Source organism: Onychomys torridus, chromosome 10, assembly GCF_903995425.1.
Source record: "Onychomys torridus chromosome 10, mOncTor1.1, whole genome shotgun sequence".
NCBI classification, from domain to species: Eukaryota; Metazoa; Chordata; class Mammalia; order Rodentia; family Cricetidae; genus Onychomys; species Onychomys torridus.
The window spans coordinates 90,631,010-90,703,098 of record NC_050452.1 but is presented as its reverse complement, the minus strand read 5'-3'; positions in this window follow the sequence as shown (position 1 = coordinate 90,703,098).

The following is a 72,089-nucleotide window of genomic DNA, read 5'->3' as shown; positions in this document are numbered from 1 at the left end:
GAGAAGTTGTTAGAATGAAATAAATGCTTATCAATAACATTTTTAATAGATTACATAAAAATAATTCCTAGAAGAAAATCTCTTTTTATAAAATACCAGTAGTTCACTGAATCTAACTCCAGTGGATAATTGTTTTATCCTAAATGTTTTCTTTGTTCCTGCTGGTATATTCTATTCTATTCTATTTTATTTAGGTAAAAGGGAGTTAACCCAGGCCCTCACATTCTCATACGTTCTTAGCACAAAGCACACCATCCAGCTACACAACTTATCTTTTAAAATGCATAAGTCAGGGAATTATCTCCCTGTTACTTGGTGGTACCATTTAGATTTCTTTCAAATATGTATATATTTTAAGAAGTTTCTACAATGGCTTTTTCATATGGGCCTTAGTCACCTCAAATGGACCTTAGTGTCAGTTGCTCTTCCCAGTATCCCCACTCTTATACCCTTCTTCCTTCCTCGTCCCAATTTCATCCACAGCTCCAGTCTCTCCCTGTCTCTCTATGACTGCTGATTCTAATACTCTTGGGTGACCTTCCCCTCCTCACTAGTCAACCTCTGTGGCTATCTAGATGCTTTCCTGTCTGTTTGTTTTCTAAAACGCGCGAGGAAACCTCCAACCGCTTGGTTGGAGTCCTGTGGGTGAGGAGAGAGGGAGTATCTGGGTGGACTTGAAGTACAGAAAATGGTGAGCAGAATATATTATACAAATTTTTTAAAATAAAAAGTATATATTTAAAAACAAATCCGTTTGCAGTGGCACTCAAAATTTACTCTTCCATTTATCCATCTATCTGTATAAGGCATGGATCAGGAATAAATAAAGAGATTTTAAAATATGGAAAAATTAAGCAATAGTTATTTTTTATAACTACCACAACCCCCTTAAAAGGGTAATTGTGAAAAAATAAGATCTAATTATTTTTAATAAACCCACTCTACCTGATTTTATATATAGTTTTAAATTTCACATAATCTCAAACCCATCCATTCCTTAAGATTAATAGTATTTGTATTTCACAATAAATAACCTCTGTAAGGGAGAAAAAAAGACAATTAGAAAGAAAAAAAATACTAGCAAGCAGTGAGAATGAGTAATGAAGTTATAGAAAAGCAAAAATCAAATAGCAATTATGACTATGAATTGAGATGCTGTATTATTCACTCTGTGCAATCACACATAAATTTTAACTGTTCCCTATAAGTGGGTGGCTCCATAGTGAGAACATATAAATGCAGTTATTTGAGCAATGTATCAGCAATATTAAGAAGTGTTATTTAACAAACAGCAGAATACTATCAATTACACATGGTAATACTCTCGTGAATTAGACTTAGAGTATTAATCTGTGGACTAATGGGGCAATGATTTTATGAGAAAAGGAAAGCATTGTGATAAACTCCACTGGTTCTAAGCCCATGCTTAATATGAACTTCCACGGAGAGGATAATAGGCACAGCCTTTGAAATTGAGTGCATACTCTTGACATAGTAATATGCAAACACAAAAGATGATCATAAAATGCTAAATAAAATTTGAAATGTGTACATTAAAAAAGAGAGAGAGACAGATTTCATTTGTTAAAAATGAACATGAAGTTCTGTGTATTTGACAACAATTAGCATAGTGGGCATAGGAGTCAATCCTTATATCACTTGCCTAAAAAAAATACCTCAAGCCCTTCTAAAGCTTGCCCCTTTAGAAATGGAGATGGAGGAGTAGTGGAAGGGGAGGGAGGTAGATGGGAAGCATATAATGTATATGGACAAAGGCATACTTAGAAGGTTAAAAAGAAATCCCTGGCACATATGTCCAAACAATCCAAACAGGTTCTATGCAGAAAATATATCCAGTGTCACAGTTTTTCTCCTACTTAACTAATACTTATTTGAAATATAATAAAAAGGGAACTTTTTATACACACACACAATGCACACACACACAGACATGTACAAATGTGGTAAAGGAAGGAAAGTAGGGAGCAAGGGAAGAAGGAAGGAAGATAGGAAAGAAGGAAGGAAGAGATTCTTTCTTTCTAAAGAAAGAGAAAGTCTAAAACACAGCATTCCAAATCTCTTCATTTGATGTCATTAAAAGGTACAAGCTTTCATTATTACACAGAAATGGTAAACATGACCAAATATTGACTAATAAAGGAAAATTCTACATGAAATTAATGGGGCCTTCCACTATTTTAAGGAATAGTTTAGTCTGGTTTGTTTATGGCAGATCCTGAGTTTGCCAAGATTCTGAATACAGAGACTAGAAGCCAAACCTCATTAGAATCATCTTGGACAACCAGTCTTGGACCATCGAGAGTTGAGTGAACCGTAGACACATCATGAATTGAACAAGCTAATCACTGTTGGAGTGGTCACTACTGCCCCTCATTTTGTGTATGAGCTGAGAGGAACACACGTTAGTAGAGCTCCCTTATCATTCCTTCATTCAATCCTCTTTGCTAAATCTTGGAAACAGACTGAGCATTCCCCTAATCTTGCTCTTTCTTTTCATATCTTGACGTGTGCCTGCTCATGCTCCACGCAAACTAAAGAGTGTGTTTAACAGAAAATATATTTCTTTTGACTGGAAAACCTTTGGATTATGCAGGACTGTCTTAAGTGTTGTTCAGTGTTGAAAGCCCATTTCAGCTACTAGCATTTGTATTTCAGTAAAGTTAAAGAGGTTAAACCATGTCTCCCACCCACCAGTTTCCTTGCCTCTTTGTGTATGTTGGAGTTTGCTAAGAACATATGTAAGGAATAAAGAGATATTTTCATACTAACTTTGTCAAACTTCAATATATTTACTATCATAAGGTTAATTCAAGTATATATATAGACATTGATAAAGAAGAAAGAGCTCTTAGGAGCCTAGTTTAGATTATATTTAAAGTATTCATTTCTCAGAATAAATAAGGGTACACTTAAGAAATGGCTTTTACACAAAACAGGAAAGAATTCAAAGCAGAGTTTTCTTTTTTTTTCTTTTTTTCTGAATGATAATGCCTATTAGAATGCTTGCTATGAGAAATGTAAGAGCCAGAGGGGATGGAAGACACCAAGGAATGAAGGCCTTCTAGATACAACAGGGCAGGTGCACATATGAACTCATAAGACTATAGCAGCATGTAGAGAGCCCATGGGGGTCTGCACCACATAGGGCCCTAGGGCAGAAAAAAGTGGACATATGTTCTCATCCCTAACACAGACGCTATCTCCAGTTGATACCCACTTGCAAATAAAAATTTGTTTTTTTCTAGGGAGTCTCACTGGAGAAACAAATTACTTTTGAGGGTAGGACAAATGCCCAGTAATAAATGTCTAACACAAAACAAACTCAACAGTTTCTTTGGGGTTTCTTTGTATCATAATGTCAGAGAGCATTTTTCTTTTAACATTAAAGGTCCTTTGAGTATATATTGTAGCTTCTGGTTCTATGGTTTTTGCTTTTTTTGTTTTTTTGTGTGTGTTTTTCTGAGACGGGTTTTCTTTATGGCTTTGGAGCCTATCCTGGAACTCATTCTGTAGCACAACCTGCCCTCGAACTCACAGAGATGCCTGTCTCTGCTTCTCAAGTGCTGAGATTAGAGGTATGTGCCACCACGGCCCAGTTTCTGGTTTTATGTTTTTATGGGATTCATTGGTATATGCTAACATATGTCTCTGAGTCTATGTGTATTTATTGTGTTTTTTCTTTGTCTCTTTTTCTTGTTTGTTGTTCTCTACTATTTTTTTTATTTTTGTTTTATCTTATTGTGCTTTATGTTATTTTATTATTGTTCTTTAGATGCCTGTTTGTTTTCTAACAAGAGACAGAAAGAGTGTGGATCCAGATGAGGGGGAGGTTGTAGGACTGGGAGGAATAAGGGGAGGGAAATCCAAAAGAAGAATATATTGAGGCCTGGCGGTGGTGGTGCATGCCTTTAATCCCAGCACTCAGGAGGCAGAGCCTGCTGGATCTCTGTGAGTTTGAGGCCAGCCTGGGCTACCAAGTGAGTCCCAGGAAAGGCGCAAAGCTACACAGAGAAACCCTGTCTCAAAAAACAAAAAAACAAAAAAGAATATATTGAGTGAAAAAAATCTTTTTTTCAACAAAATGGGGATGAGGGGCACAAAGAAGAAACATGGAGTCTATTCTGTGTTGGGCAACTATTGCTGAACATGAGGCCTGCCTTGGCTTATAGTTGGCATATACAAATATGATCCTTTGAAGGAAACTGATTTTTCCCTTTCACAGAAACCATCAATGGAAAAGAGTTTCTTGCTCAGAGGTGGAACCTTGTTCCTGCTATTTCCCATTTTTCATTCCTGGGATTTCTTGGGCTTGAACCCGTACAGGTCTTGTGCATGTTGCCATAGTCTCTATGAGTTCATATGTGCATTAGTCCTGCGGTGTCTGGAAAACACTGTTCCCTTGGCATTGTCCACCACCTCTACTTCTTACAATTCTCCACCTCTTCTTCTTCAGAGAGGCCTGAGCCTTGGAGGAACAGTGTTTTAACGACAGCTCATTTTATTCTTGCGTGTTTCAGACTCCCTCATTCGCTCTCTGCACATCGTCCAGATGTGAGTACCTGTGTTAATTACCATCTACAGTTAGAAGCTTCTCTACTGAGGGTTGAGAAATACACTGAATAAAGGGTATAGCAATATGTCATTATATGTCATTTTATTACTATGTCCATTTTTAATCAGCAGAATAATAATAGTATCTTTTCCCATAAAACCCATGGCCTATTTAGTGAAGTAACTCAGATGCAGAAAGACAAGCATTTCATGTTTTCTCTTATTGTAGGTGTTAGCATTTCAGCTTCAGATATGTGTTTCATTTAGAATATCCACAGACACTAGGGCTCATTTTATTCTCTAGTAAAAGAAGTGCTTCTTCTGAAATTCCATGTTTATTTTTGAGGAAAAGATATGGGGGAAATTAAGGTGAATATAGGTGTTAATAGAGAGAAAATTTTTCTTTAGCTGTTGATTAAAATTAGATACATAATAGGAGGTACTCAGCTGAAGGTCTGCTCCAGAACTTCAGTCAAAACAATAACAATAACAGTAACAATAACAACAACAAAACACTTTGCTAACTTAGCAGTAATGTATTTCAACTCTGTGACTCAGAGAGTAAAATACATTTGAAATGAGTTCTTTTGATGACAATAAGGACTTAATTTTTTTATCAATGAAAATTTCAGAATAAATAATCAACAACAGTAACTGAATACAACAGCACTGTCAATAAAAACAATTTCAACTGTCTGAGCAATGCAAGTGATTCTTCAGAATTTTTATCTTTCTGATTCTGAAGGATCTATGAAAGTCAATAGAAAATGAAATTAAGCTTGAGAGAAATGAAAACTGTAATAAAATTATTTATAAAGTATATTTGCAGAAATAATGGAAGATGCCAAGATGACATAGACACATCCATACTGTAATCAAAAAATGCTGACTGAGGGCTGCACTTTTACCAATACCGTCTATGAAGAAAAGCTAAAATTATCCCAGACATGCTGATACTATCTTCCTATCCAAAAGATAAAGTGGAGCTACTCCATGAGTGATTATCTTTCCACTCTTTTTATTGATTTGTTGTTTTTTCTCCAGAACATGACCAACAACAAAATAGTTTGGAAGCAATGATATAGAGAAAACTGATTACACAGTGGCAGAGAACTGATTTTCTATACGTGTGAAAAGACCATGTTTCTTTTTTTATTTATAATAAATTTAAACTCATATATACATACGATACCTACCACTCATGAGACATATCATCATGCATAAAGTGATTTTTATCTTAGATTTCATGATACTATTTAAATAAGACTTCTTCAAATTAAAACATATTTTCAATGTATAAAAGAGAGCTATGTTATTCCTGGAGCATAGCTATTGATTTGTCTTAGTGAAGCTTTAAATGTGTCTGTCTGAAGTTTGTTGTCTCCTAGTTTACGTCTTCAAACTATAGAATGATTTATTTTCCTGATATCATCAGCAACTAATATATATCCTGCCCTCTTTTCTATCACCCTATGACTACAAGGCATTTATCACCAGTGCCTTGGAACTCAGGTACTGTCAGTTCGTCCTATAACTGTGGTACCCCTAAAAGTGTGAGCTAGCAAGCAGGTCCACTGACAACTACTGTTCACTGAAGTCCTTAATATGTTTAATGAGTAGAAATCAAATTAATTTCAAATTACATTAGAGACTTAATTTGACAGAATGTCAAATGGAGAATTTGTATAACTTTGGCAAGCTGTATGAAGAAAGTTTAAGAATAGCAAAGATATTTTAAGTGATAGTAAGATGTTTCCTTCCACTGGAAAAATTAAATTTAGCACTATCAAAACTTTATATATAATATTAATGACAGAACAAAGATATATTAAGAATGGTATACATTAAAAAATAGCATAACTAACAAGAGTAAAGAATGACAAATACTAAATTCCTTTGCAGACCATGTATTTAAATAACATTCAAGCAAACTAAACAACAAACAAATATTAACATTGAAACATTTAGGTATTTGATTAAACTCTTAGAATATTCAATGGATATAATAATAATTTAATGTATTAGAAGATAAAGATCACAAACATCTGTTGAAGGCATAAAGTTCTTTGTGTTTACAGATAAGAACTAGGAAAACTAGGAATACTAAACACTCCTGATTGTCTCCTTAACAGGAGATACAGATACAAAACCTGTACTTCCACCCAGAATGCTGGGAATGGAGGTGTTTAAGAGTATGAGTGACCTTTGCACTATCTGCATGGCCAGGGTCTTCCCCAAGCTTCTACAACTAGGACAAGAGGTGGCTAATAACTATCTGTAGGCCCAAGACCACATCATATTCTCCCCTAGGTCCTTAAGATCATACATGTAGCCTATCTCTAGAACCCATCTTTGAGGAAGAAATGACATGTACTTTGAGATGAGTTTCAATGTAATTATATCTCCTTGTACACAGGGATAGTATTACACCAACAAGTTCTTCAAAAATGCACTGTACTTAAAGATTCTTACAATAAACTGCACACTATCAGACTCTGTAAGTATGAAGTAACACCAGCTAAGTAAGTCATATTGTGACGAGTTTCCTTCTTGCCCCAAGCAGATTATTAACCTGCTAACCTTGGTGGCCATAGAGACTCCCATAAACACCCAGACATTATAGGCTGTTATCTTGGTTACTTCAGAACTTGAGACTAAAAACCTATCACTGAACACACCACATGCTTGAGTCATTGAACAAGAAGAAGCCAAATTGTTACTCAGAATGAAAACTTTATCCCTTCCAAATAACTTTCATAGTGCTAGCACATGGTATGTAAGCTACGAGAAGAGTAACCATTAATATTACACAGCTGTGGATCCCACAAGTTACAAGATGTGTAGACTGGTGCAGTAGCAGTACTAGTGTTATAGGAGTAACCAAATTCCCTCTGATTGGATCTAAGACCCACTCTATGATATGGAATCCATACTTGACACTGTTAACTGGACTCAGAATCTGTTGCTACATAGTTCATAGGTCCTAGGATAGATTTTTAATAATATTTTGCTAAATGGACACAGAATTAGGGTCCAAACGACTTATTGCTATACTTAATTGCATCTCTTAACCTCTTCAGAGATGTTTCTTCTTGAAATATATAGAATTAATAGAAAGACTCTCAACCACTAAATGTGCAGAGAATAAACAAGTATGGAGTACTCAATCCTAAGTAGGACATATATATTACAGCTCTTACTCAAAGGTTCAGGGACCTTCTCAGAAGTGGTAAGTAGAAAGACTGTAGGAGAATGGCCAGATGACTTCAAGGACACAGTGTTCTGTGAACACAACAGGGCAGCTGTACATATGGACTCACACTCATTGTGGCAGCATTGACAACACTTGTGCAAACTCAGGCCAGACAACATCCTAGCACAGAAGCACGGAGGTGTTCAAGAAATCTGACCACTAGCTGAGGAGCTCCTGGCCTCTGATAACACCTGGGAGAGAGAAAGTATGTCATTTAATTGTGTGACAATGCTAGGTGGACCATTCTCCACGGCAGGCTCCACTCCTGAGAGAAGTTGTGCAACAGAAATAGGTCTCAATGATTTTGAAATTAAAAACTGAAACTCCATGTTGGATGGGTAGGAAGTGATGGTGAAGAGGGTGGTTCTGTGAAACCTTTGGTGAAGGGGCAAATATAACCAAAATACATTGCATGAAATCCTCAAAGACTAAAAACAATTTTTTTTGGCTTTATCGTAGGTCTTTGAGCTATCAAGTCTCTGGTTCTTGGTCACCCAAGCAATGTCAGATATGGGTTCTATCTTGTGGAGTGGACTTTTAGTCAAATAAGACATTGATTGATTACTCCCACAAGTTTTCTTTGCATGGAGTTTCTACATATACATTGTAGCTTTCAGTTTAATATTTTGATTGGACTCCTGAGTGTGAATGAGTGGGTCTCTGATGCTTGTGACTTCTCTTGGGCTCTTTTTCTTATGTTGTTTTTTCTTGTCCAACTTTGATGTGCTGATTTTTAAATTACATTTAATTTTAATTTATCCTACTATATTTTATTTTGTTATGTTTGGTCATTATCTCTTAGAAGCCTGTTCTTTTCTAATGAAAGACAGAAAACAAGTGGATTCAGGGGAAAAGGGAGGTGGAGAGGAACTGGGAGGGGTAGAAGGAGGGGAAACTATAATCATAATATATTATATAAGAAAATAATCTATTTTCAATAATGGGGAAATTTTAAAAAATATTTTCAAAAGAAAGAAAAAAATTGGGTTAAATTCATGAAATTTTAAGACATCTGTAGTAGTTAATCTCCATTACTTGCTTGGCCTGATTGAGAACTACTTAGATTAGGCCAATGGGGTTACATTTTCCTGGTCTCATTTTGACCTCTCTTCCACCTCCTGGCTTCCCAGTTGGTATAAAGTGAATGATTTGCTTCCCAGATATTCCCATTGCTTTATGTTTTTTTCTGGGACACAGGGCCAAGCAACCAGGGGCTGAGTCTTCTGAAATCTGGAACCAAAGTATGACCTTAATGAAAGCAATGATGCAGATTCCTTCCTCTAGTCATCTGTTCAGATATTTTAGTTGGCATGATAAAAGGCAACTACTTATTTATATTTCAAACTTGTCAGTGCAATTAAAAGCATATCAAATAGTTCCCTTTCCAGGGGGATTGGTTCTAGGAATTCCAAAGAATCCCCTAATTTTTATATGTTTAAATTCAATAAATTTTAGGTTATAAAAAATGGTATCATATTTGCATAGTACCTACATACATCCTCTTGTATATTTGAAACTATCTCTAGATTATTTATCAAACCTAAGTAATATAAATATTATAGAAATAGATAGCATGCTGTATTGTTCAGAGATTAATGAAAAGAAAAAAAATGAATGCTTTATATTAGCACATACAGCTACAATTCTTTCTGGACATTTTCAATCCACACTGGTCTGATCCCTCAAATGCAGAATCATGGATATAAAGCATTGTTTGTACTATTCAATAAATTCTGAGACATATAATTAAATAAGTAACTGAATATTCATGAGCCAAAAATTGCCAGTTAACACAGTCTCACATTGACATTGAAACAAAAAAAAATCACAGAAACCATCTAACTTCACAAATTAATTAAAAAAATAAAATACCAGATACTTTATAACTAACAAATTTACAAATGTTTTTACAAATTAATAACAACCCATTTATATTCATTACTGATGCAGGGATTCCTCCATCAGGCAGTTTAAATAATGTTGCTTTCTATCCCTATAAAAATATTGTCATAACAGAGTAGATTTTCTACTGTTTCTTTTTATACTTAGGATTTTTTGATGCCATGGGTTATTCTTCAAATACATGATCTTAAAATGTTACATTAGATTCCCTAAATAAATGATTTATAATTTACTTAATTGATGACCTAATAATCATGGACACAGCAATTTAATCACTGTTTTTGGACATCCTATTGATTGCTGTCCTTGACTGGCAAAGAAAATATGATCTTGGGAGGATTGTGTTATTCCTAAGTCTTCCATCTACTCTTCTCCTAAGAACATATCAATGCTATGTGCTCTCAGTTTGTTCTGTTATTTTTCTTGACTTTCTTCCTTCTTTCTATGGTCCTACTTTACTACATCTATTTTGTCTTATTTTACTAGTGTAGAATTGGGAGATAAGGGAGAAAGTATAAAGGAACCTGACTGTTCTTGATGAGGATGGAGAGAAGAGGTGCTTTTATAGCATGGTGAAAGGGCAGCTTTCTTTATCGGAATAAATGAATGGGTATAAAAAAGGATGAATCTTAAAAATGCACTGCCAAAGAGTGTGAATAACTCCTTAAGACTATTATAAAAATAAAGAAAGCATTTTTGAAATTTATTTTTGGTGGTACCTTTGATGCTGTTTGGGTCAGGCCATTATTTTAGAAGTAGAAAATATATAGTATACAGAGCATCACAAGAAAACACCTTGAAATACCAATAGTTATATTTTTTTTCTTTGGATGCCTTATAAGCTGTTTATTTCTTGCAATTCTGAAAGAAACTACATTTTATTTCAATATTATTTTTCAAAAGTAAAATGAAAATATGGGGAAGTGATTGTTTATAATGTTGGATGTTGTCTCCATAATTATCTCCATAATTTCGTTGAAAGGAAGAAGGTAACCAGTTGGCCATCTTTCCAAGTTATTAAGCTGGTAAGTAACACATTTTTGTCCATTAGTTTGGTCCAAGCATTCACATTCCTGCCTTTCTGTTCTCTGCTGCTACAGAAATGGTGTTGGAAATGGCATAATCATAAATCTAAGCTTGAGATGGGAACTGACAATAATTTGGTAAAGTTATTAAATGACTTTTCATTGTACCTAGATGAGACTAAAGAGAGACCACAGAACCAATTTATCTTCTGACAGAGTTCCAGCTCTAATGAGAGGAGAGACATGTTATATTAGTCCATGTCTCTCACATCACAGCCCCAATTGAACACATTACTGAGATGATAAATCTTGGCAGATGCCCTGCATGAGTGGCATATTGTTATGGCTGTTAATAAGGCATGGACACCTAGCCTGGGAATTGCTAATATCCTTTATTAAAACATTATTCTTACTACAAAGTAAGTTGGTGCAATTGTTTAGTGACTATGTTTAATATAAAAAGGAAGTAATTCATGAAAATTAGTAGACTGCTCTCAACTCTCTGTGAAATCTGTGATTGCTGTGACAACTTCTATAAATTTTGTATTTACTATAAACTTATGTTTTACTAGATATGTTTCTATCTCTAACTTTGTGCTATTTGGTTCTGCATGTTTTTGAACTTTCTACAATTAATTTTCATATTGATCTTTCCAAAACACTTTTTAATTGAATTTTATATCATATAGAGGTATTTTTCCATTGGTACTGACAAAAAGGCTGTCCTTTTTTTTATCAGATAATTCATCTTAAGAATATTGTATCTATATATTTTTAATAACTTTCTTCTAATAGAGGGTTTTGATTTCTGACCAGAGTTCTCTTTATTCTTCTAGGGTGTCATTTCATTCCTCCCACATGTTCACAGGGCACTTAAGGAAAACAGTTTTTACGCCTGGTAGTGACTTGTCTGCTTCAGCAACATTGTCCAGGTCTAGGTGTTCTTGAAAACAATGTGTGTTTGGCAATGACTGCTCCATAGTCTAATTTTCTGACTTCATTGTTCAAGTCCATGTCCTTGAACCTTTCTACGTGTCAGTATTTGCAATAAATAATTTGAAGCCATGTTATTAGGTAAGTAACACTTATAATGTTACTTTATACTCTTAATTAGATATTTTGTCACTATCAGGGACACATTTCTGAGTTTTAATGGTTATTTGCTTTTGTTCTAAGATCTAATTTCCCTGATATATATTTACATCAGCTTCCTTTTGTTTAACGTTGACTTTATCAAACATCTTTAGTCTTTGTTTTCCTTCTATCTATTGTCTTTAATGTACATGAAATGCCATTTAAACATACTGTAAATCTTTATCTAGTAAGGCATATTTATATTAATACTGATGTTCTGGTATTGTTTCTTATCACATTGTTTTGTTATTTCAGTTTCTTCTGACTTTCATACACTTTTTGTCTTTCACGTGAATTGTTTTCCTCACTTCTATTTAGTACTGGGCTATCCTATAAACATTTTAGCTTTTACTGGAAAACTTAAACATGTTAATGTGAACTAATTCTAAAGCTCCATGTTTAGAAAGAATAATTTGCAGTAAAACAATAATGGACAGATATAAATAAATAACAAGTGTGTAAAACAAACATGATTTAATATATGAAAATGGATTTGTGAACAGAAGCACAAAATCTCAATCATATACAATTGGGAAAGGGGAATTATATAGAGATAATTATTAGACCTGGCAGTGGTGGTACATGCCTTTAATCCCAGCACTCGGGAGGCAGAGCCAGGCAGATCTCTGTGAGGTTGAGGCCAGCCTGATCTACAGAGTGAGGATCCAGGACAGGCACCAAAACTACTCAGAGAACCCTGTCTCCAAAAACAAAAACAAAAACAAAAACAAAAACAAACAAACAAAAAGAATGAGATAATTATTAATGATAACACCTTTTAGGAAGAGTATATCATGTATAGATAAAGTAAATAAAAGAACAATTTATAGGTGATGATAACACTAGATAACCCCTTTTCCTAGCCAAACAAACACAGCATTGAGGAAGCTGTCCTCTGCAACTACTCACTGTAAACACAAGGAACAAGATCCAGGAATCCAGAAATCGCTCATTATTAAAGGACTGACTATAAATTTTGAGGTTTCTCTATCACTGTCATTTTCTTTTCTTTTTATTATTATATTTGTGTTTTAATTTTACACATCAGCCATGGGTTCCCATGTCCTCCCCCTTCCCACCTCCACCCCTATATTCCCCCCTCCCCTCCCCTACATTCCCATCTCCTACAGGGCCAAGACTCCCCTGGGGATTCATTTAATCCTGGTGGATTCAGTTCAGGCAGCTCCAGTCCCCTCCTTCTAGGCTGAGAAAAGTGTCCCCACATAAGCCCAAGGTTCTGAGCAGCCAGCTCATGCACTAAGGACAGGTCCCAGTCCTTCAGCCGGGATGCCTCCCAAACAGTTCAAGCTATTCAATTGTCTCACTTATCCAGAAGGCCTGATCCACAGCCTTTGGTTCATAATTCATGTGCTTCCATTCGTTTGGCTATTTGTCCCTGTGCTTTTTCCAATCTTGGTCTCAACAATTCACGCTCTTACAGTCCCTCCCCTTTCTCGACAATTGGACACCTGGAGCTCCACCTGGGGCCTGGCTGAGGATCTCTGCATCCACTTCCATCAGTTATTGGATGAGAGTTCCAGCATGACTGTTAGGGTGTTTGGCCATCTGATCACCAGACTAGGTCAGATCAGGTTTTCTCTAGACCATTGCCAGTAGTCTACAGAGGATGTATCATTGTGGATTTCTGGGGACTTCTCCAGCACTCTGCTTATTCCTGTTCTCATGTGGTCTTCATTTATCATCGTCTGTTATTCCTTGTTCTCCCTTTCTGTTCTTGATCCAGCTGGGATCTCCTGCTCCCCTAAGCTTTCTTTCCCTCAAATCTTGCCCTTCATTACTCCCACCGTCATCTAGGTTGTTTATGTAGATCTCAGCCATTCCTATGTCATTGGGTGATCCCTAGGTCTTTCCTAGGGTCCCATTTTCTAGGTAGCCTCCCTGGAGTTGTGTAGCTGTCTAGTCATCTTTGTTTTACATCTAGTATCCTCCTATGAGTGAGTACATATCATGTTTGTCCTTCGGAGTCTGAGTTACCTCACTCAGGATGATTTTTTCTAGATCCATCTATTTGCCTGCAAACCTCATGATGTCATTGTTTTTTTTCTGCTGAGCAGTACTCCATTGTGTATATGTACCATATTTTCTTTATCCATTCTTCAGTTGAAGGGCATCTAGGTTGTTTCCAGGTTCTGGCTATTACAAACAATGCTGATATGAACAGAGCTGAGCAAATGCCCTTGTGGTATGATTGAGCATTCCTTGGGTATATGCCCAAGAGTGCTATACCTGGGTCTTGGGGGAGATGGATTCCCAATTTTCTAAGGAAGCACCATATTGATTTCCAAAGTGACTGTACAAGCTTGCATTCCCATCAACAGTGGAGGAGAGTTCCCTTTGCTCCTCATCCTCTCCAGCATAAGCTGTTTTCTGTGTTTTTTATCTTAGCCACTCTGACAGGAGTAAGGTGGTATCTCAGAGTCATTTTGATTTGCATTTCCCAGATAATTATGGATGTTGAGCAATTCCTTCAATGTCTTTCAGCCATTTGAACTTCCTCTGTTGAGAATTCTCTATTTAGTTCTATAGCCCATTGCTTAATTAGACTGTTGGGCATTTTGATGTCTAATTTCTTGAGTTCTTTATATATTCTGGATATCAGCCCTTTGTTAGATGTGGGGTTGGTGAAGACCTTTTCCCATTCTGTAGGCTATAGCTTTGTCTTGTTGCCCTTGTCCTTAGCTCTACAAAAGCTTCTCAGTTTCAACAGGTCCCATTGATTGATTGTTTCTCACAGTGTCTGTGCTACTGGTGTTATATTTAGAAAGTGATCTCTGGTGCCAATGCGTTCAAGAGTACTTCCTACTTTCTCTTCTATCAGGTTCAGAGTAATTGGATTTATGTTGAGGTCTTTGATCCACTTGGACTTAAGTTTTGTGCACGGTGACAGATATGGATCTATTTGTAGCCTTCTACACATTGATATCCAGTTATGCCAGCACCATTTGTTGAAGATGCTTTCTTTTTTCCATTGTATATTTTTGGCTTCCTTGTCAAAAATTATATGTTCATAGGTGTGCAGGTTAATGTCAGGGTCTTCAATTTGACCCATTGGTCCAAAAGTCAATTTTTATGCCAGTACCAAGCTGTTTTTATTACAGTAGCTCTATAGTAGAGCTTGAGGCTGGGGATCATATGCCTCCAGAGGTTGTTTTCTTGTACAGGATTCTTTTAGCTATCCTGGGTTTTTTGTTTTTCCATATGAAATTGAGTATTATTTTTTCCAGATCTGTGAAGAATTGTGTTGGTAATTTGATGGGGATTGCATTGAATCTGTAGATTGCTTTTGGTAAGATCGCCATTTTTACTATGTTAATCCTGCCTGTCTATGAGCATGGGAAGATCTTTCCACTTTCTGACATCTTTTTCAATTTCTTTTTTCAGGGACTTAAAGTTCTTATCATATAGGTCCTTCACATGCTTAGTTAGAGTAACATAAAGTTATTTTATATCATTTGTGGCTATTGTAAAGGGCGATGTATCTCTGATTTCTTTCTCAGCCTGTTTGTCTATTGTATATAGGAGGGCTACTGATTTTTTTTAGTTGATTTTTGTATCCTGCAATGTTGCTGAAGGTTTTTATAAGCTGTATCAGTTCCTTAGTTGAATTTTTGGGGTCACTCATGTATACTATCATGTCATCTACAAATAGGGAAAGCTTGACTTCTTCCTTTCCAATTTGTATCCCCTTAATCTCCTTATGTTGTCTTATAGCTCTGGCTAGAACTTCAAGTACTATATTGAATAAGTATGGGGAGAGGGGACAGCCTTGCCTTGTTCGTGATTTTAGTGGTATTGCTTTGAGTTTCTCTCCATTTAATTTGATGTTGGCTGTTGGCTTGCTGTAGATTGCCTTTATTATGTTTAGGTATGTTGCCTGTATTCCTGATCGCTCCAAGATTTTATCATAAAGGGGTGTTGGATTTTGTCAAATGCCGTTTCTGTGTCTAGTGAGATGATCACGTGTTTTTTTTCTTTGAGTTTGTTTATATGGTATATTACATTGATGAACTTTTGTATGTTGAACCACCCTTGCATCCCTGGGATGAAGCTCACTTGATCATGGTGGATAATTGTTTTGATGTGTTCTTGGAGTCTGTTTGCTAGTATTTTATTGAGTATTTTTGCATCAATGTTCATAAGGGTGATCAGTCTGTCATTCTCTTTCTTTGTTGCATCTTTGTTTGGTTTAGGAATCAGGATAATTGTAGCCTCATAGAAGGAGTTTGGTAATATTCCATCTGCTTCTATTGCGTGGAACAATTTAAAGAGTATTGGTATTAAGTCTTCTTTGAAGATCTGGTAGAATTCTGCAGTGAAACCATCTGGTCCTGGGCTTTTTTTGGTTGGGAGTCTTTTAATGACTGATTCTATGTCCTTAGGGGTTATTGGACTATTTAAATGGTTTATCTGGTCTTGATTTAACTTAGGTATGTGGTACCTATCCAGAAAAGTATCCATTTCTTTTGCATTTTCCAGTTTTGTGGAGTAGAGGTTTTTGAAGTATGACCTGAAGAATCTCTGGATTTCCTCATTGTCTGTTGTTACGTTCCCCTTTTCATTTCTGATTTTGTTAATTTGGATGCTCTCTCTCTGTCTTTTGGTTAGTTTGGATAAGGGCTTGTCCGTCTTGTTGATCTTCTCAAAGAACCAACTCTTTGTTTCATTAATCCTTTGTATTGTTCTCTTTATTTCTATTTTATTGATTTCAGCTCTCAATATGATAATTTCCTGGTGTCTGTTCCTCCTGGGAGACTTTGCTTCTTCTTGTTCAAGAGCTTTCAGGTGTGCTGTCAAGTCACTAGTGTGAGATTTCTCCAGCTTCTTTATGTGAGCATTTAGTGCTATGAATTTCCCTCTTAGCACTGCTTTCATAGTGTCCCATAAGTTTGGGTATGTGGTGTATTCATTTTCATTGATCTCTAGGAAGTCTTTAATTTCTTTCTTTCTTTCTTCCTTAACCCATTGGTGATTCACTTGAACATTATTCAGTTTCCATGAGATCGTAGTTCTTTTGTTGTTGAAATCTAACTTTAAACCATGGTGGTCTGATAGAACACAGGAGGTTATTCCAATTGTTTTGCATCTGTTGAGATTTGCTTTGTGGCCACGTATGTTGTGGATTTTAGAGAAGGTTCCCTGGGGTGCTGAGAAGAAGATATATTCTTTTTTGTTTGGATGGAATGTTCTGTAGATATCGATTAAGTCCATTTGAGCCATAACATCAGTTAAGACCATTATTTCTCTGTTAAGTTTCACTTTGACAGATCAGACCAGAGGTGAAAGTGGGGTGTTGAAGTCTCCCACTATTAATGTGTGGGGTTTTATATGTGATTTAAGCTTTAGTAATGTTTCTTTTACATTTGTGTGTACCCTTGTGTTTGGGGCATAAATGTTCAGAATTGAGACATCATCTTGGTGGATCTCTCCTGCAATGAGTATGTAATGTCCTTCTTCATCTCTTTTGATTGATTTTAGTTTGAAGTCTATTTTGCTGGCTATTAGGGTGGCTACACCAGCTTGCTTCTTAAGACCATTTGATTAGAAAGTCTTTTTCCAGCCTTTTATTCTTAGGAGGTATCTGTCTTTGAATATGAGGTGTGTTTATTGTATGCAGCAGAAAGATGGGTCCTGTTTTCATATCCATTTTGTTAGTCTGTGTCTTTTTATAGGTGAATTATATCCATTGATATTAAGGGATATTAATGACCAGTGATTGTTTGTTCCTGTTATTATTTTTATTTTTTGGTGGTGGTGGTGTGCGTACTTCTCTTCTTTGGGGTTTACTGCTGTGGTGTTATCTATTGCCTGTGTTTTCATGGGTGAATCTGCCTTCCTTAGGTTGGAATTTTCCTTCTAGTGCTTTCTGTAGGCTGGGTTTGTGGATAAGTATTGTTTAAATCTGGCTTTGTCTTGGAAGGTCTTGTTCACTCCATCTTTGATGACTGAAAGTTTTGCTGGGTATATTAGTCTAGGCTGGCATTCATGGTCTCTTAGTGTCTGCCTTATATCTGTCCAGGTCCTTCTGGCTTTCAAAGTCTCCATTGAGAAATCGGGTGTTATTCTGATGGGTTTGCCTTTATAAATCACTTGGTCTTTTTCCTTTGCTGCCCTTAATATTCTTTCTTTATTCTGTATGTTTAGTTGTTTAATTATTACGTGGCGAGGGGACTTTTTTGGGGTGTCTAGTCTGTTTGGTGTTCTATATGCTTCTTGTATCTTCATAGGCATTTCCTTCTTTAAGTTGGGAAAGTTTTCTTCTATGATCTTGTTAAACATATTTTCTGTGCCTTTGAGTTGGTATTCTTCTCCTTCCTCTATCCCTATTATTCGTAGCTTTGGTCTTTTCATGGTGTCCCAAATTTCTTGGACATTTTGGGTCATGACTTTGTTGTTTTTAATGTTTTCTTTGACTAATGAATCTATTTCTTCTAAATAGAGATCTGTAGCCTCCAATACCCCCAACGCTAAAAATGCAGAAACATCACATCTCAATATTCCATCACAAGATATTTCCCTCTGTTGTAACCTACCCCTTTTGTGCCTTTCTTTTATTCTGTGTCTATAAAGTTTGATGTAATTTCTTTCATGGTGGGACTTGTCTTTCAAGCTAATGAATTTATGTTCTTGAAACACAGTCATTCTCATTTTGTTCAGAATAAATTATTTTTAATTACTGCGCAGTGTAGTTACTTAATATCAAAATTAACAACTAAGAAAGCACAGCAGAGATTTGGTGTTATAATTTTCATTGAAATATTAATGATACTATATTTTGTTAATTACACACCATGTAAGTATCCATGTAAGAAGTCTAAAGGAATATATTATTAATCTTTTAGAATATTTAAGATAACATAGCTAGTATATACTAATTAACATCTAAACATAAAAGTATGCACTGTAAAGTGAGAGTCAAATTAAAAAATATTTCAATTCTATATTTAGCCAGGACTTTAGCAAGATAATTAGATCAAAATTCTCTGGTTTTATTCCTCCAACAGAAACCTACCTCACAACATTCCAGAAACAATAATTCCATGGTGAACATCTTAGAAATAGGGAGTAAAGCTGAGACACTCCTGGAACCTGCAGGAAGTGATGGAAAGGCTGTTAAGGCTAGACTAGTGGGTTCATTTAGAATCCGACAACTGGGCTGGGGCTCCCTGGGACCCCACAGGTCTCATATCTTGGGATTAAGTGTACACTTTTTTATTGTAAGTGTCACATGAGATAAACCAGCCCACAGAACTAGCCTCAGCAAACTTTCCTGACTCTAGTCCTTAGCCAGTGTCTCCACATAGCTTCTGGGACATTGACAAAAACCTTCTCAGTTCCACAGGCTCCTGGAAGCTGCCAATTCCTGAGGAAGGAACACTTGAAATCTGCTAATGCCTGAACTCAACACATAAAGTGTGGGAAAGATAGCTTAGCAGTTAAAGTATCTGTTGCTCTTTCACAGAACCCATGTTCAATCCCCATACTGGTACACTATCAGCAGTCTGTTACCCCAGATCCAGGAGATCTGAATCTAACCTCTGGGTCCTACAGACATACCTACATGTAGATGCATACACAGATACCTAAGTTAAAGTAAAAGTAAATCTTTAAAAATAAATAAACTCAGTGAAAAGACACAAAGTAAAAATATTAGTAGCAGTTGTGGCAAAAGCAGAGTTTCTAAAATATTAGTCTAATTCTCATTTCAGAACACAAAATAAGTCCATCAGGTTTGGGATAATAAAATCTTTCTAAATAGCTTTGTAGGTATATTTGAAATGTGCTTTTAAATATACCATGTTTGGTTTTATTTATATATAAAACATAGCCTGCTTTCGTATCCATTCTGTTAGCCTGTGTCTTTTTATGGGTGAATTGAGTCCATTGATATTAAGGGATATTAATGACCTTTAATAGTTGATGCCTGTTATTTTTTGGTAGTAGTGTTGTTTGTTTCCCTTCTGGGTAAGGGAGAAATCTGGTGCTAGGAATATTTTCAGGAATCCACAAGGACAACCCCAGATTAGACTACTAGCAATAGTGGAGAGGGTGCCTGAACTGGCCTACACTGATAGACCAATGGGTGACTACCCTAACTGTCATCATAGAGCCTTCACCCAGTAACAGATGGAAGTAGATACAGAGATCCACAACCAAGCACCAGGCCGAGCTCCTGGAGTCCAGTCAAAAAGAGGTAAGAGAGATTCTATGAACTGAGTGGGGTGGGCGGGTGTCAAGATCAATACCGGGAAATCTACAGAGACAACTGAATCAAGCTCATAGGAACTCACAAACATTAAGCTGACAGCTGTGGAACCTACATGGGACCAGACTAGACCCTCTGCATATGGGAGAGAGATAAGCAGCTGCATCTGTTTGACGGCCCTGGGCAGTGTAATCAGGATCTATCCCCAGCGCATGAGCTGGCTTTCTGTATCCCATTACCTAGGATCAGACACTTTGCTCACCCTTGATGCAATGGGGAGGGGCTTGCTCCTGCCCCAAATGAATGTACCAGGCTTAGTTGTCTCCCCATGGGAGAATTTACAGTTTGTGGAGGAGGGGATGAGAGGTGGGTGGTTGAGAGAAGTTGGAGGGGGCAGGAGGCAGGATGAGAGGAGGATCTGTGGTTGGTATGTAAAAGGAATAAATAAAATAAAGAAATAAATTTTAAAAAGAGCATAGCAAAGTAGGAATAGGGGGTGGGCCGTGGTAGCGCAGGCTTTTAATCCCAGCACTTGGGAGAAACGAGGCAGGTGGATCTCTGTGAGTTTGAGGCCAGCCTGTGCTGCAGAGTGAGTTCCAGGACAGGCTCCAAAGCTACACAGAGAAACCCTGTGTTAAACAAAAAGAAAAGGAATAGGTTGCCGGAAATACAGAAATATGTCTATAATTACACATTTCCACATTTTTATGAAGCAAATATAATAATCTTCCTATTTCTTTTAAAAATCCTGAGAAATGATATGTGGTAGAAAATTCAGCAAGCTTAATTTTTTTTCCTGGTTTTAATAACATTTAGAGCAGATCTACATTTCATGTACTGAAATAAATTATCATTGTAAGAAGCCGGTGCTTACACTTAATATGCTTCTAAGTACTTTGCAATTAGTTTTATTCTGGTAATTTATATAAATAATAAGAAAACTTAATAAGGATTATCAAACACTATATTATAAATTAATGAGAAGGCAAAGAAGTAACTAAAATTCTGAGTTGCTAAGTGTGCTTTGTATATTATTCTGGATACTAGAGTTAACAAATGTCTTTTTAAAATTGTAATTAAGAAAAGAGCAGAAATGTGTCCATGGAGCATGGATGATAGAATCAGATAGATTACTCATGCTCGATAAAACAATTGTGAACTTTTATTAAGGAAAGCAATGTAGAATTGGACCAACTGAAACTATATATGCACAAACATTTTCATTTTGTAGTGCTGATAATTTAAATGAACCAAATTTGCACATATACAACTGTCTTCACATGTAGGTTCATTTTTTTTGTGTGTGTGCATGTGTGAAATTTCCAATCCATTAAGCTTTATTTGTGAACCTGCAATAGATGTTCTCAATACTTTCAGGTTATTTCCAAACATGCTCAGAGATAACACATTTTGTATTACCTGATGTGCGTATATCCAAACAAGTTTAAAAACTGAGATCCAATGTAGCCATTCTCTGTCTCAAATACCAGTGGATGGAACAGTGGGAGGCCAGTCAGGACATGTGAATGGGTGTCAGTTGGAGCAGAAGCCTCAATCAAGTCACACCAACACTTTTGAAGCTTGTTTTCCATTTTGTAAAACAGAAAATAGAAACTACAAGAGTTAGAGGGATTTAAGATAATAGTCTAGGTGAAATATGTGCATGGTTACCAAAGATTTAGTAAATATTAGTAGCCACTTTGCTGAATGCAACTGACATTAATAACCAGATTTGAAACATGGACATATGTTGCACGAATTCTAATTGGTCTTAATAATAAAAACATGGATTCAGATATCAGGGCAAAAGCTGAAAGATCAAAGAAGCAGAGCAGCCAGCCACTAGAAAGACTTCTTACCTCTATCAAATCCTCAGACCCAAAGGGCCAAACTCCTGTCCCTACCCTGCCTGATCATTTCCTCTCTCTGCCCAGCCATATCACTTCCTGTTTCCTCCTCCCAAGTACTAGGGTTAAAGGTATGTGCCACCACTGCCTGGCCTCTAGTGGCTAGCTCCACACTAGGCTCTACAGGTGAGATTTATTTGTTAAATCACAAACAAAATATCAACACACACACACACACACACACACACACACACACACACACACACACGTATGTGCACATCAACATAACTAATTTGGCACTAAAATAGCCTTAAACTAACTGTGCTTTCTTCTGCAACATTCATAAAGATAGTCATGTTTGTGCAGAGCCACACTATATTATACTAACTGGAGAGAACAAAAAGCATGTACTTAAAAGAAAATACACAATAGACTTAGGATTAATGACATTCTAGGACAGAAATATAAAAACAAACAAGAAAAACAAGCAGCTTATAATATTTGGAAATATATATTGCCTATCGTAACAGCTTCTCAGGGATAACTTTAAAGCAAGTTTTTAATTTAGTTTCTAATTTAACTGAAATTACACTTTTCGATTCTTCCACATAATATGGGTTGATACATGTATATGCATGGTATTTCTTTTATTTTTTCTGTTTATATTAACATTGAAAGAAGAGATTAAGAAGAATGGGGAGGCTGGAGAAAAGGCTCAGCAAGGAAGAGCACAGACTGTTCTTCCAAAATACCTGGATGCAACTCCCTGCAGCCGCATGGCAGCTCACAAATATCTGTAACTGCAGAGTTCCAGAGAATCTGATTCCCTCTTCTGGCTTCTGAGGGTGCCAGGTGACATGTGGTACACAGACACATACACAAGCAAAACACTTGTGTGCAAAAATATAAAATAAAATATTTTTGAAAGTAGAATGCAAGCAGTTTTACAAAGACATGAACTAAATCAGCCTGGTTTTTGCTCAGCCTCCTACATCATCTGTGACCAATATTTTCAAAGGGAAGAACCCACCCTTATAGTCTCTTTCAAAGTACATCAACACAAAGCTCACAGTTTCACCTTGGAACAAAAGTAAAGTTTCTTAAATTTGTTCAAACAAACCAGACATTTAAAGTGGTGAGTTGTGTTTTTCTCAGTATCCCTTGGCCCTGTGGCTCTTTTTCTGAGAAAGCATTATAGAGGTTGGGCACCTGAAGGTTGTGTCAGTGTGGACCAAGCATCTGTCTGTTTTTCACTAGAGTGCACCTGGAGACATTTGTTTGAAAATGAAAACTTTAGTTGTAGTTCCTAGACTATAATTCAAGAGTGAACTATGGTTAAGAGAGCATAAAACATATTCTTTCATTGGAGATTTAGCATGCTTTTGAGAATCTTCTGGATATTACTCATACACAAAAGATACACTTCTTACATTGCTTTTCTGATGACTAGACTGCTGTGGGATGTCCTGTATGCTGTAAATATATGTTGCAGGGGCTGGAGAGATGGCTCAGAGGATAAGAGCACTGACTGCTCTTCCAGAGGTCCTGAGTTCAATTCCCAGCAACCACATGGTGGCTCACAACTATCTGTAATGAGTTCTGGTGCCCTCTTCTGGCCTGCAGTCATATATGCTGTATACATAATAAATAAATAAATCTTTAATATATATATATATGTTGTTATGATTGATTGATAAATAAAATGCTGGTTGGCCAGTACCCAGGCAGGAAGGATAGTTTAGGTGGGACAAGGAGGAGGAGAATTCTGGGAGGTAGAAGGCTGAGGCAGACAGATGCTGTCAGTTGCTGCTTTTTTAAGTGAGATGTAAGGTACCAATAAGCCATGAGCCACATGGCAACTTATAGACTAGTAGATATGGCTTAATTTGAAATATAGAAACTAGATAACAAGAAGCCTGAGTCATTAGGCCAAACAGTGTAAGCGTCTCTGTGTTTATTTTATAAGTGGGCTACAGGACTGCTGGGGCTTGGTGGTAGCTGGAAAGAAACTCTGCAGCTACACTGGACTTACTAGAACAATGTAAAAGTTTGCTTCTGATAGAAATGAAAAGTATAGTAATACATACAAATATATATTAGTTTCTAATACAATCTAGTCTTAACATCCTTCTCTTTTCCCAATTAATGAATAATTCATTCATTTTACATTTGTTTGGTGACAATTTTTATATATTTTAAAACTATATCTCCAAACTTTGAAAGATATATTTATGCATATACTTAAACCAATAGTTTGCTATTTGGTTTTCCAGAGTTGAATTCTGTCTGTGATTTAATACTTTGTGCTGGTTTCATATAGAATTAGATTATATCACCATATTGCAAAGACTTTCATATGGTGCTCTTTGCAAGGAACCTGGAAATGTGATATGTGAATAATAAGAAAACACAATCATGTTCCTCGAGTCAGAATACAGAAGAGTCGGAGGGAAAACTGAACTTTTATTTCATTAGTCCATGAATGATCTGTAGCTAGATTTTCCTGCCTGGCCCACAGTCAGGACAAATCTCTCTTACCTGCCAGTCCCACAGCCACTCAGACCCAACCAAGTAAACACAAAGAGACTTATATGGCTTACAAACTGTATGGCCATGGCAGGCTTCTCGCTAACTGTTCTTATATCTTAAATGAACCCATTTCTATTAATCTATAAGTTGCCATGTGGCTCATGGCTTATGGTATCTTAACATGCTGTTTGTCATGGCAGTGGCTTATAGTGTCTCTCCTCCTCAGCCTTCTACTTCCGAGTTCTCCTTTCTGCTTGTCCTGCCTATATTTCCTACCTGTCTACTGGCCAATCAGTGTTTTATTTATTAACCAATCAGAGCAATACATTTATCATACAGAACATCCCACAGCACTTCCCATTTTCTTTTTTTCAAAAAGGAATGTTTTAACTTTCACATAGTAAAATTACAGATAACAAAACAATTACCAAGCAAGAATTACAGTTAAAATATTTAGTATATTTATAACATCTAATCTATTTGTATTTGGAAGAACCAAAGAAGATATTCTATCTATCTTGTATTTGTGAGTCTAAGGTTTCATATCTAACTTATCTTTTATCATAACTAAAGAAAATTATAACTATCTAGTCTTCAACTATATCAAAGACTTCAGAAGGATATAATATCACCTGAGAAATGGGAGAAGGACACAAGCAACTGTCAGGAGTCTTGAGAGTAGACAGAGACAGCTGGCAGCCTGGACAGTCACCTAATGTTCTTTTGTAAAGTTGGGGCATCTGTCTTCAGCCCACAGGTCTAGATTTTCTCAGTCATTTCTCTCTGTGGCCTGTAGAATGTCTGGCAGTTCCCTCTGCAAAGCAGGAACATGAAGGACCATTTTGCAAAGCATAGTTCAGTGGTCACCTTCCTATAGGTCCTGCATATCCAGTTGATCAAGCAGTCCAGGCAAGAACAGTTTATTGTCCAAATAGCTATTTTTGCCAATATGAAGATAAACTACGTATGGAGTGTCTTTGGAGTGTCTTCAATGCCCCTCCTCTTCTCTGAAGTAAAGCGGTGCTGCCAGGACATATTTCAATGTCCAGAAAGTCTAAATTTTCAAAACATTTTAAATGCCATATTCTGTAGGTCTTTGAAGGGTTTGAAGATTACCTACCTAATTGAATTATATCTATGTATACCTAGAAAATAACATGACTATAAGTTTGACTATCATAGAAGACTAATTATTAACCTGTATTTCTTAATTATCCATTACAATTTAAATGAGTTACATAAACACAAAACCTCAAATGAGAATAGAAATATATATACAGTATAACAAAATTAAGTTTAAACTTGTATCAATAAACTAAAATCCATAGCAATGTAAAACATTTCTAAACAAGTTGTTATTCTTTAAAAGTAGGTTTATTATTCTACCCTTTCATCCTATCATATCTAAACTATCCCCTTTCTTTTCTTCTTTAGAAAGAGATTGCATTTATAATAAACCTGCTTTAAATAAAAATATTAGTTTTTCTCTGTCCTATGCCAGAGGGCTCTTCTGAATTGGGACACAAGAATCTCATAACTTTTTTTTTTTTTTCTTTTTTCTTTTTTTTTTTTTAGCAATATGCCTAGGTTTAGAGAAGGAGTGAGCCAATTCCATCTCCAAAGCTAGCTTGGTATATTTGGGAATTTGGGCGTAGCATCTCTTACTACTTCCTGCTGGAAGGGGTGCTGTATCTTATGGGGACATAAAGAAAATTTTAGGATTATAGAGTAGTCTTTGAGGGTATATCATCTGAACCAGTTGCCTTGAAACGGTTCTGGATATTGGATCATCTGGGCCATGGTGTCATTGGAGACCTTTCTAGGGGTCTTGGCTGGTCACACCTGATGTATCTTAATCTGGAACAAATCCATAGCCTCTGGCTTTCTGTGGAAACAAAAGCAGAGCCTCCTTTCCAAAGCAACATATTCTTACATCCAAATTTTGAAGTCAAAGTACCTTTAAAATATACATAACTGTTTAACTCAACATCTTTTACAATCAAATGATTTTTTGTAGTTAAAAATCCCAAAGGCAACACAATCCAGATTCTCTCTGTAATATACATCTTTATGTGGCTTATTTTTTATACTACCTTTACTGTCTCTTTAAAGATTTTATTTTTAAAAACTATCATCTTTTTATATAACTATATATATAATTTTAAGCCTATGTATATTTTACACACATTGTAAACTGTTTAGAGGTTTATCTCATCTGAATCTGTCTTATTGTGAATCTATTGCGTTAAACTGCAGCATTTTAAGACTGAAATGGCAGCTGTGGCTGATGGCTCCGCCTACCTCAGCTTCCCAAAATGGTGGTGGTACATTTACTTCCAGCTCTGGGAGCCATCAAGTCTTAGAAACAATGGGTCTATGCTTTTATCAAAGCAGCATGTAGCCCAGAATTTTTTTTTTAAACTAGCAAAATCTATATCCAACACACAGCCCAGTGCTAAGCTTGGAGACACCTCTGTGTAACATAACATAGGTCAAGCACACACACAAGCCATGAACCTGCCATAGTAGCTCAAACCTGCAGGCTGCCATTAACTTGAGAGAGACACCTAAGAAGCTGTTTTTAGCTCCATTTTAGAATTTTTTTTTTTTCAGGTTTTAGGTGGAAACTCTTTCTAACCCATTGGGCACCATTTGTAGCTAGAGTTTTCCTGCCTGGCCCACAGTCAGGACAAATCTCTCTTACCAGCCAGTCCCACAGCTGCTCAGACCCAACCAAGTAAACACACAGAGACTTATATTATAAACTGTATGGCTGTGGCAGGCTTCTTGCTAACTGTATTTATATCTTAAATTAACCCATTTCTATTAATCTATAAGTTGTCACACGGCTTGTGGCTTACAAGTACCTTACATCTCGCTTTTCATGGTGGTGGCTCACAGTGTCTTTCCTCCTCAGCCTTCCACTTCCCGAATTCTCCTCTCTGCTTGTCCTGCCTATACTTCCTGCCTGGCTACTGGCCAATCAGTGTTTTATTTATTAACCAATCAGAGCAACACATTTAATATACAGAACATCCCACAGCAATGATCACGTAAAATTTCAGTTTAATTAGTAAACTTTTAAAAGTAAAGATGAGTAATGAATATAGAGCAATACAAAGCAAAGCAGTATGACTGTACAGAGTAAAAATAAAGGTCAAAGATGATTGGGTGGCAAATAAATAAGAGATGTTTTAAAATAGACTAGTATCACAGGTTGAAAATTTAACTCTAAGTAATGTGAGAAACAAAGACAGAAGCAGTTCAGAAGATTTCTGTGAAGGAAGTTGAAATTCTATTTGATTCATTTGCTATGTCACAATGAGGAATTTGCCCAATACCCATGATTGAGAAACTTCTCATCTATGTCTCTCAAAACTATTGTTAAGACTAGGTGATACCAAATATGGAAAAGAACTTTGTGAATTCAATGCTCTATAAGTGTTAACTTTATAACCACAAAAGTCTTTGGAATAGCTTTTGTAACTAAAAAAAATAATGATAGATTTTTTTCTTACATGTTATCATATTCCTTTCTTACATGAAAACTAAAATGTTATATATATATAAAATCTATTTTGTTAGCTGAACCAACATAACTGCTATTCCAGAACTATTACATTTGTTCTTTTATCTTTAAAAACAGCACATTGTGAGAATAGTTTCTTCCCTACATATAAAATTGAACTAATAATTTAAGTTCTGTATTCTACCTTTAAATTCACCGATATTTTCTTAACTTACTAGGTTTTCTTCAGTTGTGGCGTTAAGCACAACTAGTGATTAATATTTTCAACTCTATATGTCTATAATAAAAATCCTATTTGAATGTGAAAGGTACTATCAGATGGAATCTACTCACATTTTCTGAATGAGCTTAGAGTAGTATAGATTTACCTTGAAATTATAAGGTCTTCAAGTAAAGTGCTGTGGGAAAATTTGACTGTTGTCTATTCTTTGTCCGTTCAATGCCATTCTATTTTTTCCTCATAAGCATTTGGACCAATTATACACTGTTGATGTTTTAATTTTTGAAGGGCTCTAAGTGGTCAGATGTCACTTACTGATTTTACTTCCAATCAACTATCAACTTTAGGTATTTTCAAGAAAGCTTGATTATATTGATTTCTCAGTAATAGCACTTTTCACTAAGAGATATGTTGTCACTTTATCTGTTTGAACTGCAATTTCCACCTAATGCTGATTATCCAGTCTACTGTATGTTTTGCTATCCTTTTGTAAAATATATTTTCAAACAATAACTCAATGAAATATATTTGAAATAAATGAAAATCTCTTGATTTGGAAGAGAGAGATTTTAATATTCCCTTCTAACAAATTCATTATTCATTTTAAAAGGCAAATATATCTTTGGAAGTATATGAATTATCAACATCTAATTCTGGTTATACTTTCCTAAGTTTCTAACATCTTAGAATTCACTGTGGATAAATAGTGATTAAGGGATTATTATAGTCTTGTATAATGGGAATATCCAGAAAGAAGGCTCAAGTGAGAGGGAGAAGAGAGAGAACAGAAAAGGCAGGGTGGGAAGACAGACAGTTAACACTAAAGATGCCTGAAAAAGACACATGAACCCTATTATATTATGAACTTGCACACACACACATACACACACACACACACACACACACACACACACACACACACATGCATGCACTATTTTAAATGGATACACACCATTTTAAATGGGTATAAAGACTCTTCCCAGAAGCCATATGTTAACAAATAAAAAGCTCAGCTATGGGATACCTCCCCTTCCCAGAACAATAAAACCTTTATAATTGCTCTTGAATGTCCAATAAAACTTGTTGATAAGACTCTATTGTTAAGTTACCACATATACTTTTCATAAGACATGGGCTAAACAAGTTGATACTGACCAGGAAGTTTCTTCTTCGCTTGAAAGCTTTCACAGTTCAATAATATGCTATGTAGGTTGCTAAGGGAAAATATTATTGATAGTCTTACCCAACTGTGACCTACAATGATGACTGACATGGTACAATAGTGATATAGATAAAATAGGGCCAGCCAACCACTTTCTGAATGGACTTAAAGCCCATTCTACAGGAGGAAACTCATGTCTGTGATCTATAATCTGTAAACCTAGCCAAGAACTAGGTTTGTTCTACCTGTCCCAATATTCCAAATAAAGAGAGAAGTAATGGTGAAATGTAGAGAAAGCAGATTCAGTTGGCATGACACTGGTAAAAAAACAAATATACACACTTAGTGATAATATGTCCACCTTCTGGACACCCAAATGAGCTGTAGGCTTGTGTAACAGAACTGGGGCAGGTGGGAAGAAGTATCTATGCAGACTTCTCAATTTTTTCTTATTCTTCAAGCATTCTGGATCTATGGTTTGGTGTCTCACTAACTTTGGATCATTCTCAGTCATTGTTGCTTCAAATATCCTTTCTACTCCATTATTTCTTGTCTTTGAGTTTAATGCTGTGAACAAGGTGAAGAAGATTATGAGAGATAGATGATGATAATGATGACAAAGACAGACAGACAGACAGACAGATAGATGATTGATAAATAACAGGTAGATATAGATAGATAATAGAAAGAAAGAAGGAAAGATAAATAGATAGATAGATAGATAGATAGATAGATAGATAGATGGATGGATGTAAACATGTACACAACCTACTGTGTCCATTTTATGTTGTTCATAGGCATATACATATAGACATGTTTCAGGCTGACAACTTGAGATTGGATATCAGGGGGGCATGGCTGGAAAAAAATAATTCTCCATCTTTCAATAATTGGCTATTTCTCTTCATCTAGGCATGGGGATGTATGAAATTATCCCCACCCACAAGCATGTTAACTGTTTTTGGCACTATCCAGTTCTTACTTGGGCAAACATGTTGTTGAACTTTCACGGTTACAGCTTCCCTATCAGGTCTCAAAGATACTATTTGGCAGTAGGGGTCTCTGCCTTCTGGAGCCTGCAATCCTCCAGTTGCCTTCAATACCAGCCCCCTTTGAAGATTTCCCTAGGCAATGCTGTAAATGTGTTCCTTGGGGTTAGAATTCCAAGGTTGTACCAACTTACATGGTGAATTGGGTTGTTTCCAACTTCATTTTGTGAAGTTTCTACTGACCCAGCTTCAAGTTCACTGATGTTATATCTCTTTCGGCTGTGTTTCATTGCCTTTGATGTTTGTTTTAACTTTTTATTAAAAGTAAAATATTATACATGACAAAATGCACTGAAGAACATCAGCTTTTAGAGAAAGTACATTTCTCTGGTTAAGTTGTTCATGCTTAATTTAAAGAAAAAAAGTTATAGGTGTGCCAAACTGTTAACAAGTTGGGAGCATATCTAATATGGGAACAAAATGTTTGCTTGGGCCAAAAAGAGTATATCCAAAAAAAAAAAAAAGAAAAAAAAAAAAGAAGAGGAAAAATGAATAGATAGATGATAGATGAAAAGAGATAGATGAATAAAATGCATGCTATTTGCCTGTGAATGAGTGTTCCTGAAATGGAGTTTGAAGTTTCTGTTTTCTGTAGAAATTTTGTATGGTTTGGTTTGGTCTTGATTTTGCTTTTTGAGACAGGGTCACATGATGTCGTCCTGACTGGCCCAGAACTCCCCAAATCAGCAAGGCAGGCCTTAAACTTACAGATGCCTCTCTGCTTTCTGCATTCACAGAGCTGGGTTTAATGGCAAGACCCCAATGTCATGGTGTGTTTTGTTTTGATTTGTTTTGTTTACTTGAGGAAAGATTTGCTTTTGGAGCCTAAACTGTTCTGCCACCCCCATTCCTCTGGCTTCTGTCTCCCAGGCCTGGGATGGCATGCATTCACCGCACTTCCAGGCATAGCTTTTGAAAAGAAAAGTTAAGAGGAAGGAGACAATGCTCTGTGGCTATGTGTATTTACTGTTCTTGTAGAGGACTCAAGATAGGTTCCCGGCACCCACATGACTGGCTCACAGTTGCCTGTAACTCCAGTTCCAATGATTGACACCCCTCCTCTGGTCTCTGTGGGTACCATACATGCACATGATGCACTTACAGAGATGCTGACAGATACTCATACACAGAAAATTGAACAATATTTAAAAGAAGAACAAAAGTAAGTTTTGTTCTTATTTAGAACCACTCAGTTCTCCAAGTGTTACAACACCATTGCTTGTCAGGGACAGCACAGAACAGAACCTTGGTTGTCAGGCACTCATTCCGGTAAGAATTAGGATAAGCAAGAAAAGGCCTTTATTTTCATGTAGAATATATATATGTATGTATATTACGCTCAGCTACATGCTACCTAGAATTGCCTCAGAGGCTGCAATCCCGTGACACAAGTTTCTCTTCTTAAGGAATTTTGTCGTCTCTTTCTCTGACATTACAAATCGTTTTTTGAGCTTCAAATGTCTCTGGTGTCATTTTGTGTACCCTTTTGGCATTAGGGTTTTCTCAGAGAGCTTTTCATTTTGCTCTTTCATTTAGATCCACTGCGGTAATACTGCTGACCCATGAGACGGTGGAGGGCGCAAAGAAAGAAAGTGCTCTAGCTATAATCTCCATGTTAAAACGTTTTTCAACAGGCCGGGCTTAGGAGCATTTCACCGCCCCATGTGTTGCTATTCCCTCTCTGTGACTGCAGCTTTCTTTTTCCTTTCTGTCTCCTCATCACTGCATTGAATGTTCCAAACACAATTCCTAGTATGTTCTTAACTAAATGTCTACATTTCTTTTTTTTTTTTTTTTTTTTTTGTCTACATTTCTTTTACTGCCTTTAGGAATGCCAAGGCTACAGTGACACAGGTGTGGTGATATATTTTGTACCCTAATAAACTTATTTGGGGACCAGAGGACAGAGCCAGACACTAGATTAGACATAGAGGCCAGACAGTGGTGGCACACACCATTAATCATATCACTCTGGAGACAGAGATAGGTCTGGATCTCTGTGAGTTCAAGGCCACACTGGGAACAGTCAGGCAGTGCTGGCACACACCTTTAATCCCAGCACTTGATATCTCATGCCTTTGCTTGGGAAGCACACACGCCTTTAATCCCAGGAAGTGACATAGCTGAGTGGAAAACGGTATATAAGGTGTGAGGAGACAGGAGTTAACCAGCAGTTCAACTAAGTCCCTCAGGAGTGCAGACTCAAGGCTTTCAGTCTGAGGATTCATGGAAACAGAATCTGCTGAAGAGTTGGCTATGTGAGGCTTGTTCTGTTTCTCTGATCTTTTAGCTTTCACTCCAATATGTGGCTCTGTTTTTATTATTATTATTATTATTATTATTATTATTATTATTATTATTAAAGACTATCTAGCAATGCGTGTTACATACAAGTAGAAAAATAATTTGGATTGGCCCCATAGGAAGCCTTCCTCTCTGGAGCATTGATCTTTGTTTTGTGGGAGATTTGGGGCAATTGTAGTAGGCTACTCTTCTCTCATGATTTGAAGTGTACTTTTTAGATCTTCACCACAAGAGACTCACTATCCCAGAACTTTTAGAAAGAGAGTCGATGAAAGAGTGAAAATTATTGTGGCATCAGTGCTCATGATTTTCTTACTCTTATGCTTGTGGATGCTCTATCTCCCACAGTCCAATCAAGCTGTTCCTTAAGGTGTAGTACCACTGTAGTTCATAGTCCATATGAAAGAAGATTTTTGGTATAATATTTATTTTGTGGCAGTTTCCCCTATTACCTTAACACTTTTATTATTCCAAGTAAAGCTGTGGATTTCTTTTTTTTCTCTAGCTTTTCTTTATCATAATATTATACCATTCATACCACTTGATTCACCAGGTCATACAATTTCTACATGTGTAGATATTTTGATACTAATTGCCTAACATTACAAGAATTATTAATTAAATAATGTAATACTGCTAGGAAGTTAATTTTATAATAAGTATAACCTTTGCATTCCATAAACAACTAACTGGCCTTTGAAAAGCAAGCCCCCCTTAGATTTACTTTCTTTTCCTATCTCAACATTCTTTCTTCATGTCATTAAGTATTTTAAAATAATTCCAGTCAATTTCTAGTATGCTGATGCTAAAAATAAAGTGATGTGTTTTGTTATTTCCTCTGTTTCCTGTAGAGATGAGTGAAGGATGGAAATATATTCTTGAATCTAATGTCTGGCTATCACAATCACTGGTAACGCAAACGCATTAATACAATGTGTGGTTGGTGCTGCTAGTTCACCTAAAATATTGTATTTAATGAAGTATGGTAGAAGAGAGGGGACATTCCACACAGACTCCATCATCATAATTCATCATCTTGTACTGAACAATTAAAGGACATTTCTTTGGTTCTTCTATTAAGGGTCAAGTCTACTTGTCTGTTTCCCTAGAACAACTTTCTGATAAGTCTTCATTAGGTTCAACTACTCCATTCTACTAAGCAAGTGAAACATATGCATTGCAGAAGAGTTTATAGATTTAAAAGACGTTGCATATGGCTGTGACCCATTGAATATCCATGTGCACCTAAAGAGAAGCAGTGGAAGAAGAGCAGAGAGGGCAGGGTGGGACAGAGGAACTGTGAAGAGGTGAGGAGAGGGAGCTTTGGTTGGGATGTAAAAACAAATAAATAATTTAAAAAAGAACAACAACAAAAAACACTACCAAAAAATGGTACATAAAATGGTTCACAGGTGACGCTTCTGTGTATAGGATTAATATGAGTTCATACTATGGTTGTTGGTTAGCCATAACTAGAGCTAAGGGGGTAAGAAATATAATGGGGATGCGGTTATTATCACCTTCACCTGTACCAAAGGTTGAAATTAGCCATAAAAACCATTGATTGTGTCCTAAGTGCCATTTATACACAGTTTAACTACAGGTTTCAGCAATTTTGAAAACATCTCCAGCTGCCCAGTTTGGTAGCTGACAATCCTATTGTCTTTTTTTCCGATTGGGTAAATAGCAGACATTAAAACCATTTCCCCCTCTGGCTTTTAAAAGTGTTCTCATTCCAGCCATTTTTAGAAGACTTTAAAAGTATTTGATTTCTGACACACATAATATTTTTACAATTATTTTATATGTGAAGAAAATATATATTTATGATATGTAGTTTTCCCATGGATGGCCTCAAAGGCATTTCCGTATCAATTATACAAAAATACATACTGTATCATAGAAGGGAAAGTCTGGTAATTATTTGATGTATTTATGCTTGAGAAACAAAACATGTAAGTAGATCTGATATTTAAAGTCAGCAATTTTAGGATTACTAAATTTAGGTAAAAGCTTATGTACTAAACTTCAAAACTAAGAGTATTGCTCTGGTCAAGTTTCTATCACTAAACTAAAACACTTGAAATAATTGACTTTGGTAAAGAGAAGTTTATCATGGTTCCTGGGTTAAGAGGTTTCCATTTTGCAGCTGGTCAGCCCCTACCTCATAGCTAAGACTCAGCACAGCAGAAGGCAGAGAGGGTAGACTCTTTCTCTCCCACTCAAAAGCAAGACCTCCAGATCCTCCCAGTAGCTACATTACTCAGAGTAGAATATTCCATCCAGTAGACCAAGCCAGGGACTGAACTATTATCACATGGGTCATTGCAGGACAATTAACATTCAAACTGTAATAATCCCCATATTATAGAAAATAAGTATTCATTAAACATTTTTAGCTGTAGAGTAATATCTTCATTTTAATAAATTTCTAATGTTAGTGCCTCCTAAAATAATTGCCTTCCATTGGACACTCAAAGTCAACACTGATTTGTTTTCTGAGAATGCTATTTGTAAAAAGAAAAAATGAATACCTTGTAAGTATTTAAATTTAAAATGGTTGATGTTAGACATAGACACCAACTTAACTAGAATCAGGTTCACACCAGTGAGAAACATATCTAGTATTTGAATTTGAGGTGTTCTGTCATATAATGATGCCCTATTCAACTTTCCTAGGCAAGCCTAATCCACATGTGAGTGCATGAAATATGAGAAGCCAGAAGCCAACAAGGAAACAGAAAGATTTCCTTAGTAACTCTATTGTCTGTGTGTGATCTTCTGCCCATAGAAGAGTCATAAACTTTGGCTTTGAATTATCAATGGATTTCTGTGTATTGTAAAAAATAGTGTTGTATTGTCTTGTCTTGGTAGAAGGAAATTTATTGTTCTTTTTAAACTTTGCAGACCAAACACGTTCAAAATATACTGTGTGAATTTTTTGAATGAAAACAAAACAAAACAAAACAGAACAGACCAACCAAATATCTTCAGTCTTTACTTGAGCAAGGCTGCCATGACAGCTCTGTGATCCTTGCAAAGCTTTTGTAAGAGTATTCTCTAAATTTCATACACTGGAAGAAATGTCCTGTGCAAATAATGTATTTCTCTTATTACAAAAATATATGAGATCAAGGACTCATTTTCACTTTGAGATTCAACGCAAGCTTATAGATAGTATTAAGATATGAATAAACATGAGTGATGGATTGAGTTGTCTAACAGCCAGCCTCTAGCTAGAAAACCAACTGACTTGAACATAGGGTCTCAGCACAGGGAGATTTATGTTCTTCAGCTGAATTACATTCCTTTATAGACTGCTGCAGATGGGCTCCAGGAAAAGCAGCCATCTATCCGATTTAAATAGACTTCGTGCTAGTACTGTAGACATACCATTAATTCATTGCTGTGAGTTGCTGTGGGCATAGATTTGGCTTTGTTCTCTGACAATCTCCGCCAGTTGAAATAGAAATGCCATTTACCAGAGTGTCAAATAAGGAGGACCTATATAACACTATAATCAAGTTGAGGTGGCATTACATATTTTAGCCTCGATATTGAAAATGGTTAAGTCAGCAGGGATTTCCAATCTGCAGGACTCTGCTGACCAATGAAAGCCACTTGTAATTTATCAGGTGGCAACTGTCTTCACTGTGTGAATAATAACTTGGTGTCTTTAATTTGTACAGTGTATCTTAGCTGCATTGCGGTGTATTCTTTTCAGACTCTCTTTAAATTTTTACAAGTATGTGTAACACATACCATTATCTTAGCTTTAAAGAAAGGATATTGCAAAGAAATAGTTTAATTGAATCTCACAAAATTAGACAAATAGGAAGTGAAAACCTGGCAGTTCTAATATTCTTTCCTTGGCACTCTGATGGGTGTTCTCAGTTGGTTAGATTAAATGAAGTATGTTGTGGAGCATTTTACATTTAAGTTGTGACTGAAATATGCATGTGGCACCTAATAGGGAAAGCTAATGTAGGCATCATATAAAATTAATTTCTTGAAGCATTCATAGGACCTTAGTTATTCAAGTCAAATTAGAAAGACATAACTCTCTACCTTAATATAACCCTTGGGTAAATAAATATATCTAATAGCTTGGGATAGTTAAAGGCCAAGCCTTAATCTTATATATTAATAAACTCTTGTATTTAATTGCATGCTACAAAACATACATGGCATTATTGCACACAGCTCTGCATTCATGTTCAGTTTCCCACATGTGCATTCTGAGAAGACCAGGAACATATTCAGTAATTTAGCCATATGAGTTAATACACTTAAAATGCTTCCGATTTTCAGACAAAAAAAAAAATGGTGTTTCTGTTAGATGTGGCATAGTGTTTACTGAAATGATCTCAAAGAGTAGAACGAAAGTGTGATATTCATAAAAGAATGTCCTAAAAATAGACAGAAAATTTCCATTGTAAGTTATTTAGTGATTCAGTATCTGTATTTCCAGTTCAATTGATAGCCCTGTGTTCCCTCCATTTTCCCATTAGAGAGCCTATCCATCAGCATCTAATTACACATGCACACACCTCTCCACCTGTGATCTCAACCTCAGATGAATCTGTGCTAATGAATAATGACCAACACAGTTGAGTGCAAAGCATTGTTTGGGATACACAGTGACTAGAATGATGAAATAATATTTATTTTAGGTAATCAGTGAATTGGATAAGGAAAAAGTGGTTGTTCTGCCTAGTTGACTGAGAATCCCCACATCACCTGATGCTTGGCTAGTAACAGATTTTCTAGTGCCTAATAAGAACATGTAGCCTGCTTTGAATTTCATCTTGATGTCAAGGTTTTAAAACAGGCTTCTCTGAAAGCAGAAACAAGTTAGCTTGACCCTCCTCACAGAACTGTTATACACAAGCCATTGCCTAACAAAATATGAAATTTGGTGCTCTTTTTTGTTATTAACAAAGTGTAATAAAATATAAACTTTAAATGAGAAAAATCCTGGAAAATAAACAGACCTGGAAAAATTTGTAAGAAACTGAGAAATATTTCTTATTAGGGAAAATGTCCAACAAATATTTTCCATTCCCTTAATTATAACTGAAATTATTTTGGATTTTTTAACTGCAGCTTATAACTAAAGAAAGACTCAAACAAATTTGCATGAGTTTTTCTTTTCAACTTTCAATTTAACAAGAATTTGACAAGTATAATGCCTTGAACTTTTCCAGATATTTGTGAAACTTTTAAAAAGTATTTTCCCATGGTCCCTAAAGAAGCTCACAGTAGTTTTGTAAATCATAGGTACACACAACACAAGTCAGAAATGTTACAAGTTGCATTTGCTGCAGAAACAGATCCGGAAATGAAAATTGCTCCAGAGGATGGGGAAACAGTATAGAATAAGTCTATTCCTAAATTAAATTGTCTTTACTGTTTTCTATTTTGGATGCCCACTTCCTTTACTACCCTTATTAAGCACATATCCAAGGAAAGTAATAATTAAAGTTCTTTTTAAGCTCTAAAACCGTAATGGATTGATTTATCTACTCAAGACAATACACATACACACAACTTTCTAGTAATATCTATGTGGTTGAGTGGGCATGCCTGCAGAATTTGCAATTCATAAAAGCCAACTTGCCTATTTACTGCACATAAACATGAGTTTCCTGAATATGTAAGTAAGAGAGATGATGTCTTAATAAAGTGAATACAGTCTGGAAATTCTTAATTTACTAGACTTTCTTAAGATATGAACATTCCCATTTAAGTTTATATATTTTACATAACATATTTTATTAAATTAAGTATACATACATATTAATGCACTATAGACTTATCTGTGCTTAAATATATACATATATTGTTTTACTGTGGTGGTACACTAATTCTCTACTTTTGAGCTCAAAACCTTATCTCTTAACTTTATCTAAAGTCACAGAAAAAAAAACCATTTTGAAATAGTAGTAAATATATAATGGGAAAAATGTCATTCCACAGGCTTCTTTCATGACTAGTGGTTTTTTTTTTTTTTTTCAGCACAAAAACTGTAGCTATTGTCACCATCATTGATACCATCTTCACTTGAAATGAACTTCAGAAATGAAAAAGAAAGTCTCTATTCTTGTTGTTCTCTGGTATAGGCAACTCTCTAGAAGTGAATTAAGTAAACATGAGCCTTGCGCATTTGATAAATATGTATGTCTCATTTCCCCTCTCCCATTGCTTTTCATCCAGTTGGAGCTGGAATCCAAGCAATAAATAATATTTATTTTAATAGTATGCTTAATGGAAGTATTACCAATATTTTCTAAGCTTAAAAACATCCCCAAATGCATTTTCCTGTTAGTCTCAGCATTTTCATAGTAATTTACAACTTAAAAAGGATAAACCCTATTACTCTATGTCAAACCAACAACTGGGTAAGTGCAGAATGTTGGCCTATGAAGTATGACCAAATTTATTGCTGAAGTCATTAGTACACATTGATTCTGTTTAAGGCAATCCAAAGGGAATAGTATGACTATTATGTTGGCGCTTGGCCTCTCTGTCAGACAGACTCCAGGCTTGCCATAGCCAAGTTTTAAACAACAGCCAATTAGTTCAGCAACCAGTGATCCCCTTTTTATTTCAGTTATTATTAATGCGACTGATCAGTGACATGAATTTGAAGATTTTAGAATGTGCTACATAATCAGATATGAACAAAATTACTGTTTTTCTCCAAAGAGAAAAAGCATATTCTACCTTTTTGAAGTCTGGGTATCTATGTTTATTTCTGTTTTGTCTTCTGTAAAAGAGGACATTCAGATTTATGATCTGAAATTTTAAACAATAAGTCATTTCTTCTAATCGGTTTTATTACTATATCCTAGAATTCAATGCAGTACATTCACATTCATTTTATAGGTGCCCACTAATCCTGATAAAGATATTTGGAAGTTAATTTTCAGAATCTAAATTTTCTTCATTTTGAGAAACTTAATTGCAATCATTTGAAGAAAAGACAATTCCTGTTACCCCACCCCCACTCAAAAGGAGATTGCTTGGAATCCCTTTTTGGTCTACCTCAAGGGGGATTATGGCTTTCTGACTTTGAGAGTTCAGAACACTAGTCTCTTGACTGGGGAGCAGTATCACAGAGCAGGGTGTCCTTAGCTGTGCAGAATTGTGTTGAGACAACTAAAGATCTTGGCATTTGCATTTGGATTTAAGGGAAATGCAGTCACTCACATCTTTTTGGCCTGGGATATGTGCATCAAATTCAACTTAATGAAGCTCTAAAATGGAGGGACTTAATACACTCTTGCCCCATAGCTTACATTGTTCCTTGTATACAGAGAATAAATTAGAGCCAGTAGTAAATGAATAAAAAGTTAAGACAAAACTTAGTCATACAATGAAAAATTTTTTGTCAGATAATCCAAAACCGCTCATATAAATAAAATCAAACCAGTGCTTGCTAAATCACTATCCAGAACTGGGCTAACGACATTAAGGTAAGTGATCTCACCTTAATGAGTTAATCATCAATTTGGTTTTGCCTGTGGCTGTCTTTGCATGACAAACGTGTAGTTGACATGAAGATCACTTGCTCCACAGAAGTCATTGAGTCAGCTTCTGATTAATTCTACAATTTTGTTAATTACCTTTAATAACTTCGCTTTTTACGTTCTATTATCCAGAGGAACTGAGATGTGACTGTGACATTGGGAAGGGCCACCTGCTCTAGTGATTGTCTAGAGGTGCCACAGTGCCAATGTATTTGCCATCTAGACCTTAGAGAAAAACAGAGTTTGTGCCTCCTGCCCTATCTTATGTTTTATATAATGCTATTCAAGTTCCTATGCCTGAACTAGTAACTTAATAGTTGTCAAGCTTCCTTTTGTCTCTTCCTTGGTAGAAAAAAAAATATATAGGAGTGATAATCTTCCTTGAGATTGAGCAAATGAAAGAGTATCACACAGGCCAAGCCCACCTTTCCAAACATGTCAGCAGAAGATTTTCCCTAGTTAAGCCTCTGAGAGTTAGTCCAGATTATTCACACAAATCTTCTCATCCACTCCCAAACATATGCTCTTAACTATCCTCTACCATACTTACCTGCCCTACTTACTGAAACATTTGCGCCATGAGTCTAAAGAAAGCTTCTTTAAGTGACAATTCTTCACACTGCTATTTTCATGGACTCAGGCGCATTTAATTTGCAAATGTTGCATAGTTGATCACACTAAATCAAAGCTTTAGTCATTCAATTTAGCAATTCACATTAGGAAGCCACAGTTATGTTTTTTCATAGGGGAAGCAATACAGATTAAATAGAACTGGAAGTGTATGGAATTTAAGAGGTAAGAGACTACAATTAAGACTAAGAACAATGTTAATAAGATTAAGCTATACTATGGATATTATTGTTTTAACTATCTGTAAAAAGGAACATTTCACTTTCTTTTAAAATGTAGCAAAATATACCTTTTTTAGCTTCTAAGATAAATTAAGTCACAACAAATTAGCTATTTTCTCTGCTGCATCATTTTGATATTTATTTCTAAAGCAATTATATTAAGTTCTTGAGTCCTTTAATTTTGAATAAACCTATTAGGTCAACTTTCATTAAAGCAGCATGTATGCATATCAAAAAGGATTAAACCTTAAACCAAGAGTAACAAAAAGTCAAATCCAAATGCAGTAACAGGAAAGCCCCCTACACAGTTGATCTGAAGCTAGACCACAAACAAACATTTCAAACATAAAGGAGTAGCACTTTTGAACCCTGAAACTGTAAATTCATAGACAAATTTTATTTAAACATACTCTTCTTATACTCAATGTGATTTTATAACACTAGCTGATACCTTTTCAGTGTTAAAAATGTCCCAAGAGGATGCAATGTTAGGTCTCTGGGCCTCCATGTGTCTAGAAATGAGCTCATGTTGGATTGCAGCCATTATCCCTCCAGAACCCGTGAAAAGGGTTTTCCATCCCCAAAAGTTGTCCCTCCCTCAGCTACCCCTCCACCTTATAATCCAAATGATTTGTTCATCCCATGCTCCCTAGTGCTAACTTGCTACTTTCAATTATCTGTTCTCTCTCACTCTCTCATAGATAGCCCTGACCATGTCCAGCCTACTTCTGTTTCCTCTGCTCTGGCCTACTCCAAATGCCTCTGGATATTTTCTGTCTTACCCACAATAAAAACCTTCCTATTGGCAGGCAGTGGTGGCACATGCCCTTAATCCCAGTACTCTACAGGCAAAGCCAGGCAGATCTCTGTGAGTTTGAGGCCAGCCTGGTCTATAGAGTGATATCCAAGATAGGCACCAAAACTACATGGAGAAACCCTGTCTAAAAACAAACAAACAAAACCTTCCCATGAAGTGGTCATGTTGGAAGTATCTTTCCTGTGCCTCCTCGCATACACCTATTATTTGTCATAAGTTGATTTAAGTGTGCTGTAATTGATTCAATGTCTTCTAAATGAAAAAAAAAAGAGGTTTTAAGTTCTTAAGTTTTTAAGATCATGTGTAAAGTATGCAAATGCCATCTTTAACAGCTTTTTGAAACCTGAATCATGAATATTGTAACTTAAAATTTTCTCCACAGCATACCCAAACCCTGTCTTCAGGAGCATGTTAATCATTTAAAGCATGGAATTCTTGTACTATTTTGCATTGCTTTGAATTTGGTTATGGACTTCCAAAGGACTTAGAGTAGGAAAGGAAGAAGGAACCAAATTATCATTTAATTGCTTATGAATACTTTTATTCATTATTATGTAAAATGTTGGAATTTAAAGTCAACTTATTCCTTCCATGAACTTGGACATCATCATGATTTAGACATATATATTATCAAAGAAAAGCAAAGGTGCAGATATTCGAATGAAAAAATTATACACTGTATTATTCATTCACACTTTCTATGAACAAAGGAGAAGAAATTATATTTGTATATATTTTATCTATATCCTTATGTACATACACACATACACACATATACATATATAGATAGATTTTGGGATTATGAGTGCATTTTACCCTTTAGTATCACATCTTTGACTTATATCATAAATAAACAAAACTGTCATAGGTTCTTTTGGGCTGATTAGCATCAAAATAGATTTCTTCTAAATCACAGGCTTGTTTCTGCTCAATTCTACAAGGACTGTAGATGTAACTGGCTTGTTAAATAAGAAACACAGAACCAATTGCAGAGTTAAAAACCACGAGGTCAGAGCAAGAGCTGAAAACCTTACCCTTCACTGCTTCTGCTGTTCTTCCTCTCCACAACAGAGATACCTCTCTGTGTCCTATCTTTTTTTATAGATATTCTGTTCTGTTTTCTCATTGGTTGTAAACCCAGCCACATTACCTCCTCGTCACTGCCTGTTTGTACAGACCTCCAGGTCTTCTATGGTTGCTATTGAGATTAAAGGCGTGTGTCTGCCATGTTGGCTGTGTCCTTGAACACACAGAGATCTACCTAGCTCTGCCTCCCAAGTGCTGGGATTAAAGGCGTGCACCACTACCACCCAGTTTCTGCTCTGGCTTGCTCTGACCTCAAGGCAACTTTATTAACATATAAATAAAATCACATTTCAATACAAATAAAATTGGTATAGATTTTAGTCTATTGATACAAACTTAAAGTTAATTTTGTTATACTGTGTGTATATTTCTACTCTTGTTTAAGATATTATGTTTGTACAGTTCATTTAAAATTGTAATGGATAATTAAAAATAGATTAATAATTAGTTAACTATGATAATCATATTCGTAGCCATGTTAGTTAAGTCTTCTAGGTATACACAGAGATATTTCAGATAGATAGATAATCTTCAAATACTTCAAAGACCTACAGAATATGGCATTTAAAATACTTTTAAAATTTAGATTTTCTGGACAGTAAGACATGTCTGCTCCTGGCAGCACCAATTTACTTCAGAGAGGAGGATGGGCATTGAAGACACTTCATATGGAGTTTATCTTCACCTTGGCAAAAATAGTCATTTGGGCAAGAACTGTTCTTGCCTGGACTGCTTGATCAACTGGACATGCAGGACCCATAGAAAGGTGACCACTGAACTTTGCTTGACAAAACGGTCCTTCAGGTTCCTGCTTTGCAGAGAAAACTGCCAGACATTCTACAGGACACTGAGAGAAGTGACCAAGAGACTGTAGCCCTGTGGGCTGAAGACAAATGTCCCAACTTTACAAAGGAACATTAGGTGACTGTCCAGGCTGCCAGCTGTCTTTGTCTATCCTACAAGACTCCTGAAAGTTTCTTGCATCCTTCTCCCGGTTCTCAGGTAATATTATATCCTTCTGAGGACTTTGATGTTGTTGAAGACTAGATAGTTATAATTTCCTCAATTATGATAAAAGATAAGTTAGATATAAAACTTTAGACTCACAAATATAGGATAGATAGAATATTTTGTTTAATTTTGCCAAAACAAATAGACTAGATATTGTAACTATAATTCTTGCTTGATAATTGTTTTGTTATATGTAATTTTACTATGTAAAAGTTAAAATCTTCCTTTTTAAAGAAAAAAGAAAGAAAAGGGGAAGTGCTGTGGATATCGCTCTGTATAAATAAAATGCTGTTTGGCCAGAGGCCAGGCAGGAATTATGGGCAGGACAAGAGAGAAGAGAATTCTGGGAAGTGGAAGGCTGGGTGGAGACATGGCCAGCCACCACCATGACAAGAAACAGATAAGGTACTGGTAAGCCATGAGCCACATTGCAAAGGATAGATTAATAGAAATGGGCTAAATATAAGAGTAAGAGCTAGACAATGGTAGGCCTGAGCTAATGGCAAGCAGTTTAAATAATATAAATGTCAGTGTGTTTATTTTATAAATGGGTTGTTGGACTAACAGGGCTTGATGGCACCTGGAGAGAAGCTCTCCAACTACAAAGGACTTTTGGGAATAATTACCTATAATTTTACACTCTTTCCTTTATCATGGATAACTTGGATATGACCAGAATAGTGCAAAGGGCAACAGGCATAAACTCTGCAGAGATGAACTAATATGGCTGCATACCCACCAGCATTAATTTAATGCTTTATAAGAACACAGGGTGAAATAGGATGAGTTGTTTATTGATTGACAAACAGTGTATAAAATTATCTGCCCAGTTAACTGAGGAAAACAAGCATGTAAACAATGAAAATCTACTGTGAAATTAAGCCACTCAGCTTTCAGAATTGCCTGAGAAAAGCATGAAAGACGTGCTAAGAGTCTCACTTAAATGTCTCAAAACCAATTTCCATGACTGCATTGGCTGACATTGTACCCTAATCCACCCAGTATCAAAATGTGATGAGGACACTGAATATAATCCTCACTAATATTTTCATAGTAGTTGTCATGTAAGTACATACTTATGAAGTGTACCTAATGATCACAAGTAATGAGCTTATACACTTAGAGACCTAGCAGAGTAACCTAAGAGACAATTATGAGTGCTATATTAAATCCCTTTTTATTTGAAAACTTATTTCTCATTTTCCTGTATGCTCTGTTTTAACATGTGCACACATTTTAATATATTACAATCACTGAATTACTGAATAAATTAAAGATTTGAAAGCCTTATCAAATACTCCTGACATTTCAAATATAACCATCTACACTATTACTTATCTGTAAGAGTGCAAATACCACAGTTGAAACATATCTACATGATGTTGTATCACTTGGTGGAATTGTTCTCCTTATTTACCTGCTTCTTATGCTTCATTCAGTATTGAGCTTTGTATGTCTGAAGAAGTATCTGATGGCTGACTATAAAGAGCTGTTGTGACCTGTTTTATTTGTTTGTTCCTAAAATCACAAAGCAAATGTTCACAGAGGGTCCACTAAATTCCAATCACGACTATAGATTCAAGTCTATAAGTCAGCATAGAGATATATCATAATAGTACACAAAGTCTGAGTAGATTTGAGGATTTGTGAAAAGAATTGATAACAACATAATGAAGAATAGGGTGTTCATCCAATCTCTCCAGCAAGTCAGATCCTGCACATCCTCTCCAAAGCCTGCTCAGTAAATTTGTCTGATTCTCTGGTCTGTGCACACTCCCCAAACCCTATGATCTAATCCAGGGTCCATATCTGGTACCTTGGCCAAGTCTAGCCACTCCTGCCTGCACTGCTACTTCAGGCTTCCACCAGGACCCATCTTGCCTGCCTCTAATCCTCAGGCTCCTCTTATATCTCATTTAAAAATCACCTTCAAGTCAGACCTTTTATATCCTTCTCCAGGGCCTGGATGGGTGAGTCTATATTGCCCTCACCTACTCCAATCCCCAGATCAACCACCAAACACCAATCTTGGACCAGGATACACATCCTGAAGACAATAGCATTCCCCTATAACCAATTAAGTTAATTCTATCTAATCCATATTGAACATCTAGGCCCAATCCAACTCACATATCCTCTCTTCTGAACCAATGTCCTATGTCTTTATCAGACACAGGACTAACAAAAAAGGCCACATGTCCAGATCTCATTGAAAAAAAATTAGAATCAATATGAAAGATCATGACAGTCTATGCACCTACAAATCCATAAGAAATGTTTTTGAATGAAAATCACCTTGATGAACCCCAAGACACATAACTTAAAAAAACAATCATAAACTCAATCAAATTATTTGAACAGTTTAAAGAAGATACCATGAAATGGTTCAATGAATGCAAAAAGTAAGAATTTAAAGAGATAAGCACCTGAGTGACATTAACAAAACCACAGATATGAGGCTGGAAGAAATGACTAACACAATTCAGTAATTAAAAATGGAAACCAATGAAGACATAAAAGCATTAAAGAGTGGTAAAGATGGAATGGAAAAGCTCAGTCACTCATATAGAAAATACAAAGGAAAGTCTTACAAGTAGAAAGAAGCAGAACACAGAACATAAGATGTGAAAATGAAGTAGAGTAGACACAATCCCATTAACAATAGACTGAAAGAAAACTAAATTTCTGGGAATACACATAACAAAGTAGGTAAGTATCCTATACAATGAAAACTTTAAACTTCTGAAGAAAATGATAAAGACAGTAGAAGATGGAAAGACACCCATTTTCATGGATTGGTAGAATTAATATAGTGAAAATGACCAGTCTGCCAAAAGCCATTAACAGATTCAATGCAATCCCAATCAAAATATCCATCTCATTGCTTATAGAAATATAAAACCTATCCTAAAATTTACATAGAACCACAAAAGTCCTCAACCAAAACAAAACTGAGTAAAAGAAATAATGGTGAAAGTATTACCATTCCAGATCTCAGAACCATCCTAATAAAAATTGATTTGGTACTTACCCAAAAATACATGTACACTAATAGAAAAAAATCAAACACCCAAATATGAATACACTTATCTACAGCCATTTAATATTTGACATGATCCAAAAATATATACTTGAGCAAAGAAAGCATCTTATACAAATGGTGTTGCTGAGAAAACTAGATATACATGTATAGTGATATTTTATTTGTATTTAAATGTGATTTTATTTGTATGTTAATAAAGTTGCCTTGAGGTCAGAGCAAGCCAGAGCAGAAGCTGAGCAGTAGTGGGGCACGCCTTTAATCCCAGCACTTGGGAGGCAGAGCTAGGTAGATCTCTGTGTGTTCAAGGACACAGCCAGCATGGCAGACACACACCTTTAATCTCAATACCAACCATAGAAGACCTGGAGGTCTGTACAAACAGGCAGTGACGAGGAGGTCACGTGGTGGGGTTTACAACCAATGAGAAAACAGAACAGAAAGTCTTTAAATAGACAGGACACACAGAAGTAGGTCTCTGGCGGAGAGGAAGAACAGCAGAAACAGTGAAGGGTAAGGTTTTCAGCTCTTGCTCTGACCTCGTGGTTTTTAACTCTGCAATTGGTTCTGTGTTTCTTATTTAACAAGCAGGTTACATCTACCTACATGTACAGAAAACACCAAACAGACCTGGATCTATCACTGAAACTGTTAGAACAAAACATAGGTAATACCTTATATTACATGTGAAGGAAGGGATTTTCTGAATAGGACCCCTTTGCCCAGAAAAGGAAAGCAACGATGCTGGCACCCCACAGAGACATAGACTGGCTAACAAAATCCTCACCACCATCCATTGTTTTAGTTATTCGTAAGGCTTATCCAAAATCCTCCCCAAATTTTATAGGCTATTACTCTTACTTTTGGTTGCTCCCTAGAGATAGATAGTAAGGTAGATGAATTTCTAAATGGTCTTATTAAATAAAAAAAAATGGAGTCAAATATAGGGGTGAAAACCTTAGAGAGATCAGGGAAATAGGGAAAGCCACCAGCCAACCATACCTCACCAACTCTGCAGCTTCCAAATGTGAGTTACTTCCCATCTACCCACGTCTATATGCCTTGCTGTTCTGCCTTCTGATTTGTTCTCTGTCTAGCTACATCACTTCCTCTTCCTACACAGCTCTGTCATTTTCTCCTGTCTGTACAGACATCCAGACCTCCATGGTTAACAAATGTTGGAATTAAGGTGTGTGCCACCACACCTGGCTCTGTCTCCAGTGTGGCCTTGAACCCACAGAGATCCTGCCTACTAAGTGATAGGATTAAGGGTGAGTGCTACAACTGCCTGACTTCTTGGTTTCCTTATAAAAGCTGGCCTTTTTCCTCCAATCTCCAGGCAAGCTTTATTTATTAAAGCATAAATAAAATATCATCACATAGTGAGGGTCTATTTCTGAAGATTCCTTCCATACCTTTTTATCCATGACTGAGAGTACTGGAGCTGAATCTGATCTGATAGTCTCCTCCATGAGGACTATTATTCACAATACCAGAAGCATGATGCAAACTTCCAAGAGACAGAAACAAACAACAATCCTACACAGCTATAATGTGAACCATAATAACCATTAGGCATGATAATCCTAATGATACAACAGTGGTGCCCATACCTTACTAACCACCCATTTTGTAATTGATGCTGAGAGACTATCAATAAGGAAAACATGGATGGTACTTGAAACCTAGCCAACTAACCAGGGCTAGCAAAGTCATGAATTTAGTGGAGAACCTATAGACACCACTTTGCTAAATCAAAAGAATTTTTTTACTACACTCTAAATTTTTATATCTTTTTGCAACAGATACAGACCATTGCAGAAAACCACAATGACCACAGAGTGGAGTTTAGTAGCCCTGTCTTAAACAGTATATCTACAACAAACTCCTGCACCTAATGCTCAGAAATCATTACTGAAGAGAAGGGATAAAGCTTGTAAAAGTCAAAGAAACAGGACATTTTCTGTGAGGTTGTGTCTCCTGGAATGTCAGAAATTATACCCACAAAGTCCCTCCCTAAACAGAACAAGGACAACAGCAACAGACCTGCTAACATGAGAAAAGGAGAATTCACAAAGTCTCAAGCTTAAAAAAAAAGAAATACAGTCAACCAAAGAGTGCTGAGCATGGGAAAAAAAAAAAAATAGTCTTTCCCATGAAAGAGAACACAGTCAGTTATCCAATACCAAAGAGTCAGCTCTGAAAACATGCATTCAATTAACATGACCCAGACTGTTTAGGTTATATTTTTATGTTTAAGATGTCTAACTACAATTAAGGAAAAAGAAGCCAGGAATGTAAAAACAGCAGACGAGGTACTAAGGAAGGGGTTAGAGTGAAGAAAGGGAAGGAGAGAATGATATAATTTTATTATAATCTATAAAAATAATAGCATGTATTTTTTCAGGGTCAGTTTTCCAGATTTACATCTAGTTAAAGAAAGTCTTTAGACAGGCTAGTTTGTAAACTCAGGATGTCTTCACAATTTATTTCCTTAAATATCCAAATTGACTTTATTTTGTACAGAGTAAATGCTCATTCAATATGCATTCCTAATGATACTCAAATGATTTACTAAAAAAACTGTTGATGACTATCAGGGTGGGGAATAGGCAACACCAAAAGATTTACCCATGCCCATCTGCCTAGACTCAGTTAACACCATCCTAGCCAGAGGAGGCACAGACTCTCCCTACTGTGCTCAGTATTCCCAGCCCTCCCTCACTTGTAAGAAGTACATTGTTCTCATTTTCAGTTCCTCTCCGGTCTCTAAACTGATTATTGACATGTTTCGAATCATAATCTGAAGTTATATGCATCTTGCAGTTGAAAGATAAGACTTCTGGCAGATATTTAAGTAAATTCAGTATATGCCCTGTCTCTTGACACTCCAAACAACCCTAAATTGATATCTTATTTGGCAGGGATTTAATTACAGGGGAAAGTCCATTTTTGGTAACATTGCTCCTGAATGCAATACACATCCAACCACTTAAGTAATGACTTTCCTGGGGAAAGTTAAGGTCCACTGAGCTGTCCTTGAACCACATTGACAATTTTGCTCAGCAATGACCTGAAGACGAGGATGTGCACTCTGAAGGGGAATCACCACAGTTTTTAATCTGACTTTTTTTTTTTTTTGATCAAGCAAATTATAAATCATTTAATCAGCTCCCGACTGAGCACCAGATACAACTAGTATAAATTTTCCTTCATAAAAGTTTCATCAAAGCAAGGGATAGCTGCACTGCCTTACCCTTTGCTAGAGAAATTACAGCTTACAGAGATTGGCTGATAGCCGTATAGGATTGATAGGCTTGGGGTAGACGGCCTTCATGCAGAGGAGTTTAGTTCTAGACGGTCTTTGCTGCTGCTTTCAGCTTCCATCTTCCCCTAAAAACAATGCTTTGCTTCATTGACTGCAAAGGGAAAGATGGCCAACAATTGTGGGCTGCTGTTTCTGACAATACACTTTATTCTGTCCATTTACAACTAGAGAAAAAAAAGACAGACAAAGGCATCTGGTGATTGTCTCAAGTCAACACAAGTATCTGAACAGGTAGAAGTCTAGAAAGCTGTCTAGCTTCACTGTTTCATACAAAATGAATAAAATTTAAGTTTGTTTGCTTTTACTGGCTTCTTCTATATCTGATAGAACATGTGGGATTTTAAAGTCAAAGACACTTCTCAAACCAATAAATAATGTGTAATCAGAAAATCATCCTGAGTGAGGTCATCCACACAAGGAAAAACCAACATGGCATGTGCTCACTTATATGTGGATACTAGATGTAATGCAAAGAGTAATCAGAAACATTCTTCATCAGATCATTAACTCATCTCTTTTACATTTCTAGAAAAATATAACTTTCAAGTAGAAAACTGCCTAAAGTACATTACAGCATTCAGTAAGAAGTATAGAGTGAGAATTCCTCAATAACTAAAGATTTATAATCATACACCATCAAAAAACAGGAGTATAATGTGTGTCATGTCATGCCACATACTGGTTATATCAAAAGATAATCAGAAAACAGGGCTACTACATAAACATATAAGCTATCCTGATAAAATCTACTTTTCTTATGTGTAAATTTTAGTTGAAAATAATTTATACAATATGTTCTGATCAGTTCCCCTCCATCAAACACTTCCAGATTCTCCCATCCTCCCCAGCTGAATACACTTAGCCAGAATGGAAAAGTAGGCTGAGGACAAGACCTGCTTTTTGAAGGCCTCAGTGGCCTACTCACTTATACTGAGTCCTACTAACAACCCATTCAGCAGAAACTTCTGAGTGCAACCATTTCTTAAATCTCTAAATATTTCTTAAATGTATGAATGAAACTGTGTGTGAATGTGCTTTTAGTCCCTACTTACACATTATCCATCAATAAGTTACAGTAATTTTGATATTAAATTTTTCCATTTCTTGAAAGCTGTCCTTCTAATTAAATGTCATCATTGCACAGTTGAGCTACTTATGTGCATACAAATTAAATCACAGCATCCAAACAAGGTGTCTGAGTGATCCCTCTCCTCACCTATTCATCATGAATGCATCATACCACTCCTAAAAATGATAAGACACTTTACCATGAGTTCTAGCCTTTTGTATCCTGTCATCACTTATATTTTTTTCATTTGATTCTCTTGTACTAATTCTAACCTCCTGTTATCACTGCATTCATCCACCCGGCATGACCATCGCCTTCCTCCATGCTTCCTTTTCCAAAGGAACTTCCCATATGCCATCTGCCCATCTATTATATTCTTTCCACTCACCTACCATGAACACTAATACACACTTCACATTTCATTTCAAATAAAATTTCCTAGGGGAAGCCTTCCCATCCTATCCCTAACATCAAATAAAAACATCAAAAGAAGAAAGAAAATATATCATTTTCCTCCATCGCTTGCCATAGTTGAATTTTACACTACCACTGATTTTTTCATTAAAATTATTTCCACTAAAAAGATAAAATTAGTTTTATTTCAATTCTAAGCTTTGGGCAAACAGCTGGTCATTGAGTATTTTTTGAACATGTGAATTACTAAGAGGCAATTTGTTCAAATATGGAAAAATATTAAGTGACTCCAAAAACAGAAAATGAAGTAAACTCAAGCTGGTACCTTAAATAGACAAGGAAAAGAGAAATAAGTCTAAGAAGGTAACATAAAATTACAATCTAATAATCTCTTATACACTTAATTACTGAAGGTTCAAAAGGGCCTACATTTGTATGGATTTACCCTGTTAGCCATAAAAACGGTGTATGAACAGATATATTTATTTAGAAATCCATATAAAATAATATAAATAAATACATCAAATATGTGTTTATATTTATGAGTATTTACTCTGCTAGCCATTAAAACTGCTTATGAAAAGAAATATTTATTTAGAAATCTCCATAAAATAACACAAATAAATAAATACAATATGAGATATTATAAATAATATAGTTTAATGAAACTAAACTGTATTTTTTCAAAACAAACAAAAATTAGTAAAGGAAGAAATTTTGTTTTATGTTCATGGAGTTACTTTGATATTTGGCTGAATGGAAGACAGCTGGATTCTCAGATTTGCTCTGCATTCAGTCTGTTGCAATATCACACATTGTGTAGCCTTTGAAAAACTCATAAGAAAATGAGAGTGTAAAGAAAAAGGAAATTCAGAATAGATTATGAAAATGGCATTGGGCTTTCTGACACTATAGAAATATTTCAGATACTGCCATGGATCCAAAAATTCCAACTTAACTGCTCATATGATTCAGTCTTTAAACAAGGAAGATTTATATAATAAAAATACATCATCATAATACTTATACTACACAACAAGCATAAGTGAGAACACAGTGTGTTCATGAATGATTTTAGAAATATTTCAAATAAAATACCCTAAAATTCCAAACAAAAATTCCATCCCCCCAAAACTTTTTTTACAACTAAGCTGTACACATCTTTAAAGTTGGATGCATTTTTTGATGTTCACAGCCTTCATAAAATGCTGAAATAAAAGAATGAGTTGGTATATGTAGAAACAAATAAATACAAACTGACTACATGTTACCTATGATTTAAATTCTGTTCTTAAGTAGAAAAGTGAGAGTAGATTCATGCTGTGGCATGGTTCTACCATAATATTATCTACTTCCTTCAAGTTATTCAAACTTGCCATATGTCTCACCTGTAATGGAAGACTCTAATCAAGAATATGGACAGGCAAAGGTCCCTTCAACTTAAAAATAGTCCTTAAATATAGTCATACTTGAATTATATTGACCATAGTTAGTTAGCTATTAAGTACTGGAGATTGTTTAAGTCACTTTTTAAACATAACTTTGCAAAAGAGAAACATTATATCCTTGATTTAAATGTATACTCAATTCTAACAATATTTTAGTACCTATGATTTTTCCTAGCAGCTGTCCAAACATGCACATTTGTATCCACCCATATAGCAGATATCCCTTTGAAAATGGTATTGAATCTTGTATTCTGTCAGCTTAGAAATCTTCCTGACTATAAGATGACCTTAGACAGTCTCTTCTACAGAGATAGTGTTAAGCATGAAAGAACTTTTTAAGTACAACAGGAGTTCAGGCATGTCAGATATGTTATGGATAGAGATAGGGTACTGAGTAAGTGCATAAAGCTAATTCACCCAATAGGGCCTTTTTCAATAATAAAAGCCTCTAGAAGATTTATGATAGAATTTATTAAAATATATAAAATGTTTGCAACTATCTTTAAAAAGCAATACCATAATCTTTCTATAGGTAAATGAATAGAGAGAAAGTATTGATGCCCCCTTAATTGTTAATCAAACAGGTTTATTACTATTGTTAAACCATATCCTTTTATTTGAATTGTTATTTTGTTTTTTTTTGTTTTTTTTTCAGACAATGTCTGACTGACCTGGAACTTACTATGTAGAACAGGCTGGCCTCAAACTCACAGCCATCTACCTGCCTTTACTTCACAAGTGTTGAGATTAAGTGTGTGAACCACCATGCTCAACTATTAGGATTGTTATTGTCCATAAAGGATATTAAAATGAAATACTAAAAATTTAATGAACAAAATGGTAAATTTTACAGGACTTATTTCATATGACTTGAAAGATTGTACCTACTTTCCATATATTAACAAGATCTAATATCTGTTTTGCTATATGCAATCAAATACATATTAAAGCTGTCTTTGAATATCCATGTTATTAGATATGCACACAAAGTGTTCATATGATCAAAATGTTCAAATATGATCAAAAGTGTGAATGTTTCTAAGGAAAATGTGGTAACATCTATTTGGGGTTATTTCAGGTACAGAGAAGTGATTTAAGTCTTTATTGGTGTTCTGGGAGATAAAGAAAGTCTAACACCTGTGATGGATAGCTTTAATTATAACTTGACACAACATAGAATCATCTGAGAAAAAAAATGAAGGATTGTTTACATAGGGTTGGCCTGTGGGCATGTCTGTGAGAGATCATCTTAATTAAGCTAATTGATGTAGGAAGGCCCCACATACTCTGGTTGGCACCATGAACTATGAGAAAGGAGAAATCTTGAGCTGAACACAAAAAGCAAAAACAAGATATGGATAAGAACCATAGTAGATTGAAAAGCTAGCTGAAGTTTCAACTATGATGCATTTATTCTAGAAGGAAAGATAAAATCTCATTCATAACCATATGTTATGCAACCTAGAATTCTTTTTGGAACCTAAACACATGTTTGGGACTCTTCGTCTTATTGGGCTGCTTTGTATGGCCTTTCTATGAAGACTTTCGCCCTGTCTTATTGTCTCTTGTTTTGCTGTGGTTGGCTGTTGTCTCTTAGTGGCCTGCTCCTTTCTGAAGGGAAGTGGATGGGGAGTGGAGGTGGGGGAGGAGGGAGGTAGGAGGAGTGGAAGAGGAGTAAATTGAAGTAGGGGTGTATTGTGTAAGAAAAGAATTTATTTTCAGTTAAAATTATAAATTAAATGTACAGAGTTTAGTTCCATGCTTATGCTGTGTCTAGTAGGCACAGGTTTGAAACAGATGACTCTGAGGTAGATGATAGTCTTGAATATCCAAATAGAGTATACTTTAATAGATTCAATATAGTACATATTAGTTAAACTTCAGAAGATAAGGAAAGCCTGGTCAGGTGAAAGAAAGATGATAGAAGACAGACAGACAATTAGAGACAGAGAGTATATACACATACATACAAACATACCTACATAAATGAGATATAGAAATAGATACTAGACAAATAATTTGCTAAGGAAAGTAGGTCACATGATAATAGACTTTTAAGTTGAATGAGCAGAGAGGCATCTAGCATGCTTCTCTCTAAGTCCAAGATATCAGAACTAGAGAAGCAGGTGGTATAGCTCCAGTGACAAATTCTGAGTACCTGAGAACCTGTGGAGCTGCTGAATTACTTGCACAAACCTTGTAACACAAAAGCCAGAAAAGTTGAAGTGTTGATGAGTAAGAATAAAGAAACTTGTCCCAGCTCCATGAGAGATCAAACAATACACTTCTCTGCCTTTTTATTCTATCCATGCCCTGTGCCTGTTTTATTACTTCTTTTATTTTTTGAAATTATAATGTAATTACAACCTTTTCTTCTTGCCTTTTCTCCTTCCAAACTCTCCCACATATCTGTCATGTTTTCCCTCAAATTTACGGTCTCTATTTTCATTAATTGTTGTTACATGCATATATGTATATATATGCATGTATTATATATATATGCATATATGCAGTAATGTAAACTGGTCAGCCTGTTATAATTATACTTATGTGTATGTTTTTAGGGATCATCCCTTTGTATTTGATCACCAATTGATATGCTATTCCCTAGGGGAGACTATTTCTCCCATTCTCAGCTCCCAATCTATTTGCCTAGAGTTCTTTGTATAGAGTTGAAATCTCTTGGTCTTTCAGTCCATTTAGCATATTGATTGTCATTGTTCAGCTCATGATTATACAGTCATGTTGTTGAGACTTTATGGGTGCCAGTCTCTTTCAGAAAACTTCTCTAATATATACTCATAAACATTCTTTTACCAGCTACATGTGTATTCCTCAGTCAAGCTGACATTGAAAATTAATACACAGTGACACAAAACCATTTTAAAATGAGTAATATTTTAATAAATACCTCAGACAAGAATTTTTAAGAAGCAACAAGGGCCATTTATTAAAGGAAATGGTTTATTTGGGTGGGGAAAGAAAAAGAAGCACCTAAAATATTAAAATTTGCTGTATCTCTTTGCTGACGAGAGGGAAAATTGCATGTGAAATGTTTCTGATTTTTTGCTTCTTCAATAATATCAATAAATTGGACTTTAGGAAACTTAACATCCTATGTATGGCAAAGGATACCATCATCTGAGCAAATAAAAAACCTACAGAACAGCAAAACTTTTTATCAATTAAAAATCTGATAGAGGGTTAGTACCTAGAATATATAAAGAATTAAAGAAGGTGAACATCAAGAAAACAAATCACCCAGTTTAAAAGTGAGGTACAGACTAAGCAGGAAATTCTCAAAAGAAGAAACAAAAATGGCTGTAACACATTAGAAAAATGTTCAATGTCCTTAGCCTTCAGGGAAACATAAATTAAAATTATGTTGATATGTTATCTTACCTCGATGAAAATGGCCAGGATCAAAAAAAAAAAAAAAAAAAAAAGACAGTGCGTGCTGGTCAGGATGCTTGGAAATGGGAACACATACTCACTGCTATTGGAAATATAACCTGTCAAGGCCAGTGTAGAATTCAGTGTGATAGCTCCTCAGGAAGTCAGAAATAGATCTACCCTAAGATCCTTGGACCATTCTTGGACCTATACCCAAAGGTCTCTATATGTCATTAAAGATATACTTGCTCATCCATGTTCACATCTAAATATGGCACATGTTAAGCCTCTTTTTACAAAAAAAAAATAGAATTCAAATATGTTAAGCATGAGAAGATCTACAGAGAAACTACAATATAGAGTTCAGCCTCCACAGAATATTTCTGACAAAGCTCACATGCTAAAATTGCCCATTCAAGTAAACTAGAAGACCAGGAGTTTAAGCATCAGGATTGCAGATTTAAGTTGATGTGGATTCTTGGCTAACCTACCTATTAAAGTATTTGCCTTTATCTAAAGTGTGTGCTGGGCTTGAGTCTCCTTTAAAATGGATGTTATGGAAGTGACACTGTGTGAAATCCAAAATTGGACCATACATTTTAGAGCATTCATCCAAGTCTCTAAAACGTTTACTCTGGGGGATCCAATCACTGTGGGGAAAATCTGACTGATGAGGTGATAATACTGTAAGAATCCCTAGCCACAGACAGCCATGAAAAGATAGTGCAACATCAGAAAAATGCCCTCAAGATAGAGACAGGACACAAAGTACACTTAGATAAGGAAGTGATAAAAATAGTCTCGTGAGCTATAATCACCCAGTTGATGCTATTACAAGCAGACGCTAAGTTTTGGATAGAGTACTTCCCAATTCTTGATTTCCAAAATAATTATTTTTTCTTTGAGCAAGTATATTCTGAGATAAAATGTTGAGCAATACTATGTAATGGAGACAGCTAGGAATAACAAAAGTCACAATGCTGTTATTGTTTATGGACAATGGCTTATCAAATGAGGCTCTATTTCCTTATAAATGCTGCAAATTCAGTGGACTATCTTCCCACACGTGCTTGAACACACAAACACGCAGACATATGTAGATGCAAGTTACAGGGACTGGGGTTGGGAGAACTAGGTGAAAATTAAGTGTGGCGATGGTGGAAAGCCCCAGAAGTCAGCATCGAGCTGTCAAAAGGACACCTTGACATTTGCAGTGCCTTTTTTTTTCCTAGAGGACATTTTAAAAAACCTTCCTTACCTCTTTTGGGAATCCTATAGCCCCAGGGACCCATCTTTAGTGGCCTAACTCTACAACAAGGTCAGCTAAAATCAATTTTCTGTTTAAAAATATCATCCAACAAGGAAAGACTTAAAAGAAAGAAGGGAAGATAGGACAAAGATTTTGTTGAAGTCTCTCTGCACCTTACACATTTTGGGTCTAGAAATGGAATAACCATTTTCTATTTTCTCTTCTATCAGCAAAAGCAAGAGGATACGACCAAAATGCATTGTCTGAAAATCTCCTTTATCAAAGACCGCTGATATTATAGTATAAATTAAGAAAGGTGCTGTGCTTTCAAAAAACAATTCCACCAAACTCATTGATTGTTTCCTGCCCATAGATAATCCTGAGTAAGTACGTTCATTGATTTATGTCACTTCTAAAAGCCCCAATTCTCCTGAATTATGCTACTGCACTTCAAGCCAAGCAATCTAATTCATCTCTTTAGTTTGTGGGCTGCATAAGAAATTTCAGCTATTTCAATAGGATTTTTCAGGAGAATTTAGGTGAAGTACACTTTTTTTTATTTTACTATTTTATGGTTTTCATGCTTGTATATTTGAATCACCTGTGAGCTGTTTAATTTACAGTTTTCCCATTAATAAGCAAATAATTTCACCACATTTCCTTAAAAAAATAAATCCTAGTATAATATGTCTCAGAAAATTGATGTTGGTTTGAACTCCAAGAATTTATTTCTATATCCTTTTGTACTTGGAAATGCTAACAAGTATTGAATTTTCATTACCTACTGTATTAGGGCTTTTTCCCAGTTATCATAGGCAGTAATAGGTTTCATTGCAGCAATTTCACACAGACTATGTTTTTATTTGTTCCCCTCCTCCATTCTTCTCCTCTGTCCCTCTGTGTGTCTAGCCAATGTACATTTGAAATGTTCATGTCTTTCTAACTATTTCATATTTTAAAGTAATCTTGTGATGGGAGTCTCAGTACTTTAAGTGGACTTAAATACATGAGAGCTTGGCTCATATACCAAGATCTGTCAGGGATCTTTAGTGTGCCTGGCAGCACTTACAGGTCTGATATGGGTATTTGTCTCCATGTTGTCTCCAGTGGTAACGCTCAATCAGCATAAGATTCAGGAAGCCATTTGACTTTAGATAATAACAGGTGTAAATCATTCTTCGGTACGTGCTGGGAGATGTGAGCTGTTCTTTAAATTGGGATGATGCTCTATTTCCCTTCTTTAAAGTTGATCATAAATATCATCAATTGACAGATCTTGTTTTTTCCATAGATTCCCTACAGCAAAACATTGAGAAATGATAGCCCATGGCACATTTCTGGAGGTGATACTCCACATTAATGCAAATAGAAAGATTTTACAATGCATTGCTGTTGCCTGCCTCTATATATCACAAGTAAATAAATTTATCATGTTAAAAGATTTCAAGTACATGAGCTCAAGATAAATAGATTTTAAAAAGGAAAAAAAGTCCCACTTTCCCCCTTTCTATTGCTCCTCCCCATCCCAAGGAAAGAGCATACCAGTAAGTTATCCAACACCAATGTTCAGCCCTGAAAACATATACATGCACTGAACATTATACAGACTTGCATAATGTTATTTTGTGTTTTATAATGTTATACACTGTATACATATTTATAAAAGGTTATAAAATGGTGTTTATGTATTTAGAAACATGTGTGTGGATATATAGATGTGTGTGTCAATGATTAATAAAAGCTTGAAGGAGAGCAAAAGAGAGATATGGGAGGGCTTGAAGGGAGAGGAGGGAAGAGGGAAATGATGTAATTATACTATGCACTCAAAAGTAAGAGGGAAAATGGGGGAAAGACACAATTTTTAAAAATCATATTCTCTAATGCCCAATTAAAGGACACTGGACAAAGAGGTCACCTGTTGACTTGTTCACCATCATATCTCCTGTGGTTTCATTCCATCTAGCACATAAAAGGTGCCCACTGACAGCTGTTCAATAAAACAATGACTGAGTGGACACTTTACTTCTCTGAAAGTGATTATTAGAGGGAAGCATAAACCATACAACACAGAATGTACCTTCTTATTCTCACTGACCAGTTAAGAAGGTGGAACTCTTCAGGGAGAAGAAAGAAAAACTCTTCAGAGAGCAATAGTTACCTGGGGGATACAGTGTGCTTGGTCACAAATGGAGGCTTGAAATTGACAATAATTCATGTATTTAACATGATATTTTGTCATTATAGCTTTACAGAGTTAAGATGCTCTTTTAGGTATAGTTAGTGTCTTAATTTCAAAAGATAGGAACATTCCATAATGTTTAGAGAGAGGTTTAGAAGCCATGCCCTAGCATCCTAGCCTGGGGTCCACAGCATCCTCCCTTCTTCCAGATCTGGATACCTCACTCACTTCTGTTACTAATACACATCCTTTGGTTGTGTTGAAAGGGCTTGGAAGGGAGTCCCAATAAAGAGCTGAACTTCACTCATTTTACATGCAGAGCTCATGTTCTCTTACCTGTACAGTCATTGGATATTCTAAAGTGGTGCTGGTAGATTTTTAGAGAAGTTGCCAGAGATCAGACTACGCAAAGAGAAAACTATTACCTTTTACTGATCTATATTGAGGTTTAGAAGGAATGAACAGGACACTGAAAAATAATGTTTATATTGGTCTTTCTATTAAAAAAGAATTCAGATGCAGTGCAGTGATACTCCCTTCAATTTAAACTGTGCAAATATATCTGACAATATTCCTCAGCAAGTACTAGAAGAACAGAAATTGCTAAAGCTTTTGTTGATATTTAAGGCCTCATATCACTTTAAAATTTTGTTTTAGATGTACCAAAGGCTCTTTGATTTAAATTAATAGCCAAACAATCCCTCTTATAGTGTCAGATAATGATAAAACAATAATAGCTGACCTCAGGCCCTTGCTTACTTGAATATGAAACTCTTTAGTATGCAGAACCAATAGGAGTCCCTGGAATAAGGTCCTTGGCATGCTGGCAGCCACAGAGGGCCTCAAGGCAGCCTAGAAAGCAGTTTCTCATTCATTCTTTCACGTTCCTCTCCTAGACTTTTGATGCCCTGAATGGATCTTAGGACCTGAAATAAACTCAAAAGTATCTCACAGAAACCTGAAACCCTCTCCTTCAAAGCAAACCACAAACTGCTAAGATCCACATTTCCTAGTGGCCCTGTCCCACACTTTAGAAGAATAAAAGGTATTCATGGAGGCCAGAAACATGTGTCCATCAGCAGTTTTCAACCTTCCTAATACTGTGACCATTTGATGCAATTCCTCATGTTGTGGTGACTACAACCATAAAATCATTTCATTGCTACTTCATAACTATAACTTTGAATGCTGAATTGTAGTGTAAATACCTGATGTGATCTCCAAAGTGGCCAAGACCCTCCATGTTGAGAACCACTGGTCTACACAAACCCCATTGGGTAACTTGCCATTAGTGAGAACATACATTTTAAATTTTATCCAATCATTTTGATACACAACTGTTCATAGTTCATTAAATCTATACTTGTTTTGTGTTTTATGTTTGTTTGATTTTTGAGGCAGGGTTTTTCTGCATAGGCCTGGCTGTCCAGGAGCTTACTCTGTAGACCAGGCTGGCTTGAAACTCAGAGAACCTCTGCTTCCAGAGTGCTGGGATTAAAGGTGGGCATCAACATGCCCGGCTTGAATCTAATCTTAAAACAAATACGTTTTCTTGAATCTAGGGTCACTTCAGAAAAGCTCCTATATGGTGATATTGTGTTCCCCAAAATATTGTGCACCCTAATAAACTTATCTGGGGTCAGAGAAAAGAACAGCCAGTAGATATAGAGGCCAGAAAATGGTGTCACACACGCCTTTAATCCTATTACTTGGGAGGCAAAGATCCATCCAGATCTCTGTGAATTCAAGGCCACACCTGGAAACAGCCAGGTCTTTAATCCAGGAAGTAATGGCAGGAAGCAGAAAGGTATATAAGGCATGAGGACCAAGAACTAGAGCTGGTGAAGCTTTGAGGCTTTTGAGCAGCACAGTTCAGCTGAGAGGCATCCAGTCTGAGGAAAAAGGATCAGCTGAGGAATAGGCAAGGTGAGGTGGCTGTGGCTTGTTCTGCTTCTCTGATCTTCCAGCATTCAACCCAATACCTTGACTCAGGTTTGATTTTATTAATAAGAACTTTTAAGATTCTTGCTACACTCCTATGTCACTTGAAACTTTTAATAATTAAAATTGCTGTATTTTTCTTGACAGCTTTCCTTTTGTATAGAAAGGTCAGCTGTGATGCTTGTGATGAATGAGAGATGATCACATTTTTCCATCCCAACAAAAGCCTCAGTACCCTTTGAAAGGGTGAATCAGCTCTTAATATACCCAATCTCCTTTGTTGTTTTGCTTTATTATAAACTATGATAGGTATATTTCATATCACATTTGTATTTTATCATTTTGCCTTCCTATGAAAATATAGCATATATGGAGGAGTGGCTTCTTTGCTTCACTGGTACATCTCAAATGTGGAAAACATTACATCACAATGTAAGACATACACCATACATGTATGCTGAAAATAGACACATTGTCTTTGCAAGCATATCTATGGACATAAATATATAGATATCTGTGAATGTTCATACTATGTTTCTTTCCATGCATGTTGGGAGCACTGTTTCATTCTGTGTAGTATTCCTCAAACATTCAATGTTTAAAGTTTAAAGTATTTTGTTAATACATCATAATCAGCTGAGAAAGATCTTTGCCAGACCATATTCAAGAAGATTTGTTCAAAACCCCTAAAATATTTTTTAAAAGGATAAAATACAATTCTTGAAAATTTCATGATATTTTAAAAATGCACTGCTAATGGCCAGATACTACCACATACGAAGGAACATCATAAAGATAAGTTACATTTTAATCTTCCTCATACATTCCTTCTATTTCCCTGACACATTTGAGGACAAATACAGACAGTACTAAGTCCTAGTTGGGAATGTACTTCTGTGGTACCTCACTTGTTTAGCAAATAGTCAACCCTAATGGCCCTAATTGGCCCTACAAGAAAGACATAAACAGAATATTAAATCCAATAGCATCAGAATGCATGTTGTCTTAAAGTCTCCATGAACACTGTCTAGGATAAGTGTTAAGGTACAACACAGGGTTAATGAATTGAACAATACTAAAGTGATAAAAAATACACTTCCTGAACACACTACTATGACTGGACTGCTATAATAAAATGAGTCTAGAAAATTTACATAATATGAAATCGAAAGAGCATGTTCATCTACAATCAATGAGTCAAAGAGGATATCAAAATGGAAATGCAAAGAAAAATTTTGAGACACAAAAATGGAAATACAGCATACCAAATAGCATAGACAAATATATATATATATGTCTACAGTGAAAATAAAGATATCAAATAAGCAGACATCAAATGATGCAATGCTATACTCAAAGAAACTATAAAAAAGTCCAAATATGAAGAAAAGGAAAGCAAGATCAGCCAGGCAGTGGTGGCACATGCCTTTAATCCAAGCGCTTGGGAAGCAGAGCCCGGTGGATCTCTGTGAGTTCGAGGCCAGCCTGGTCTACAGAGAGAGATCCAGGATAGGCTCCAGAACAACACAGAGAAACCCTGTCTCAACCCGCCCCCCCACAAAAAAGCAAAATCAAAACAGCCACATAGGCAATCAAAGCTAGAAATCAGCAAATCTTTATTTATACAAATAAATATCTTTTTAAAATTGGAGGAACAGATATAATTCATGGCCAGGTGCATCAGCTTGTCATAAATGCTCCATGAATTTCTGCTTCCATGTCACCTCCTAATCATGTGCCTGTTAGTACACACTAATTTTTAAATAGAAGACTACAAACTTGAAAGCTTCTCTAAACTCAATAATGAAAAAAATAAAAAAACAGCATGGAAGAAGAACATAAAGTTTATTTATTTGTTTATAAATATTTTCTTTTATTACATTAGTGCCTTCAAGATGGTTAATTTTCAGTTGTGACTGGACAGAAGGGCAGATGGCATTCATGACTAGCACTTGTTCACCAGGGAAAGGAACCCTTCACCCTTCAGCTCACTTGCCTCTTTCTTTTATTATTACTATTGATGGATTTAAAACTTTCTAAGCACTCTTTGTCAAATAAATAGATGAATAAAAAGGTACAAATCTACAGAACTCTACAAATTAGTAGAAATCAGCAGAAAAGTGCAGTTAAGTATATGCTTGCTAGAATCTGTGATGTACTGCATATAACTCACATTTCCCTACATTGATTTAAATTCACATGATAAAACATTGACAAATCTTGTGAAAAAAAAACAAAACAAAGAATACTAGTCACTTTGAGTAGTAAGTAAGTAAATCTATAATATTTGGTTAATCAGGACTTACTCAACAAATTTTATCTAGGTATATTCATGTATACTTACAGAACCTAAACTATTTATTGGGATTCTGATTGATTGGCACCAAGCAAGAAAGCATGCCTCATAAATCCCCTCTGTGTGCAGATGTTGGAAATTTCCACATTACAATACTACTGTCTAGTAGCCAATTTAAGGCAGAATCTATAGCTGTGTTTAAAATCTTTGGCAATTCTTTTAAAAGATAATGTAGTTAAATAGTTAAGAATTCTAACATCTCCAGTATGTAGCAAGGAAGCTTGGAATACAGAAGTAGGTAAGAAAAAGTCAGCAAGGTGAAATCTGTGGTGGATGGATGGAGGGATGAAAGGATGAGATAGATGACAGGATATTTGAGTAAATATGTGTGTATAATATAAAGTGACTTTGTTTCTTATAGTCCCCAGACTACAAGTAGAAAGAATTCAGTGATCATTGTGAAACGAGTAATATTTAATTAAACGTTAAATACAAATACAAAGAAATTTAGGTTAATCTTTAACAATAACTTAGAACACTTTCAAATCTCAGATATAGGATAATGATATACTTTGTGTGTATTTGATTTAAAAGAGAAACAAACCGATTTAAAGGTATGAATTTTTTTACCAGTTGTAAAAAGTCCACAAAAAACTCAATTAAACATAATGAACAATAATAGTTGGTTAGATTTGCATATTTATTTTTGGCAGGTGACATAGCCAATGACGGGTCTGACCTCATCAGAAGGAAAATAATTTAGAGTTCCCCTGTTTACATAAAATTTCTGTTACTCAACCTAATGGTTTTTTAAAAATTAAACCAATGTGAGATATTCAAGCTGTACCCTTGTGTTAATCTGAGGACAGTGCATTTTCATGTTAAATATTTTTAAGAAATTCAGTTTCATTAACCAAGAGGAAGAAAAAGCTGTTATCCAACTACCAATTCCTCTTTTTAAAATATATTCACTACCACAGAATAATCAATTGACATTTGGCACAGTCTTGTTTACAATAATTCAGCTCAGCAGCAACATAATTTACATTCTGGCCATTAGGCATGTGCTACTAATGAATCAAATCCGTGTCTAATTCAATCTCATAGACAAAAACATTGCATTAAATAACATCAACAAAGATCAAAGAATACAATGTGAAAGATATTATTCTACTCTTACCACAAACAGTTATTAAAAGAAGCAAAAGTAAAGAAGGAAATAAGAAGAATTTTAAATTAATGTAGCTTTTATAACTGGAAAGAGTAGGTTCTACTGGAGATCTTTTCAGGTGATGCTTTTGTTACATATGTATGTGTGGACTTAACGTGGGCCATTTTGTCACAGTTTTAGCACAGCTTCATTGATCCTAGATCAAGAGACTCACACCTTTCTCAGCAGTCAACTCTCCTCATTATTTATGAGATAAATGACTGTATTTTGAAGCTCAATTTTCACTAGATGTTTTAAACATTTGTTTCTATTCTGGTTAGAAATTCAAATCACAGTAGCAAGTCAAAATGTTTCATTTCTGTTTCTCCCAATAGAGGCTCCTAAAAGAGCCAACTAAAGACAGTGTCTGCATGAGTATGTTAAATATTTGGGTTTAAAACTATCAAAGATTAACAATAAAAATGCATATTTGTATAGGCTTAACAAAAGAAAAAATTTTAAAAGATGAAAACAAAAATACATACAAGATATGTGGATTCTGGTTCTAAATTCTCCATTGAGCTTATTGTTGTTTTGATTTGTTCTATTTTAAAATTTTTATTTTATTTATGAGATTATAATGTAATTACAAAATTTCTCTTTCCTTTCCACCCACCAAACCTTCCCATATACCTATCTATGCTCTCCTTCAATTTTGGAGTCTTATCACTAATTGTTATTGCATGGATGTATGTGTGTGTGTGTGTGTGTGTGTGTGTGTGTGTGTGTGTGTGTATGTAACACATATATATTACCTGTATATTCCTAAGTATTACCTGTTCAGTTTGTGTGATGTTACTTTTATGGATGACCACCTGTCCCAGTCCCAGAATTCCTCAGTTGCCTATAGTTCTTTCTGTAGAGTTGAGACCTCTTGAGCTTTTCCCCATCCACTTTGTTTTGCCACTGATCTTCAAAAAAGCTACTTTGCATATTATATTCCCTTCCTTAATGAGTGTGGCCTAATTCTTTAAGCTCTAAAAATCTATGAAATTAGGTTTTAAAAGTATATATCATGTGATAATATGAGACTGCTTCTTTGTTTAGAATTTTCTTGTTCATGCATTTTACACAGACATATATGTGAAGAATAAAATCAAAACACCAAGGTACTCCTCATTAGTACCCTAATTTCACTGACAGGCATCTGTACATGGAGCCAAATGTGGTTGTGGTCATTCATTTTCATGCCTCATATAATTTCTCTCTTTCTTCTGTCAATCTTAGGGGAAAATCAAGGCATGATAGAATACAGGGCATCATTTAGCTCACAAGAAAAAACTGCATTGCCTTCAATGCACTGACTGAATAACCCTCCCTTGTGTATCTCTCTGGTAATGGTGCAATATATATTTTGCGCAAAGCCTGTGCTATTAACTTAAGTGGTAGGTAGATGTACACATACAGAAATTAGCTGAGCATGTTGATGAAAAGTCACAAGACCAAATTTTAGAAATCTCTGTAATTAGCCAGTCAATCTCAGCCAGGTACAACCAGTTTTAGTCTTTTCTAGAGAAGACATTTTGAAATGATGAAAAAAGCTGACTGGAATTCAATCTAACTTCCACAACCAATGTATTTTCATAATGGAAACATTATATGGGAAATGCAATGTAACAAGCAGAATTCATTTTGTGTGTGTATGTGTGTGTGTGTGTGTGTGTGTATGTGTGTATGTATGTGTGTGTGTATGTATGTGTGTGTATGTGTGTGTGTATGATGTGTGTATGTGTGTGTGTATGTACGTGTGTATGTGTGTGTATGTATGTGTATGTGTGTGTATGTGTGTGTATGTGTGTGTATGTGTGTGTGTGTGTATGTGTGTGTATGTATGTGTGTATGTATGTGTGTATGTACATGTGTATGTGTGTGTATGTATGTGTGTGTATGTACGTGTATGTGTATGTGTGTATGTGTGTGTGAGTGAGTGTGTGTATGTGTGTGTATGTGTGTGTGTGTGTATGTACGTGTATGTGTGTGTATGTGTGTGCATGTATGTGTGTGTGTATGTACGTGTATGTATGTGTGTGTATGTGTGTGTATGTGTGTGTGTGTGTATGTACGTGTATGTGTGTGTATGTGTGTGCATGTATGTGTGTGTGTATGTACGTGTATGTATGTGTGGTATGTGTGTGCATGTATGTGTGTGTGTATGTACATGTATGTATGTGTGGTATGTGTGTATATGTGTGTATGTGTGTATGTGTGTGTATGTGTGTGTGTGTGTGTGTGTGTGTGTGTGTGTGTGTGTGTGTGTGTGTGTAGTTACAGGCAGGAATAGAGAAACAGACCACTGCCTAGGGAAATAGTGCAGTTGGTGAAGTGTTGCTGTCTTAGTCATTGCTCTATTGCTATAAAGGGACACCATGACCAAGACAACTCTTTGAAAGGAAATAATTTCATTGGGAACTTGCTTACAGTTTCCAGGGCTTACTCCATTATCATGGCAGGAGTCATAGTGGCATGGATTCACGAGAGCAGTAGCTGAGAGCTGCATCCTGATCTGCAGGTCAAGTAACAGAGAGGCACTCAGCCTAGTGTGGGCTTTTGAAACTTCAAAGCCCACTTCCAGTGACACACCTACTCCAAGGCCACTCTCCTAACGCTTCTCAAATAGTACCACCCATTGATAACTACACATTCAAATATACCACCCAATGGGGCCATTCTTATTCATACCTCCACACTTGTCATTCCATATAAGCCTGAAGACCTTCATTGCATCTCTTACACCCAGGTTTAAAAAAAAAAATCCAGGGGCAGTGGTCTCACTTTGTAATCACAGGAGGATCATGGGCCATACCAGCTAACAGAATCACTCAGCCCCAGATGCTAGGAGGAAACTGTCCTAAAAACTAAGGTAGATGATTCCTGAGGAAATATACATGAAGTTAACCTCTGGCCTTCACAGGCATCCACACAGGCGTACATTTACACATGAATATACTCAAAGCATAAAGAAGAAAATAAAAAGGTAACTGATATTACATGTTGCCAAGCAGTAAAAGGATAGAGTTCTAAATTTTTTTATTGAAGATGAAGTACCACTAGTTTATATACCACAGTTTCTTTCTATAAAACACCCAAACTCAGGAAAAGTAACTTTTGAAGTTATTCTTTTAGAAAGTTATTTTATTTTTAATTTTGCATTTATGTGTTTGTCTATGTAGGGGCATGGGCGCATGATTGTGTGTGCCTATAAAGGCCATAAAGGTACCTGATGACCTGGAACTAGAGCCAGGAGCAGTTGTGAGCTGTATAACACAGGCACTGAGAACTGAATCCAGATTATCTACAGAACACCCTGCACACCTGACCCAGCTTTTCAACTACCTTCTAGAAATCATTCTTTATCCAACAATAAAAACAGCAACTTATATTTGAAAACTTCATTAAATAAATCCTTTATAATCTTAACTATCAAACACTCTATATCTGATGAGGAATGCTCCAGATCATCATGAAATGTCACTCACTATGTATGGACTCACCACAAAGACTGAGTTGCAGAATGGTTACTGTTCAAGACAATCTATTTCCCTTGAATTCATTAACTCAGATTCTTTCTCTATTTTCAAGAAATAAGAAGCAATTTGCGCCTTTTTCAAGTCTTCAAGACTTATATCTTATCTTGTAACTAACATCCAGGACTTATAAATATTTGCCCTTCTGAAACTGAATTTGTTTAATATGTCTATCTCCAATATACCCATTTTCCACCAAATGACAAAGCTTCAGGCTTCTTTAGAGCTGAGAAAGGCCCATTGTATATATAAAACACCTTTTCTTTATTCACCTCTGTTGTTGGAAACTGGCTGGTTCCATAACAGCTTTAGTGAATATTGTTCCAATAAACACTGATGTACAATTGATACATTGACATAGAATCTCTTAGGTAAATATTTAGAAGAGGAACAGCTGGTCATATAGTAGGTCTAATTTTAATTTTTTTTTTTTTTTTAGGAACTTCCATACTGATTTCCATAGCAATTGCACTAGTTGACATTCTCATTTGAAGTGTCTAAGTGTCCTTCTGTTTGGTCTGCATCCTTGTCAGGATTTGTTATTAATTTTTTTTATGATTGGAGTGAGGTTGAACCTCAGTGTAGCTATTATGTGAACTTCTCCGATGGCTACTGATGTTGAACATTTTTCATATATTTATTGGCCATTTGAACTTCATCTTTTCAGAATTAACTGTTCATTTAATCAGTCCATTCATTGATTATACCATTTGATTTTTTGATTTTTTAGTTTTTATACTTGTTTTACATTCTAAATATTAACCTTCTGCCAGATGTATAACTAGCAGAGGTTTTTTTTTCCCCCAATATGTTGGTTGTATCTTCAGTGGACTATTTCTTTTGCATAGAGGAGTTTTTTTAATTAATTAATTAATTAGTTTGTTTGTTTTAATTTCATGGAGTTCCCCTTGTGAATTGCTGGTTTTATTTCCAGAACAACTAATGGCATGTTCAGAAAATTCTTTCCTGTGCCTGTATCTTGAAGAATAAAGAGAACTAATACAATCAGGGTTATGTGAGAAGGAGAACAATGCAGTGTGGAAAGAATGTACTTAAGCATAATATATACTTGAATTAGAATTGCCTAATATAACTGCTATAAAAAATCAAAATACCTCATAAAATATCACTGGTATCATAAAAACAATACTGTTATTAAAGGAGGTAAGATATTATTCACATTTACAAATTAGTAGTAAACTTCATTATCATCACTGCTATAAAAAAGGAAGTAATAAGAAGCACATAGAGGGAAACATATAATCATAGGGATCAACTGGCAAAGTCCTTAATTACATCTGTCCTATATAGGGTGAAAGAACAAGATTAGAATTCAATATGAATAATTACTTTCCATAATTGAACAATAGGCCTTGATTTTTAGAATTATTTTTAGAATTGTATCCAGTGGCAAATGACTCAAGCAGTTGCAAGAACATTTTCTTGCAACTGTTTTTATTTTTTAAAAATATGTTCACAACCAGGAATACAGACACACATCAGGGACTCAAGCACTGAAACCAACATATTAAAAAATTAGAAAATAAATACATAGAATATTTATGGTAAAACACCCAACTATTTATAAATCACAGTAATCACCTTCTGCAAAAACATCTTCATGTATTATTCAGTAAAATTCTGATTTATCTATGATGCATCAATCACAGTAAGAGTTGATTGCCTAATCAAGCAAAACCAAAAATTGATCCTTTCGCTTAGTGGGCATCTCGCTTCACAGAGTTAATTCTGGGGCCTGAGATCATTTTAGCCTATTTATCAGCCAAGTTTAACATGTATCAAAAGTTGAGATATTCTCTGCATTAGTCACATAGAACTCTTACAAAATTTACTGTCGCCTGGATGGCTTAATAATGTCCCAGCATTCTAGATCAAGCATTCCCTAGTTGCAAGGTCATCAGCCTTCACCTGCACATTGGGTTTCTTTCTTCTATCAGCTGTTAGCACTTGCTCTTCTTATCTTTAGAATACATAAACTGGAAAGTAAGCTGGGCGGTGGTGGCACACGCCTTTAATCCCAGCACTTGGGAGGCAGAGCCAGGTGGATCTCTGTGAGTTCGAGGCCAGCCTGGGCTACCAAGTGAGTTCAAGGAAAGGCGCAAAGCTTCACAGAGAAACCCTGTCTCGAAAAAAAAAATAATAATAAAATAAAATAAACTAGAAAGTATGTACTGCTATTGCAGTATTGAAACTAGGACATACTTTTGCTACAAAGAACCACAAATCTCCTGGACTTTAGTAAGGAGCCCTTAGTTCAATCTCTCAGTCTCTCTCTCTCTCTCTCTCTCTCTCTCTCTCTCTCTCTCTCTCTCTCTCCATCCCCCCTTCTCTCCATGTCCCCTTTGTCTCTTGTCCCTCCTCTCTCTCCTACTTTATTCTCACCCCTCTCCCCCATCCACTTACTTTAGGAGGCGTAGATTGCTGTATACATTGGACAGTACAGATGGCTTTCTTATTTCACTTGATCATTTGGCCTACTTGCTTTTGAACAGCAAACGTGATGAGCTGCTAATTTAGCTTCTCAACTGTAAACCGTCTGTGAGGATTTAAAACCACAACAATAACAATGCACACAGTATTCAGTTTGTTTTTATGAAAGGCCACCAATACTTTTATTTTTATCAAACCTTCATTATTCACTTATAGATCAGGGTACTTTGAAGGAAGAGAGTTACAGCTTTTATTTCTCTTGAATGAATGAATAAATAAAAAAGATATTCTGGTGAATTGTAATGACTTCCACAGAACCTCTGAGAGACACATCATGGATTTACTCAACAATGTAACAGAATAATTCATTTTTTTTGCATTGACATTTGAGGAAAATTGCAACATTGAGCAAGTGTTTCAAAAATTACACATTGCTTTAGATTCGGAATGTTCATATAATGCATGTGAACCAAAGAACATTACAAGTGGACTGACTTGTA